This window comes from Saimiri boliviensis, chromosome 11 (genome assembly GCF_048565385.1).
Source record: "Saimiri boliviensis isolate mSaiBol1 chromosome 11, mSaiBol1.pri, whole genome shotgun sequence".
NCBI classification, from domain to species: domain Eukaryota; kingdom Metazoa; phylum Chordata; class Mammalia; order Primates; family Cebidae; genus Saimiri; species Saimiri boliviensis.
In genome coordinates, this window is record NC_133459.1 from 29,455,834 (window position 1) to 29,526,911 (window position 71,078).

The following is a 71,078-nucleotide window of genomic DNA, read 5'->3' on the forward strand; positions in this document are numbered from 1 at the left end:
AGTGACCCAAGGTGGCGCCACTCCCACTCCAGCATGACAGTGAGATGGGATGGGATGGAAAGGGAGGGGAGGGGAGGGGAGGGGAGGGGAGGGGAGGGGAGGGGAGGGGAGGGGAGGGGAGGGGAGAGGAGGGAAGCATTCTCACTGGGGCCCAAGGGCAGCCAACAGGGTTGGACAAAGAAGACCAGACTTGACCTAGGAAAAGGGGGTCAAGACCTACAAACAGCACAGGAAAGGTAAGAGGTGGGAATGAGGACAACCCTACACAGCCCCTCAGACCACGGAGAGCGCAATGCCCAGCATCTCATCTCACAGCAAAAAGGCTACCCCTGGCCGCTCGGTGGGAAAGAAGAGGCTGAGCTGGGGCTGGAGCCCTCGCCCCTGGTCCTCAACCCCATGCTCTTTCCATGACCCAAGGCTGCCCACCGAGAGGCCTGGAGGAGTCCGGAGCAGGCCCAGGGACTCCCGCTGCCCCACTGCGCCCTGCCCTTGGTCGTATCGTGTGGGTGGGGGCCTCAGATGGGAGGGAGCTGCGCCTTGGGAATTTCTTTTCCCCAAACTTCTGAGGGAGGAAAGAGCCTGGGGTCTTTGGAGGAACTTGGGCTTTGGAGTCAGACCCATGGAGTCAGACTCCAGACCACGTGGTGGTTTGCTAAAGGTCGTGACCAACTCTGCTTTTGCCCGCCACATGCCAGCATCTCATTTAATGCTCCAAACATCCCGTGAGGACGTAGTGCATCATTCCCACTTTACTGATGAGGGGACTGACGTGCAGAGGCTAAGATGCTTGTCCAAGGTCACACATGAGCTCTGGTTGGGGGACAAGGCAGTGGGAAAGAGGTGGGGGCAGGACCTCTCTGAAACTATTCCATGGCCGATCCAGGAGCTCAGCCCAGGATGCCCGACCCTACAGTTGTCACCAGATGCTTCCATTTCCACTCTGTCTTGAGCAAGTCACTGACCCACCCCCAGGCCTCTGTTTCCTCACAGCCACGGCGACTCCTACCTTGGGGAGTTGGAGAGGAGTCGATGAATTAATGGCTGAGTGCGTGCTTCGTGGCAGCCACCTCGCCTTTTTTCAGCCAGGCAGCAAAGCCCCCATCCCCTGCATCTTTCTCAGGGGCCCTGGCACCGAGGACAAGGTCTCAGCCCTTCTGGCCCAGCAGAGTGAGGGACCAGGAGAACTGAGGCCACTCTGGGGCCCTGGTAAGGGCAGGGGCAACTACAGGAACACAGGTCCACTTCATCCTCCTGCTTAGCAGCCAGGATCCTTCCTGTCCCCCAGGGGCCCATTGGGGACTTGGGGTTTTCATGCATTTTATTAGCATAAATTAGCAGCTGTCAGCAGGAGGGAGGAACGCAGCATTCCAAGGGCCCAGTCTTGTTTTTGGAAACCTTATCGGGGTCTGCTGAGGGCCTGCCTTGTTCACTGGCCACTGGACGGCCGGCTGGTGTTTGTGTACCCAAGCAGAGGCCCATCCCCATCCCTGGTGAGCCCCCGGTCCCCAGCCTCCGTTCCAAGGATAACACAGAGGGAAAGAGCCCGGTGCGGGTGGCAGCAGGATGACGGGGGATCGGCCAGACTCCCCACCCTCCTCCCACTTCACACCTCTCACTCGAGCTCCCTCCACACTGAGACGGCCGTCTGTGCAAGCTGGTGGGGCTGAAGGGCCCAACAGCCCGCTCCAGTTTTCCCAGCTAGGGAGCAGTGGCCATTGGAGCTTCCTACGCTGGGGCTGTGTCCACAGAGAACTTTCAACCGGACGGGACGATCCCAGTTCCTTGGGGATAAAGCCGGTCTGCCCTGATTTTCCAAGGAAAGCAAAGAACACCTATTCCACAAGCTCTACTGTGTGCCAAGCCCAGGAAGGGGTGATCTCTTTGTCATCCAAGAATCCCACAGGTGCTGGAGGGAACAGGGTTTGTCTGCCAGACAGCCCTTCCCTTCTGCTTCTGATAACACCACAGCCTTCCTCTAGGTGAACTAGAGCCTGTGCTTTGGAACCAGAATGGGTTCAAATCCCACCACTCACCAGCTGTGTGCCTCTCTGCCTCAGTTGCCTCCCTGTAGAACGGGACCCTGGTTGTGAGAATTAAATGAATTTGTGCATTCGACACGCTGAGAACAGCACTGGCACATGGTAGGTGATGCCTTAGCTATGACTGATCGCCCTGACCCCACTCCAAGTGGTTCTGGTGAGGCTGCTTATCAGGACCCTGCTCCCAACCACAGGGCAGACAGGTAACCTAGATCAGCCAGTTAGGATGCCTCATCTCCAATTGGCCACAGTGATTGGTCCAGGAATAGATAAGGCCAGCCAATCAAATGCTTTCCCTGGGATTTTATATTTGGCTGTTAGTGGAGAAGCTCTCTCTTTCTCTAGGGTGAAAAGCTGGAAAGATGTAAGCCCAATGCTCCCTGCAGCCCTGCCCTCCTTTCTTCACTCACCACATCAGGGAAGCATGCCCGCAGGAGGAGAAAGTGCGGCTATGAACCCAGAGACAAGCAGAGCCCAGAGAGGTGGAGAGGCAGACTGAGAAACCAAGAATAAATGACTGATAGAGGATAGCCCCACTGTTTCTGTCCCTGAAGCCAGCTGCACCCGGATCTTCTCTCTGACCCAAGACATTTCCTTTCACTGTTAAAATCCGGAATCATCCAAGGCTTATTATCTCTATTGTACACATGAGAAAACTGAGGCTCAGGGAGGTGGAGCGATCGGCCCTTGGGGGCAGAGCTAGTCGGTGGTGGAGCCAAAGGCAGGCCCCCTAGCCGCAGAGTCCAAGGAGAGAGGGGAGGCAGGCAGCCTGCACCCTCCTCGTCTCCCTGGCTCTGCCCAGATTGCACATTAGCCTTTGTTTGAATGGCCACCTGGAGGAGAAGGAGAAGCTGGGTTTGAACTCCTGCTCTGTTGTTTTCTGGCTATGTGATCTATGAGCAGCTCACTTCCCTTCTCTGAGCCCAGTTTCCTCATCTGTAACATGGGGATACTATTCCTTATTTCGCTATGCTGGCATACCGTAAAATGTGCTGTTGGAAGCACCCAGCACGTAATTAGCACCCAGTAAATGTTCATTTTCCCATTCCCCAAAACAGCAGCAGCATCTCCAGGAAGCCAAAATGCCTGGCTGGCAGGGCTCCCAATGGGGCCTCAAAGCAGCAGCGGGGTGGGAGACAGGCTCAGAGTGGTTCAGCAATATACCCAAGGTCACACGGCTCGTTAATGGGACCTCTCCCACTTCTCTCAAGCCGCCTGAGTCCCTGCCGCGTGGCTGTCTGCAGTCAGGGGCTGGTAAGTGGGTTGGGGGTGAGGAGGGCAAAATGGGGAAAGAGCAAGCGGTTTGGACTGAGGGAGCGGCTCTGTCCTCCCCACCCTTAAGCCCAGGCTCGACTCCGAGTCCTGGGTTAAGGACCCCCCCTGCTGACCACGTAGGGAACTCCATCCCGGGCACCTGATAAATCCCAGGGAAGGCACCATCACAGGGGCAGGGCAGGAGCTTAGAGCTCAGACTCCCTGCTACTTAGGGCAGCGACTGCACGTCTCTGAACCTCGGTCTTCTCGTCTGCCAAATGGGGATAGTAATAATATGATAAATGAAATAATGCTGCAACGTGTCTGGCACAACGCTCGGATACCACTCCACCTCCAACAGAATGGCATTTTTTTGAGGCAGGATCTCACTCTGTTGCTCAGGCTGGAGTGCAGTGACATGATCACAGATCAGCGCAGCCTCCACTTCCTGGGCTCAAGCGTCCTCCCACCTCAGTGTCCCCAGTAGCTGGGACTACAGGCGTCCACCACCACACCCAGTTAACCTTTGTTTGCTTGTTGTTTGTCTGTCTGTTTTTGTAGAGACGGGGTCTCACTATGCTACCCAGGCTGTTCTCAAACCCCTGAGCTTAAGTGATCCTCTTGCCTCGGCCTCTCAGTTGCTGGGATTATGGGCATGAGCCACTGCACCTGGCCATCTGTTGTTTTTTTCTAAGACAGAAAATAGCAAGTGTTAGTGAGAAAGTGGAGAAATTGGAACCCTTGTACATTGCTGGCAGGACTGTAAAATGGTAGCGCCACCGTGGGAGTACAATATGGCAGTCCTTCAAAATTAAACATAGAGTTATCATATGACCCAGGAATTCTACTTCCGTGTATGTACCCAAGAGAACTGAAACGGAACTTGAACAGATATTTGTTCAGCCCAGTGTTCATAGCAGCATTATTCACGATAGTCAAAAGGTGGAAGCAACATCCATGGATGAACAGATACACAAAATGCGATAAAGGCACCTGACGGTATATTATTCAGCCTTACAAATGAAGGAAATTCTGACACATGCCACAACGTGGATGAACCTTGAGGGCAGTATGCTGAGTGAAATAAGCCAGACTCCAAAGGACAGTATTATATAATCCTACCTATATGAGATACCTGCAGTAGTCAATTCATAGGGACAGAAGGTAGAATGTCGGTTGCCAGAGGCAGAGAGGAGGGAAGAAATGAGAGTCCTTGTTTGATGGGTACAGGGTTTGAGTTTGGGAAGATGACAAAGTTCTGGAGATGGACCGGTGATGGTCGCACAACAACGTGAGCGTACCGAATGCCACCGAATTGTACACCCAAAATGGTTACGATAGATTTTTATGTTATGTGTATATGCTGCAGTTTCAACATCTGACCTCTCCAAAACTCATGTTGAAGTTTTAATCTCCAATGCGGCAGTACTGAGAGGTGGTCTTCTTTTTTATTTATTTATTTTTTCTTTTGAGATGGAGTCTTGCTCTGTCACCCAGACTGGAGTGTCATGGAGTGCAGTGGCACAATCTCAGCTCAGTGTAATCTCCACCTCCCGGATCCAAGCTCAGGGAAGTGGAGATTACACTGAGCCTAGATATTCTCCTGCCTCAGCCTCCCAAGTAGCTGGGACTACAGGCCTGTGCCACCTGGCTAATTTTTGTATTTTTAGCAGAGGCAGGGTTTCACCATGTTGGCCAGGCGGCTCTCAAACTCCTGACCTCAGGTGATCCATCCACCTTGGCCTCTCAAAGTGTTGGGATTACGGGCATAAGCCACCGTGCCCGGTCTGAGACGTGTTCCTTTAAGAAGTGATTGGGTTATGAGAGCTTTGCCCTCAAGAATGGTTTAATGGACTCATGGATTAATGGGTTAATAGTTAAAACTGATTATCATGGGAAGGGACTGGCAGCTTTCTAAGAAGAGGAAGAGAGAGCCCAGCCAGCACCTCAGCCCCCTTGCCATGTGATGTCCTATGCGGCCTCCGGACTCTGCAGAGTGTCCCCAACGGCAAGAGGGCCCTCACCAGATGTGGCATCTCAACCTTGGACGTCACAGCCTCCAGAGCTGTATAAAATAAATTCCTTGTCTTTTAAATTACCCAGTTCTAGGTATTGTTACAAGCAACAGAGATGGACAAATACGTTACCACAATTTCTAAAATAAGGACAAATAAAAGAGCATTTGAGCTAAGACCTAAAGGATGGATCTTCCTCCCAAGAAGAAGGTATTCTGGGCAGAGGGAACAGTGTGAGTCTAGCCTGACATGCCGGAGGCCCTGGGGTGTCCCAGGAAGGGGCAGGCGCTGAGGCCAGGGAGGTTGGGAGCGGCCCAGCCACGAGGCTGCCTGAGACTCAGTCTCCCCACCTACAATGTGGGGATGCTGTCGCTCACTTCACAGAGACAAGGTACCACATCAGCTCAGCAGACGGGGTCTGCAAAACAGGAGGAAAAAATCCCAGCCAGGGCCTTAGTTTCTCTGAGGTACAGATGTTGGCTGCAGGTTTACATTTGGGGGCCATAAAGCTTCCCAGAATTTCAGCAACCCCACCTCCACCCATCCCCCCCGAAAGGAAAGAAAATTGCTTTCCCTACAGTCCAGGTGGGCCACCCCCGACCCAGCCCAATAGAGACCTGGCCACCAGAGCCCGGATGGAGCAATGTTCCTGAGTAGCCACCAGAGGACGCACTGTACCCGCCAACCCAGCGTGTCTCCCGCTCTGGACAGAGAGGACAGGCAGGAAGGCTGACTATCCTGGGACACGTTCCTGGGCCGGGGGCTCCAAGATTATGTTGAAAGCTGTCCCTGAGCCATGAAAGACATCCGGAGCCATGGATTCATAGCCACGGAGATGTCCAAGTTGAAAGGGGTTTACGATGGGGACTCTTTTGCAGAGCTGAGGCCCGGAGAGCAGAAGCTAAGCTGTCTATCATTGTACCACGGGGAAGGGCAGAGCAGGGAGTGGAACCCATGAGACCCACATCCCTCTGCACTCCGCATCTGCTCCAGGGGCCAAGGCCAAATGCAACTGTGGGAGGGGGCTCCAGCATCCCTGCCATCCCCTGCTCTCCCAAGATGCTAAGCCACAGAGAAACTGAGGCACGGAGAGACGAAGAGGCAGAGGTTGTCTACATCCCTCCTGAGCAGGTCAGGGCCCCAGGTGGGTCCCAGGGAGCCCCTCTCCTCCCCTCAGAGCCAAGTTAGGGGACAGCCGCTGTGACCAGCCAAGAAGGCCAGGTCACTGTGCCTGAAGGCTCAAAGCCCCGCAGGACTGCAGTTTGAAGGGCATCGGGGTCAGCCCACGATGGGCCCCTGGAAGGTGGACTATGATGGGTCCCCAGGGCCTCCCCTGGAGGAAGTGGACACCTGAGCAGGTGCCCGGGGGCTCCCCAGCTTCCGCAGGGCCTCCCTCCCCTCCACCACCTCCCTCTTCAAATCACAGCCGGAAAAGGCACCTCCCATCTTGGGTACAAGAACCTTCACAGGGGCCTTGACCTTCTATGACTCTACCCCACAGAAATCAGCAGAAGCAGACGGAGACGGCCCCTGAAGCACTTTGGCGCATAATGTCATTTAATCCTCAGACCGACCCCATGGCAGATAATACGATTAGTTCATCCCATTTTGTAGCTGAGAAACCTGAAGCCAGGACGAAGAAGGCAAGTTGCTTGGCAGCTCACTCCAGAAACGCCGCGTGCCAGGCGGCGTCCATGGCTCAGCCGCTGCAGCCCCTGAGCGCTCTGTCTCCCTCAGGCAGGTAGGGTGAGGGCCCCGTCTTAAAGATGAGGAAGACGAGCCACAGAGAACAAACTGTCCTGTTGCTCAACCTCTCCTGGCTTCTTGTCACCTTCCAGGTGGGTGGCAAAGGCACGTTAAGGAAGTCCCTCAACTCCCTGGTGGGGGAGGGGGAGGGGGAGCCTCTGCAGGGGACTGGAACCAGTCGAAGGACCCCAGCAGCCAGGCAGGGACACGGTTCCCCACCCCCGACATCTTACCCAACTGCCCTCCATTGCTTTACCCAGCGCTTGAGGCTGGAAGGCTCATGGCTCATTTTTCTAACTACCTTCCAGCCATGGGTAGCCAGGGCGGTGTTCTGGCCAAGGAGATCTCGGTGGAAGTCTGTGAGGAAGGGCTTCACTTCCCAAATGTTATTTATTTATTTATTTATTTATTTATTTATTTATTTATTTATATGTTTGTTTGTTTTTGAAATAGAGTCTCACTCTGTCACTCAGGCTGGAGAGCAGTGGTGGAATCTCAGCTCACTGCAACCTCTGCCTCCCAGGTTCAAGCGATTTCCTGCCTCAGCCTCCCACATAGCTGGGACTACAGGCATCTGCCACCACGCCTAGCTAATTTTTGTATTTTTAGTACAGACGGAGTTTCACCATGTTGGCCAGGCTGATCTCGAACTCCTGACCTCAAGAGATCTGCCCACCTCAGCCTCACAAATTGCTGGGATTACAGGCGTGAGCCACCATGTCCCGGCCACTTCCCAAACTTTAAAAAAGCCTCCCAAGACCTTTGGCTTTTCCAGTGCCTCTCTGCCTGGAATGAAACATGAGTGCTAGAGGCGCAGTAGGCACTTTGGAACTACGAGGGCAAACACCACGAGTTAGGGGCAGCGGAGTGGGGAGAGCATGCCCTGTGACCGTGCTGCTGACCTGTGCGCCAGCCCCAGAGTTCCCATCATGTGGGAAGGAGAGACCTCTCCTTCTATTAACACAGGGACCATTACCTACTCAAGGTCGAGTTCCATCTGAGCCAGAGCAATCCTGAGTAGAGGTTAGTTTTTTGTTTGTTTGTTTTTTGTTTTTTGGGTTTTTTTGAGACAGAGTCTCGCTCTGTCTCCCAGGCTGAAGTGTAGTGGTGCAATCTCAGCTCACAGCAACCTCTGCCTCCCAGGTTCAAGTGATTCTTCTGCCTCAGCCTCCCAAGTAGCTGAGATTACAGGCACCCCCCCCTCCACCCCACGCCTGGCTAATTTTTGTATTTTTAATAGAGACAAGGTTTTACCATGTTGGCCAGGCTGGTCACTAACTCCTGACCTCAGGTGATCTGCCCACCTCAGCCTCCCAAAATGCTGAGATTACAGGCAGGAGCCACCACGCCAGCCAAGTACTCTTAGCATCTTGGCTGACGAATGAGTAGCTGTATGGCCTCGAGCAAGGGGTTTTGTGGTCAAAGAGCCTCCGTTTTCTCTTCTGGAACAGGCCCGTGTGCTCCCTGCACAGGCTGTCGGAGGGTCAAATAAGACATCGAGTGCCCGAGCCCAGGATGGAGCGCACAGGTGCGAAGGTTGCATGTTAGGAAAGGAGAAAGGGGCTGTAGGGAGGAGAAGGGGAGAGGCCCTGCCCTGGCTCCTCCCGCTCAGGAAAGGCTGTTTGGGAATGAGGTCTTAATGGGGGAAATGGGGCAGCTCCTCCTGGCAGATCAGCAGCTCCCTGAGCCCCTAGACCCTGCGCCCCTGCCCCTTTCATGAAGTGCAAGCTCAGCCAACTCAGTTACCAGCCTGGCCAGCAAGATGGCTGCTGTACACCCTGGGGACGCGGGAAGCGACCCCACACACTCCAGCCTTCCAAGCCTCTCCTCCACCACCTACCCAGGGTTGGGCATTCTCCATCAGGGATTCACTCCTTCTGATCTGAAGGCTTGCAGGAGCACCCTGGGTGATGAGGGCTGGCACCCTGATGAAAGACTGTGGCTCTGGGGGGTGCTCAGAGGCCATTGCTGAGGCGTGAGTGTCTTGGAACATGTCACCCCCCTGAACGGTGGTCAGCGCTGGCCCTGGGAGCAGGGAAAGGGAAGAAAAGGAACTAGCACATCAGGGATGTGCCTGCAGCAGACAGAGGCATGTCCCAGCACATTGGGTCAGCTCAGCAAGCCTGCAGGAGGGGGTGACTGGCCTCAAGACAAGAAAAATCACCCTTAGGAGAAGCCAGGGACCTCCCAGAGTCACACAACAAGTAACCGCACAGAGCTGGGCTTCGAACCCGAGCCTCTTCCACACTGAGGCCCAGCCCTGTGGTGGGGACGACTCCCTCCCCTCCCAAGGCCTTCCGTAAAATGTGGCGTTTAAAAGACATGAGCTTGGCCAGGTGCGGAGGTTCACGCCTGTAATCCCAGCACTTTGGGAGGCCGAGGTAGGTGGACCATTTGAGGTCAGGAGTTTGAGACCAGCCTAGCCAACAGGTGAAACCCTGTCTCTACTAAAATACAAACATTAGCCGGTGCAGTGTTGGCACTGAGGCAGGAGAATCACTTGAGCCTGGGAGACAGAGGTTTCTGGGTGAGAGAGCAAGACCCTGTCACGAAAGAAAAAGAAAGAAAGGAAAGAAAGGAAGGAAGGAAGGAAGGAAGGAAGGAAGGAAGGAAGGAAGGAAGGAAGGAAGGAAAAGAAAGAAAGAAAGAAAGAAAGAAAGAAAGAAAGAAAGAAAGAAAGAAAGAAAGAAAGAAAGAAAGAAAGAAAGAGAGAGAAAGAAAGAGAGAAAGAGAGAAAGAAAGAAAGAGAAAGAAAAGATGTTTGGACCCCGCAGAATGGCTCCTGCAAAGAAGGGTGGCGAGAAGAAAAAGGGCCGTTCTGCCATCAACGAGGTGGTGAGCTGAGAATGTAACCGCGTTCTGGGGTGCCCGGGAGGCACCGCTCCCCCGAGAGAATGTTGTAGGTTCCTGGTCTCTCACCCTGTTAAGAATGAGAGAGGGGACCACCGCAGGTGCGCAGTAAGCTCGTGCAGTAAATACCGGACCCAAGAAGGGTTGCAGAAAAGTTATTTATTTAGGTGAAGAAAGAGGGAAAAAAGGAGGAGAAGGGCGAAAACTTCCACAAAGAGTGTGGACGGGAACTCCAGAGGGGAAATCCAGGAGAGAGAAAGACAGCTTCTACGAGGAGGAAGGGGACCCAAACACGGAGTCCAAAGGGGTGTGGAAGACGCAGACGTTAGCCTGGGAGGAAGCCCTCTTTCTCCTAGTCCCCTGGCCAATGAAAGGAGATCCTTAGGGCTTCCGCCTGAGTGATTGACTTTTTGATTCTTCCCGCGCCTGCGAAATTCAAACATAAATCGTTTAATCTCCCAGATGGGGGAGAGATGGGAGGGGGGCATGGTGCTGGGAAATTCTTCCTCTTAAAACTACACCCGCTTGTGGACCCGGAAACAGAACACATTCCGTCAAGAACACACCATCAACATTCGCATCCATGGAGCGGGCTTCCAGAAGCGTGCCCCTTGGGCACTCAGAGAGAGCTGGAAATGTGCCATGAAGGAGATGGGAACTCCAGATGTGCGCACTGATATCAGGCTCAACAAAGCTGTCCAAGCCAAAGGAATGAGGAATGTCCCATACCCAATCCATGTGCGGTTGTCCAGAAAACGTAATGAGGATGAAGATTCACCAAATAAGCTCTATCCTTAGGTTACCTATGTACCTGTTACCACTTTCAAAAATTTACAGACAGTCAATGTGGATGAGAGCCAATCGCTGACCGTCAAATACATCAAATAAAGTTATAAAATTGCAGGGAGAAAAAAAAGACACAAGCTTCCATGCCCCCCCCCACCCTGCCCCGCCAAGTCAGCTACTATGGGCGCACTGCCGGGAACTTAGGAGAGGGGGCTCTGGAGCGGGTCTGCTAGGGCCCCCAGCTCACGCCTTGCATGAGCATTTGGTGCGCTCATCACCTGTCTCCCTTCTCGGGGCTCCTCGTGAGAGCTGCGCTGTTGTAACAGGCTCCTTGGAGGGCAGGAGCAGAAGGGACAGGGGCGGGGGGCGTCAGGGAGAGCCGAACGAGGAGGCGGAGGAAGGAAGATCGGTGACATCACAGACGCAGGTCTGTGAGCACCAGGGCTCCTGTTCTGTGGCCCTCGGATGGTCCCACAAATCTGTGGGCAGATAAATCCCAGTTCGCCACTTCCTGGCCTCTCAAAGAAGCCCTTTGTCTGGTGAGTATCAGAGGCTACTTCCGGCTCTACAAGGGCCTGATCAAATGGAGACAAAGGACCCACACACCGGCCTGAGAGGCCCCAGGGAGTGCCCGCCAGCCCCCAACTTCCGCAGCCCGGGTGACCAAGGGGGGGGTTCCTGCAGCCCGGCTGAGATCAGAGGCCACGGGGACAGGCAGCCACGGCTACTGGGAAGTCCGTGGAGGACCCGAGATAAGGGAGTGGCAGGAAGGGAGTCAGCAGGGACCGGAATCAAAGACTCCAGAGGGCCCCTTTCTGGAGCCAGAGGGCATTTTTTAAAAATAAATAGAGCGCTGGAAGCCTTCTGTAGCGGCACATCAGCCTCAGGCCGACTCCACTCCAGCCTGCCCCCAGCCCACGAGGCCCCGGGCTGCTCACCTTCAAGCAGCCTTGTGTGGGCTCTCCAAACGCAGGCAGCCCTGCTCCTGGTTGGGAACTTGGCCCCCGCGGTTGGCTCTGCCAGTGGAACTCTCCACCAACTGTCCACGTCCCCTGCTTCCTCCTTACTTTAGGGCTTTGCTCTAGAGACTCTCCCTGACCCCTGACCCCTCTGCCGAATTCTCCCGTCTCCACCCTTCCCTCTCCCTCTGGAGCCTGCTTGCCCTGGGCTTTCGTCCTCACATCTCTTCTCAAGGTTACCCATGGCCTGCCTCTGGCTGGACCCAACTGTCGAGTCCCACGGGTGTAGGCCGCAGCAGCAGCCCCTGACTCTGGACGGCTCGGTCTCCTCTCTGTCCTCAGCAGCTTCTCTCTGGCTTTCCTCCTGGTTCCTGGATCCTCTGCTGGTGCCCCCTGGCTTCCCTGACCTCCTGGGAGGCCCTGGTCCTGCGCTTCACCCTCACTCCCTCCTTAGATGATCCACGAAGTCTCTGGCTCCCACCACCTCTGTCTCCCTGACCCACCCCTCCAGCCCCAGCCTCTCCCCAGAGCATGAACTCCTATGTCCTCGTTCAGTTCCAGGAGTCCACCCAGCTGAGTGACGGCATCTCATAGCCCACGTGCCCAAACCCAGCCCCGGCGGGTGGCCCCTGCCCTACACCTGCTTTCACAGCACCCCCAGCTCTGTGGATGATGAGGCCCCCTCGCTCATCCTCCACCCTGTTCCTCCGACACCCCAAGCCTGCAGGCCCGGGATCCCACCCCTTCCACGGCTCCTGTTGCTACCAGCCTCAACCTCCCAACTTCACCCTTGTCCCCTTCAAAATGCTCCCGTCCTGTCCTCCCCAGCAACCCCCAACTCGGAGTAAACGGCCAGCAAGTGTGCAGCTGGCCCGAGCCCTCTGCTGGGACCTCTGGAATCCCCCACCCCCGCCCCTCGCCCCTCACTCCAGCTGCAGGGCTCTCCTCACAGTTCTCAAACATTCCAAGCTGCTCCCAGCTCAGGGCCTGTGTGTTCGTGTTACCCCTGCAAGGCTCACTCCCTCACGTCAAAATATCACTGGATCAGGGAACCCCAAAACAGCACCCCCAGGACTCCCCACCTCCTCCCCCAGATTACTTTCCTTCATCTCATGCATCCCCAGCTGGTGGCCTCCCACAAGCAGGCAGTTCCCTGTTTTTTTGTTCAATGCCAGCACAGAGGTCATGCCTGGCACACAGGAGGGGCTCCAGAAACATTGGCTGAGTCAGAGGATGAATGAGCCGAGCTGAGTGTTGAAGGCTACATGAGCCTGCCAGGCGGGTGGTGGGAAGGGATGTTCCAGGCAGAGGGAACAGCATGAACAAGGCCGAGGCACAAAAGGACCCAGCGTGTCCGAGGAGGCAGGGAGTGGTGCTGTGCAGACCAGAAGGAGGAGGTCCAGGCCGGGGAGTTCAGGGCTGCGGAGTCAGGCAGGGAGCCTGGTCAGAAGAGGATGTGTTTGCTCTTCCTTTCATTCATTTATTCATCGAATATTTATTTGCTTGTTTGTTTGGTTTGTTTGTTTGAGACAGTCTCACCCTGTCACCCAGGCAGGAGTACAATGGCGCAATCTCAGCTCACTGCAACCTCCACCTGCCAGGTTCAAGCAATTCTCTGCCTCAGCCTCCCCTGTAACTGGGATTACAGGCACCTGCCACCACGTCTGACTAATTTTTTGTGTCTTTAGTATAGACCAGGTTTCACCATACTGGCCAGGTTGGTCTCGAACTCTTGACCTTGTGATCTGCCCATCTCAGCCTCCCAAAGTGCTGGAATTACTGGCATGAGCCACTGTGCCTGGCCTCATTGAATATTCATTAAGCCCTATGAGAAGACTTGCTCTTCCCTAAAGGGATAAGACTTGACCTTGAAGGTACTTGGGAGCCATTGAGAGACACAGCAGGGGCAGCGCACCTCACTGCTGGTCACAGGATGGAATCCCAACATGTCCCCAGATCCTCCCCTACCCCCAGGGGTGCCTGCTAAGCCACAGCTTCCATTCCAAGGCAGCATTGTGGAGTTCTGGGGAGAGCGTGCCCAGCGAGGTTTCTCCTGGCAAGGCCGCAGAGCGACTGAGTCTCCACGGCAGCCAGCCTCTCCACCTGCGACCCCCTCAATGTGTGAGTCACGTGGCCTGGATGGGGTCTGTGAACTTCCCGAGTGGGAAGAACCTCAGAGAATCCAACCCTTCGTTTTCCAGACCGGGCTACTGAGGCCCACGGAAGACAAGGGACTTATTCAAGTTCCCACCATGTCTCGGACAGAACCCTTGTTTGCAAATGACAAGCACCTGATTCAGACTGACTTTTTGGAAAGGAGGAGGGATTCGGCTCATGTGACCAGGATGTCGAAGAGTGAGCCTCAGGTGTGGTTGGATCCAGGCTTTCCTTGGGACACATGCTTCCCCTTTGACAAACACTTGCCATGGATCTGCAGGACTCTCAGTGGCCATGCCTAGGGATAATGTGTCTACTCCTGGAGTAGGGGGTGAGGCGGTGGGGGGAGTGTCAACCCCATGTGGCACCCTGGGGCTGAGAAGAGGGTAGGATCCCAAAGGAAAATTGGAGTGCTGGCCCAAGAACAGGGATAACAAAAGCTGATGTCCCCACACCCAGGAGCTCATGGATAGAACCCAGACCAGATCTTCACCATCCAACTCCAAACCCAGCACCCACCCTTCTTCCCCAGACTCCCTCAGGAAGATGAACAGCGTGGAAGCCGGAGCCGCAGGCAGGGGACCGGGGAAGAGGCTGTCCGGGTGAGAAGGCAGTGAGCCCCTTGGAAGAAACTCATCAATCTCCTAACTCCCAACTCACTTTCCCATGTCAGCATTTTGCTGAGAGAAACATCTGTCACTTCTTCAAGATGAATAACACACCAACACCATTATTAATGTATTCTTAAGTGGTGTTTAGAATCCACTTCATTCTGACTAAAATGACATACATCTTTGCTGACTTGTTCAGACCCCAGAGGCCTGGCACTGCATGGCTGCTGCCCAAACTGGGTGGCCCCTGAGTATCACCCCCCAAAGCAAGTAGCACAGGGCCAGGCTCACAGCAGCCTAACAGCAGGAGAATACAGCTCCCCAGCCCTGAACGAGTGAGAGAAACCTGATACCAGTGAGGGCCAGTGACATGAGTAACACGGGCTACTGCTGGCAGATGTGTTGGAGTCATTATTTTGGAAAAGTCATCTAGCAGAGTACTTTTACTGCCTGAAAAGGTGCACGCTCCTCCCACCTCTGGAAAGACCTCTTAGAGATGTAACTGGAGATGTGAGAAAAGCTTTGAGTGCCAAAGATGTTCATCAGGGCATTGTTTATAACAGAGAGAAGTTGAAACTTACCCAAGTATCCAACCAGGCTATGTCCAACCATAACCTGAAATGGTTAAGCAAACTCAGCAGGCTCATTCTATGGAACCTTCTATGTCTATTCAAAAATGTGGACTTCAAAAATTATTGTCTTAAGATTATTTGATGGGAAAAAGTTAAGCCTTATGAAAGCCCATGTCCGAAGAATGATTTTTAGCATCAGAGGAATGTCCCAGAGTTCCACGGCCAGAAGCACCACGGAGATACACAAAGCCCAGCAGGTTCTCAGCAGCACGTGTCTCTGCAACCCCACAAATCCCCCCTGCTTCTCTCTGGCTGCAGAGTTCTCTCTCTCTGCAACCCAGCCCGGCTGCTCTGTCCCTGGAGCCTACCCACTGCTCCAGCTCAACCTCACAGCTGTTTCATCTTCTCCTCCTGTTGAAAGAAAATGAGACAAGGAGAAAGGAAGAAAACAAAGGAGGGAGAAAGAGAAGGAGGGAAGGAGAAAAAGAGGGAAGGAATGAGGAAGAGAAAGAAGGGAAGAGAAAGAGAGCGGGGGGAGGAAGAGAGGGTGGGCAGGGAGAAAAGACAAAGAAAGAATTTCTAGAAGGGACAGCTGAATTAGCTCAGCTTTGATCGAGTGACCACCCCTCCCCAGTCCTATCAGCTGTGCTGGCCCAGGAGAGCTTCCCATAGCACAGCAGGCTCCCCGTATTTTGGGGTGTGGTAAGGCAGGATGCAATGACTGATGTCCCAAATCCTAGTACATAATTGCTGGGTGTATTAGGTATCCCTTGCCGCATAACAAATTAGTCCCATGCTCAGTGTTTTAAAACAGCACTCATGATGTCACAAGGGAATTGAGAAGTTTTTCTGGGTGGCTGTGACTCAGGATCTCTCAGGAGGCGGCAGTCAACACGTCAGCCAGGGCTTCCGTCTTCCAAAGGCTCACCTGGGCTGGGGACTCTGCCTTCAAGCTCTCCACGGGGCTGTGAGCAGCAGGCTTTGGTTTCTTGTTGGCTGTTGGGGAGAAGCCTAAGCTTCTCACCCCGCAGGCCTGTCGGTAAGGCTGCTCAGGACAGGACAACTGGCCCTGCAGAGCGAATGACCTAAGAGAGAAAACTAACAACACAGAAGCCGCAGCATCTCTCATAGCCCAGCCTCGGAAGTGACACCCCATCCGTGCTTCCATATTTTATCTGTCACACAGATGCACCCTGGAACGGTGCTGGAGGGGATGACACAGGAGCACAAACCCCGGGAGAAGGGACCATTGCGAGCCACGTTAGAGGCTGAGGCTGGCTAACATACATAGAAAATACTTGGTCCACAAAACCGGTTTCAAAAGTGGATATGCTCTACCCGTTTTTTTTGTTTTTGTTTTTGTTTTGTTTTTGTTTTTGTTTTTGTTTTGAGACAGAGTCTTACTCTGTCACCCAGGCTGGAGTGCAGTGGCACTATCTTGGCTCACTGCAACCTCTGCCTTCCGGGTTCAAGTGATTCTCCTGCCTCAGCCTCCCAAGTAGCTGGGATTATAGTTGCATGCCACCACACCCAGCTAATTTTTGTCTTTTTAGTAGAGACCGGATTTCGCCAAGTTGGCCAGGATGATCTTAAACTGCTGACCTCAAGCGATCTGTGCACCTCGGCCTCCCAAAGTGCTGAGATTACAAGTATGAGCCACCGTGCCCAGCCTACCTATTTTTAAATTAAAGAATCAAGTAGGGTAAACATAGTCTCAAAGAAAGCTTTCCTTTTAAAAGAAATTGCCTTTGATTCCTTCTGCTGGGTCATGGAGGACCTACCTGGGCCAGATCTGAGATCTGCGTGCACGCAGTAGGCAGGCTGGGTGACACTCACCATCCAGCCCCCATGCGCAACCATCTTCCTGGTCACAGGATGGCCACGGGGCAAAGGGCAGTTGCACCTCGCCATGGCTGGGGCTCAGACACACGTGTGACGAGTCTGGCTGACTTGGGACAGGCCTAATGGAAACCAGGCAGAACTGCCAGGAGCTGAGGAGGAAAGGCTCTGTAGGAGAAAGCAGAGAGTGGGTAACGGGGAGATTCAGTGGCAGGGGCCCGGGGTGGAGGGGCTCTTGGTTCTGGACACACCTTGACACTTGGTACCAGGACCAGCTCCAGTGGTGACAACCCTGGGTGGGGAGGCTGAGTGTGGGCAGCGAGAGCTCCTTTGAAGATGGTCCATGCTGCCCTGCCAGGGATCCACCCTCGAGGAGCCCATCCCCATTCTCCCCAGCAAGCAGTACGCTCCCAAAGCGGCAGAGGACTGAGAACACAGGGGCCCTGGGAGGCAGGACCGGGCTGGGGCAGGGCCCTGTTGGAGACACTGGAGGCAGCAGCAGCAGTGGGAGCGGGGTTCGGGATTCACCACACACTCAAGAGGGGAGAGGGACACACCAGGAGCTGGAGCTCCCACAGGAGGAGGTGAGGGTGGGGCCAGATTCATACCTGAGCAGCGTCAGACGTGAATGCTGACACTGGTAATGAGACTTTGATCACCTGATGATTCCTAGAACCACAGAAGCCAAAATACGCAGGCCCAGAGGAACCACATGAGAAATCTAATCCAGACCCCACAACTCTCACCAGCTACTCAAAGACTCGACCACTCCCAGCAATGGCGAGCTCACTACTCCGTAAGAAAATTCATCCTATCATGGGGCAGTCCCCCAGATAGAGAGCTCTATCCGACATCTTAGACACAATCTGTCTCCCTGTGGGTGCCACTCAGTGGCCCTAGCTCTGCCTTCTGGTGCCTCATAATTTAAACCAGCACCCACCCCTCCTGCTCTCCCTCCCACTGTTCATCAGCTCCTCCCCACACATCACAGACCATCAGAAACCATGTGTGCTTCCACACTGCGGTGTGAGCTGTTCCGCATAGCACTACGCACACGCTAGAACAGTCGAAATGAAAGACCGACCACGCCAAGTGCGGTGAGGATGGGGAGCAGCGGCAACTTTCACACTCCCCAGTGGGAAGGCACGGCCACCCTGGAAAATGGTCTGCCCCACCCAGCCCTTCCACTGCTGAGGATTTACCCAAGAGAAACAGAAACACATGTCCACAAAGGCAGGCACATGTGAATGTCCCTAGCCACTTGCTTAGAATAGTCAAAACCTGAAGACAACCCAAATGCACATCCACAGGTGAATGGAAAAACAAATTGTGGTATATCCATGCAACAGAATACTACTCAGCAATGAAAAGGAGCAAGGAGCACACAGCAACAGAGACAAATCTCAGGAAAGAGTTCACTGAATGAAGGAAGCTAGACAAAAGTCTCATACTCAGCCAGGCATGGTAGCTCAAGCCAGTAATCCCAGCACTTCGGGAAGCCAAGGCGGATGGATCACTTGAGGTTGGGAGTTCGAGACCAGCCTGACCAACATGGAGAAACCCCATCTCTACTAAAAATACAAAATTGGCCAGGGGCCTATTATCCCAGCTGCTCAGGAGGCTGAGGCAGGAGAGTCGCTTGAACCCAGGAGGCGGAGGTTGCAGTGAGCCGAGATCAACCCATTGCACCCCAGCCTGGGCAACAAGAGTAAAACTCCATCTCAACAACAACAAAAAAAAAAGTCTAATAATCTGTGCTTTCAATTATAGAAACCCCTAGAAAAGGAAGAGAGATCTGAAGGGTGAGAAAACAAATCACTGCTGGGAAAGGGAGTGGAGAACTGGAGGAAAGGATGGGCAGCTAAAGGGAGTGAGAAGTGGAAAGATACGGAGAGGTGAGGTGTACTGAGCGTGGGGCCCCTTCGCAGGCATGTACATCTGTCAAAACTCACCAGGTTGCGCGCTTTAAATATGGCAAGTTGTACACATCAAATGCATACGCTATGTTTTCAGTTGTTTCTTAGAAACTCTAACGTGCCCTCCCTTAATGGAATGCTCTAACACCCTGGCGCAGCTGAAGGCCTGGCTGTGCTTTCATAAGCTGTCTGTAATTAGCACGTGCAGGGGCCTGAACGACGGGAACTAACGGAGCACCCTCTCTTTAGCAGATTTGCCTTATTCATGTTTGACTCTGGAAACTTTCTCCCAATGCTTTCCCGCATGTTCCCGGCAGAGCCAGGACGTAAGCGCAGGTTTCCTGAGGCGCGGGCCAGTTCGCCAGTCCCACAACGTGAGAAGAAATAGAAACCCGTAGAAACCCGTGCTTGCGGGGTGCCTCGTGGTTCTCCAAGCCGCTTGACATCTGTAATCTCATTTCCTGGATTAATCCTATTTAACACAGTCGAGTGTCATGGATGAGATGGGCTGGGCGCGCATACGGCTCGTTTATTTATGGCAGGGGTCTATTCTGATGGCTCCAGGCCCAGCCCAGCGCAATTGTTAAATATCTTGAATAACCGTCCTTGGTTAAGCATTCTGGGTTTGGGAGTCAGATAGATCTGGGCTGGAATCCAGGAACTACTATTTACTAGTAGAAAACCCTGAACAAACCGTTTAAGCCCTTTGAACCTCAGTTTTCTCTTCCATAAAATGGGGAGAGTGACAATTAACTCCTTATATTGCTGCTGGGACGATTCAATGTGGTAACAGCACCCAGCATGTGAGAAACCCTCCAAGTCCAGCAGCTATCATGAGCCCCATCACTACTATTCATCCTCATACTACTCTATGAATTAGTCCTATTACTGTTTCTGTGTCACAGAGAAAGAAACCGAGGCCCAGAGAGGCAAAACCATCTGCCCAAAATTACTCCGAAAATAGGTGGTGGAGCCAGGACTCGACCTTAAGTCCCCTGCGTGGCTGCAAAGCCAGCTCTCTCTTCATGGCCCCACACTGCCTCCTGCTTGGGGCTGACAGTGCCCAGGGGGCCGGGGATGGGAAGGCATGATCAAAGTGCCTTCAAATCCCACCCAGTTGCAGCTAGAACTGAAGGAGGCCAAGGCCTGGGCAGGCCGATGCAGCCGAGACCCGGTCAGTCTCCTTTCTGGATCCTAGGCCCTGCCAAGTTTTAAAAACCAGGACACAGCCAGGCATGGTGGCTCACACCTGTAATCTCAGCACTTTGGGAGGCCTACGCAGGTGAATGACCTGAGATCAGGAGTTCAAGACCAGTCTGACCACCATGGTGAAACTCCGTCTCTACTAAAAATACAAAATTAGCTGGGTGTGGTGCCACACACCTGTAATCCCAGCTACTCGGGAGGCTGAGGCAGGAGAATCACTTGAATCCGGGAGCCGGAGTTTACAGTAAGCTAAATCACACCACTGCATTCCAGCCTGAGACTTCTCAAAAAAAAAAAAAAAAGAAAAAAAATACTCAAGGGGAACTCAGGTCCTAATGCCTGTGATAGAGGCTAGAACAGTGGTCACCTTGCAGGGTATCAACTGGGAGGTGGCGCAAGTGAGTCCCTGGACACAGGTGATAGTCACGCAGTTTTATACACACATAAAAATCCATCAGGATGTACAGCTAAGATTTGCACACCTAGGCTGGGGGCAGTGGCTCACGCCTGTAATCCCAGCATTTTGGGAGGCTGAGGCAGTTGGATCACCTGAGGTCAGGAGTTCAAGACCAGCCTGACCAACATGGTGAAACCCCATCTCTACTAAAAAATACAAAAATTAGTTGGGCATGGTGGTAGGCACCATAATCCCAGCTACTCGGGAAGCTGAGGCAGGAGAATTGCTTGAACCAGGGAGGCGAAGGTTGCAGAGAGCTGAGATGATGCCACTGCACTACAGCCTGGGCGACACAGCGAGACTTAGTCTCAAAAAAAAAAAAAAAAAGAAGAAGATTTGCACACTTTACTGCATGATAATTAGGCTTCAAAACAAACAGAAAACCTAAATCTTTCCCCACAGGTCCAGGCACACATGGGAGCACACAGGTGAACATACATGCATATTCATGCACCCTCCAGCAGTACCTGCTCCGACAACAGCATCCCTAGACAGCTCCCTGCCCCCCGAGAGGACAGCGAAGGCCACCATGCAGACTCAAGCAATGTGTCTTCCTGTACCAAGACACAGCCACCTGGGCACACTCACCCTCACACACAGTGACCTTCGCAGAGCCACGCGCCCACTTGAGCCTAGACGCACGCGGTCTTGGAGACACCTGGGAGATTTTCAGCCCTAGTCTGAAGCAGGGTTTGCTGGAGAAATATGCAATCTGGACAGCAGCATGGCTGACACAGGGACTGGCCTGCTCCCCACCAGGATTCCGGAAGGAGAAGATGTTTCCTCCAGTCTGTAGCCGGGCTGCTGGAGGGAGCCATGGCCTTGGTGCTGCTTCGGCAGGTTTCTCATCAGGCCAGCAGGTCCCCCGCGCATCCTGGGGACCTGGAAAGAGAACCCAGGGTCCTGGCAGAATCAGGTCACCTGCCCTGGTCATCCTTCCTTCTGGACCAACTATGCTAGATCAACCTCGCGGTCAGCCAGTGAGTGCAGGAGTCCCCAGGGGGCCAGGATGGGGGAGCCCTGGAGGGTAGGAGGTCAAGTTCATTGCGGCAGTATGAGAAAATGGTTACACAGCTGAGCTGTGGAGCAGGAGAGCCCTGCTCGGCAAGGCTGCCCCAGCAATGCCGTTTACTAGCTGTGTGATTCTAGACACATTACTTAACCTCTCTGGGCCTCAGTTTGCCCACCTATCAAATGGAGATGACCACATTACCTGGCGGGGAAATATTACATGGTGGGTAAGGCAGTGGGGAAAGAATTGAATGACATCACACCCCACCCCTGTACACAGTCAGTACCTAACAGTGTGAGTCATTTTTATCAAAGGCCCAGGGACAGGAAGGGGCCTCTAGATACTGAGTATCTCGTGGATTGCAAAGTGACAGCCACGAGCTCAAATGCAACCCACAAATGAGCTTTGTTTGGCCTACACAGTGTCTTTCTTTCTTTCTTTCTTTTTAAATTGTTGCCAACATTTAAAAATCAGATTTCACATTTAAAAAGCCAAATTTTCTGCTTCTCTTGAAAAGTTCAAAGATTTGGCAATAGGGTGTGCATTCCCGCCTGGCCATCATCAGCCAGAGCCGAGTGGCCGCTGCCCAGCTCCGTCAAACCCTCCTGGGTCCTACCGCCCTCTCCCATTCCCTGCCTGACCCCAGGCACTGGAGTTTGCAAACCCCCCACCACCCACCACAACCTGGCCCCATGCCTTCATGATGCACGTGCACAAATGCCGCTCTAGAGGGGGCTCTAGGGGTACAACCTCCCCCGGGGTCGCAGCAAGTCAGCACAGAGATGCCCGTGAGACTCAGATCACCTGATTTCCAGTCCTTCCTGAGCACTGGTTAAATGCCAAGGAGGAAACTGGCCGGGACCTTGAAAGCTCCTGCATCTACAGCACTGCTGGGGAGTCAAGGTCATCACCGGGCATGGGACTTCCTTCCCTGGGTCTCAGTGTGTTCATCTGTAATACAGGATAATCATGATCCTCCCTCACAAGGCAGTTGTGAGGATGGAATGAGATAGAGGTCTTAGAGCAGCGCTGGGTCATGGCTCCATGAGGCCAGCATGGTTCTTGTTCGCGGTCACTCCTGGCATACACGATGTGGTTCCTAACAACCCGCTGTGATGTCACTCTCCTTAGCCTCAGCTGACAGATGAGGAATCTAAGGCCCAATAAGACTCATATAGCCATGAGGGATGGAGCCAGGATTGTGGGTTTCAAGCCAGGGTCGCCTGGCTCCAAATTACCACGCACGGGAAGCCTCTCCACAGTCCACACATAAATCACATAAATACTGAGGACCTATGTGCGGGACACTGTTACAGGCACCAGAGACATGGCTGGGAACACAAGAGACAAGGTCCCCAGCCTGAAGAGGCTCACAGCCTGAGGGGGGGGTGGGGTAACGAAGAGGCAGCAAGTCACTCAGGCTCTGGTGGCGGCAGGTGTAGGACTGTATTAGAAAGTGCCTCAATCTTCCCGAAATGTCCAGGCACACCTGTGAGCACACAGGTGAACACACACGCACACTCGTGCACCCTCCAGCAGCACCTGCTCCAACCACAGTGCCGCAGACACAGGGGCCAGGCATGGTGGCTCACGCCTGTCCTCTCAGCACTTTGGTAGACCCAGGTGGGAAGATCCCCTGAACCCAGGAGTTCAAAATCACAGTGAGCTATGATTGCACCACTGTACTCAGCCTGAGCAACAGAGCAAGATCCTGTCTCAAAAAAGAAAGGAAGGAAGGGAGGGATGGAGGGAGGGAGGGGAGAGAAAGAGAGGAAGGAAAGAAAAAGAAAGCAAGAGAGAGAAAGAAAAGAAAAGGAGGGAGGGAAAGAAAGAAAGAAAGAGAGAGAGAAGGGAGGGAGGGAGGGAGGGAAAAAGGAAGGAAGGGAAAGAAAGAGAAAGAAAAGAGAGAGAGAAGGGAGGGAGGGAGGGAGGGAGGGAGGGAGGAAGGAAGGGAAAGAAAGAGAAAGAAAAGAGAAAGAGAGAGGGAGGGAGCAAGGGAGGCACAGTAGGTGCCTCACTATAGTAGTCAGGGAGGCTGCTGCAGGGAGGTGACATTAGGCAGGCACCTGAGGGCTGAGAAGGAACCGGCCATGTAATGACAAACCCAGCAGCAGGAAGAGCCATGAGGAGCTGTGAAGGCTCCGACTGGAAGGAACCCAGCCTTCTCCAGGCATGGAAAGAGGCCAGTGCAGCTGGAGCAGAGTGGGGAGGAGGGCCTGGGAGCAATAAAGTCAGAGAGGGAGATGCGGCCCAACTACCAGGCACAGAGCACCCAGCTAAGAAATGCCAATCCCTCTGCTCTTCACCCCGGCCCACGGTGTGCCTGCCAGGCGCGGCCCTGAGCACTCCTCCTGCAACGCCTCCTTCGCCCTCTCCAGGCGTCTATGCTGCATTGTCCCACTTGTCAGATGAGGGCACTGAGGCTTAGAGAGAGGCAGGCGCTTGCCTAAGGCCCCATGCTGGGGAGGACGGAGGACGGGTGCAGGCCTGGAACTCTCCGCGCTCCAAGCCAGGCTAAGCCAGCCGCCGCCCCCACCATCAACCAGGAACAGACCTGTCTTACAGGCTTTGATGCGATCCGTCCTGGGACAAAGGGTCACTTCCCATCCCAGGCAGGCCTCTTCCCGGTCTTACGGCCCCCGTCCCAAGTAAACCCAGGCTCCCAGCTCGTGGACATAGACATACACAGCACACACACAGTGCCTATGCACACACACACGTGCACACACACACACATGCAGCAGCCCTGCCGGAGGATGAGACAGGAAACCGTGCTCTCACAGGGAATGAGCTTCCAGGCATCAGGTGGCTGTGGTCGCGCCAAGCTCCTCATCCCACTGGGGCATAACCCATCATCTAGGCCGGAAGCTTGAGCACTGTCCTCAGCTTGCCTCTCTCCTGCCCCGGTCCCACTTCTGATGGCCGATGAAGCCTGCCCATTCTCAGCCCATCTTAGCTTTGGCACCCATGGCTATCTTCTGTGGGGGCCCTAAAGGCAAGGGTCTTTCCTGCTTTCATGTCCCCTCACCTGTCACCACCTTTGCTGGCGAAGCAAGAGCCAGGCGACAGTGGCAGCTGCTGGGGACTTAGGAGTGGAGAAAGGAAGGGCTTTAAAGGAAGATCAGGGCAGTAGAGGGGTGATGTCACCAGCCCACGACACTTATGATTGATGCCAACATCACCCTTTAAGACACACACACACACACACACACACACACGCTACACTCGCAACACACAAATACACACACACATTCACACACACACGTTCACACGCACACAGTCTTGCACTCACACAAATACATTCACACACACACATACACACTCACACACACACACACTCTCTCTCTCTCTCTCTCTCACACACACACACACACACACACACACACATCTTAAGCTCCTATTCCATGGCTATCAGGTTGCAATGCCGCTGCTTCAAGACAAAACAGGAAATCCCATGACTGATCCAGCCAGATGGGGCAAGGGGCTGAGAATCTGAAACCCCCTCTGCTCTCTGCAGTCACCCTCCTCCATCCCCCATCCCACCTCCAGCAGGCTGGAGCTCAGCGGCAAGAACCCTCCCAGGGCACCTCCCTACCCCAGGCACTGACAGCCGGGCCTCCATTGGATTCAGGGGCCCGAATTCCTGGCCAGAGCAAGCTCCCTGCTCCACACAGGGCCTCACGTCTCCATCGGGAAGTCGGGGGTGGATGATTTCTGAGGGTCTTTCCAGTTCAGATACTCCACCTTTTTTGGACATTTGCCTCCCACAGACGCGGGGGCTGGGAGTCCCCAAAGTAGAAGGTGCAGTCGGCAGGAAGGCCAGCAGAGGGCACCCGCGCTTCGTCTGCAGGAGGTCCGCGTCCGGAGATGGGCGACAGGGCTGGGAAGAACGCTGGGAACACGGGGCTTTGCTTTACCCCTAACCCATGCGGATTTTCACAGCGCTGCGCGCAGTTCCACGCGCAGGCCTCTGTGCCTTCGCACATGCAGCGCCCCAGCCGGCCTGCGAAACTGAGCGGGCTGTCAGCCCGGGGAGGCCTCTCCTGACCCCTCTCCTCTGCCGCCTCTGGATCCACAGTGCCCGCGGCAGCTCTGACTCCTGCAGGCACCAACCGCGGGTGGATGGAGGGACGGAAGAAAGCCAGCTCCAAGCAGCTACGTGGTCGTTCTCCAGAAACAAATAATTTGACGCGGAAAACTGCTGAGGAGGAAAATCGTTTTTAAAGACTAAAACACTCGCTGAGGTGTAAGGGCTGGCACCATGACGTTACTTAATCCTAACCAAACTCCTTGTTGGGATGGGTGATATTACCCCCATTTTACAGAGAGGGAAAGTGAAGCTTAAAGACAGCAGTGGCCCCACGCTTGGCGGTTCATGCCTGTAATCCCAACACTTTGGGAGGCAGAGCCGAGGAGGATCACTTGAGCTCAGGAGTTCGAGAACAGCCTCGAACTAAAAATACGAAAAATAAAACAGTCGGGCATAGTGGCCTGTGCTTGTAGTCCCAGCTACTTTGTAGCCTGAGGCGGAAGAACACCTGCACCCAGGAGGTGGAGCCTGCAGTGAGCTATGATCAGGCTGCTGCACTCCATCCTGGGTGACAGAGGGAAACCCTGTCTCAAAAAAATAAAAATAAAAAAGAGAGACAGCAAGTACATTGTCCAAGGTCAGCCCAGCAAATATGTGGGAAACCCGGGATTCTAACTCCAGTCTGTTGCACTCTTCATTCTGCTATGACCCAAGCCCCTGTTCTGAGCTCAGTCCTGTCCCGATCCCTAGCAGAGTCTTCTGGGCGATCCTGAGACACAGACAAATGCAGACAGGTCCCAAACAGCCTGGGGTGGAGGTGTTCCCTCAAACTTCTATCAGCTCAGCCTCACTCAAATGCTAGCCCAATGCGGACTCTCCTAATAAACACTAATATCTACAAAGTGCTATGAGCCAAGTATTAACACTTTGGATGCTACATTTTATGATCCTCAATAAAACCTGATATGAGGCATAGTATCCCCCTTTTACAGATAAGGTTAGTAAGATTCTGAGAGGTGAAAGCATTTCCCAAGGCCACACAGCTAACAGATCACAGAGGCAGGACTCAAAGCGAGCACTGTCCATTTCCAAAGCCCAGGTTCTTACCCACAACTTAAACTCACTTTCTCCCTCCTCCAGCAGACACTCCAAATGGCCTCTCCTCACCAGGCCTTCGCTGAATTCTTGTTGAAAACGTGCTGACCGTGCACTTCCCAGGCCCCCTGACATCAGTCAAGGCCATGACCCCAATCTCTGGAGGGGGAGCTTTGGTGAAATAAAAGGAGCCTCTCTCTCCACTCCAGAAGCAGAGGGCCCCCCAGACCTTTGTCCCGACCTGGGCTCTGAATCACGCAGACTCTGCCCCTGGGACCAATTTACTCTGGGCTTGCGATAGTCCTTTAATAGGACTCCAAGACTCTGTTTCCTCATCTGTAAACTGAGATACAGGTTGTGTATCCCTTATCTGAAATGCTTGGGACCAGAAGTGTTTTGGATTTTAAACTTTTTTGGATTTGGGGATATTTGTGTTACACCAATTGAGCACCCCTAATCTGAAAATCAGCAATGCAAAATGTTCCAGTGAGTATTTCCTTTGAATATCATGTCAGTGCTCAAAAAGTTTCCAATTTTGGAGTATCTTAGATTTCAGATACTCCCCTTAGCGACACTCAATCTATAATAGTATGAGGGCCCCAGGGCTGCTGAAGGCACTCCTGTCACACTCACAAGCTCACTCCATGCTAGCTCCCTTCCCTTAAACCTCCCAATCTAGACACCTGGCTCTGGGAGGTCTCCTGCTCATTCATTCACTCAGCAAATCTCTGGGCACCGCTGATCTGTGCTGGGGCCAGAGCATGGAAGAATGAAGCAGCAGAGAGGGCTGGTTAAGAGGCTACCTCTGCAGAGACTGCTTTGCCACTTAAGTGCTGTATGACCTCAGGCAAGTCACTTCACCTGGCTGTGCTTCCATTTATCTTAGTAAAATGGGAATAAGCATGGTGCCTGCCTCTAGGGCTATTGAGAAAAACTGAAAATCAAGCAGGTTAAGTCTTAGCACAGTATCTAGTACATAGTAAGCAGTCAGTGATGGCAGCTATTAGGATATTACTGAGGAGTTTTCAAAGTCTGATGGGGAGAGGGGACAACAAATCAAATAATTGTCATGCAATGGAATCACCGCTGATACCAGCACAAACCAGGCATTGGGCACACACGGGAAGGAGTAACTGGGCCCGACAGGGGAAATCAGGGAAGGCTTTCGGGGTAAGGTAGAATTTCACCGTAACGATGAGAGGAAGAACATTCCTGGCAGGCGGGATGGCAGTTAGTTACAGAAGCTCAGAGACTCTTGGAAGCACAAGGAGATGCTTTCTGACTATGCCTGGGGGAGTTTCAGGACACAGAGCTGGGAAGGTGGGTGGGAGATGATGGCAACCACCTTTCTGGCCTGTCTGGGGGATGGGGCTCCCTCTGGGGCAGCAGAGAACAGGAAAGACACAAGATCCAATTTGCTTTGGGAAAGATGACCCAGACAGAGGGTCCAGGAGAGTGGCACAGGGCCAGGACGGAGAGCAGAGACCAAGGAGGCTGCATCTGATGGGGGACTCAGGGGCAAGGTTGGGGGCAGTCTTCAGACTGCACTCCCAAGACCCCAGCCAGGAAGGAGGGGCTGGGGCAGGCTGGGGCAGGCTGGGGTAGAGGGTGGGGTGGGGGGTGACCATGACCTCAGTCAGCTGGGACCAGAGCTGAGGCAGAGGGTGGGAAGGGGGCTGCCCACACACTGAGTCACTCGACTTATTGGATTTCTGAGAAATTGCTCCCCTCCCCCTCATCTCGGCAGCCAAGGCCACTCCATTAAAGCTGTGCCATCAGTCAGCCCGAGAGCCCAGGTACAACGCAGGAATCGGCTGGACACAGACAGACAGATCCACGACCTTGAGACTTCTTAGAGTCAGCCCTGGAAGGGCTGGTGCTCAGGGCTGGCCACATAGGGAAGCGAGAAGGGAAAGTGATTAGGGGTGTGGACGCTGAAGCTGGCCATCCTGCTTCAAATCCCAACTCCACCCTTAGCAGCTCCACCCCGGACCACTTCCCTAACCTCTCTGTGCCTCAAATGGGGATTATGAAAGCGCCAACTTGAGACAGAGGGTTGTTCTGAGGATGATTAAATGAAACTCGTCAAGTGCTGGGCAAGGCGCAGGCTCTCAGTGGGTGACCGGTGCTCTTGTTGATGTTGAGGGTGGAGTTACCTAATGCCCCAAGCCCTAACTCAACCCTCAGCCTTCAGAGGCTGCCCCAAAATAAAATCCAAGCTCTTCGCTCATCATCAAGGCCATTCACATGGGCCCCTGTTTGCCTCTCCAGCCTCTTCTGCAAGCCCATCCCTGCTCCCTCCATTCTGAGCCTCCAATGCCAATCCTCCATCCAGGTTCATACCTCCACACCTTGACCTGTGCTGGTCTTCTGCCAGCAGGACCCTCACCTGGCTCCTGAGTCTCTCTGATAAACTCCTTGTTTCTAGAGTGGACCTCAGCTAAGATAACCAGGGAAGCAGGAGGTACCCACCTGACAGATGAGGAAGCCGAGGCTCAGTAAGGAGCAGCTGAGATGAGAACTCAGATCGAGGCTGCCATCTGCCAAGCTCACAGCCATGCCTGCCCTGCCTCACTCCCACAGAGGCCCTGGGCTCACCAGCCTCTCCCTGAAGGCTTGCCCGGTTCGATGGCTGACAAAACTGACACACGTTCTTTCCTTTGCTGGGAGAAGCCACACAGCACCAGAGACACTTCCCTTCCCGCCTCAGCTGCCCCACGTTCTGGCTGTGGGACCTCAAGCAGGTTATGAGTAAACCCATAAGCCCCTGTTTGTAAGTGGAAGGAATGTCCGAGGGGTTACCGTGCCCAGGCTTGCGTGAGTTTAGCAGAGCACACAGAGCGGGTGGCATCGCGCTTGGCTCCTCAAACAGGCACCCATGTTTTGTTCCTCATCCGCATAACTGTCAAACATGGACATTCTCCCATCTTACAGATGAGGACACTGAGACTCCAAGAGCAGAAATGACCTGCCCGGAGATCACACACATAGTGACAGAACGGATTCAAACCAGTGCTGTCAGCACCAGGCTCCGCACCTTCCCCAAAGGACTCTCAGATATGTCCTTAAGATGCCAATCAAAGAAACAACCCCCAACATTTATTGAGCACTTACTGTGCGCCTGTTCTAAGCCCTTGAAGTAACTCATTTAATTTCACAACAACCCTAATGCGTGTGCTATGATTATTCTCAGTTTGCAGAGGGGGAAACTGAGGCCCTGCGCACCTAAGGTTCAGTGCCTTCCCTCCCCAAGGTCTCACAGCTGGTGAGAGGCTGGATCCGGACCAGAATGAGGGCTGGCTGACTCCTGACCCAGGGTCGTAGCTGCAGGCTAGGAGTGAAGTCGGGTTGGGGTAAATAATCCGGGCCAGACTGCGAGAGGGGCACGGGGGGACAGGGAACAGAACCTGAGCCTGGGGCCCTCCCGGAGACACCCGCCCCTCCTCAGCCAGCTGATCCGGACTCCGGGACGCCTCCCACCCCGCCCCCGCCCCCACCCCTCGCCGCCCCTCGCCGGGGTTTAGCTGCAGCTTAGCGGGTCCCAAGGGCTCCCCCGGGCGCGCCCCGGAAGCCGCGGCCGCGCATTTCATTAGAGCCTTGGCCGCGGCCTCAGCGCCCTTCCCGGAGCCTCTCCGTCTTCTCCCCACTCAAATATCACCTCCCCGGGGACACGTCTTCATTTCTTCCTCCCCTCGCCTCGCTCTGCGAGCCGGGCTCAGTGCCAGGCCCTGCCCGGGGCCCTGCGCTCGGCCTGGGGAGGCCTCTCTGTAAACAGGCAATTACCCCGCGCAAAGTGCGCCCTTCAGTAATAAGATTAATGAAAATAATAGCTCACATTCGTGCCACGCTTCCAGTAGTCACCGTGAAGAAAGAGCTACATAAATTAACTCCTGGGATCCCCAACAACCCTCCGAGGAAGTACTCAACCGGACAGAAAGGGAAACTGAGGCCCGAGGCCATGCTCTGTTAAATGGCACAGGCTCACGCAAAGGCCATTTCCAGAGTCCTCCGTGCTGAGAAAGACAGCTGTCATTTCGAAGAACCAACTTCATTTTAAACCTCACCACCCTCTCTGAATACCAAAGAAAGTTAAACCCTATTAAATCAGGAGGGAGATATAACCAGAGCAGTTACCCCTCCATCTTCTCAGGAGGTGGGGAGGGGGAAGCTGGGCCTTGAATCTGGAGCTAAACTTTCTGCCAAAGCCCCATGCATGCCTCCAGATCACAAGCCTCCCTGTGCCATGGAGCACAGACAGGGAGGTATCAGGAGAGGCTCCCTAGAAGAGGTGATATTTGAACTGGGCCTTGAAGGATGCCTAGGAGTTGCAGAAGAGATTGCCACAGCACATGCAAAGGTCAGAAGCCCTGGGGACAAGTCCTGAGTATCCCTCTTAACTGTTGGCTGACTTTTACTCTCCACTCACTGACCCTCAGTTTCTTTACCTGCCAAGTGGAAATAATCGTCCTGAGGTTGTCAAGACTGCGTGAGATTGTGGAAGTAAAAGTGCTTGGTGAGCTGTCACTGTGGGGGAGGAGGAGGGTCGCTGGAGCGCTAACCACCTGCTGCCTGGAACGCTTCTTAGCTCTTCATGGAAATGATTTTTCTCTGCTCATGAAAAATAAGATGAATTATATCCCTGTGCTATCAGTGAGGAAACTAAGGCCCAGTGGCCCAGTGAGATTAAAGAACATGACCAAGCTCACACAGCAGAAACTGGAAGAGTCAGGTCAAGCACGGTGGCTCACACCGGTAATCCCAGCACTTTGAGAGCCCAAGGCAGGTGGATCACCTGGGGTCAGGAGTTGGAGACCAGCATGGCCAACATGGCAAAACCCCATCTCTACTAAAAATACAAAAATACACCAGGTGTGGTGGCACAAGCCTGTAATCCCAGCTCCTCAGAAGGCTGAGGCACAAGAATCGCTTGAACCCGGGAGGCGGAGGTTCCAATGAGCCAGGATTGCACCACTGCACTCCAGCCTGGGCAACAGAGTGAGACTGTATCCCCCCTCTCCCTGCCAAAATAAAAGAAAGAAAGAAAAAGAAAAAGAAATAAGAGGGGGGAAAAAGAAACTGGAAGAGTCAGAATTTGAGCCAAGATTCATGTGACTATAAAGACATGGCTTTGCTGTGTCAGCTCTCATGGTGACCCCATATACCATTGGGTTGACCCATCACAACCTTTCTCTTGTGATTGCACAATGAAGCAGCGTTGCTTTGCATTCTTATAAATAACGTTCAACTGGACATCTCTGTGCACAGATTTTTCCATAGTTTATATTATTTCCCTAGGACAGATTCCCAAATAAGATTACCGGTTCCAGAAATAGGAACATGTTTATGGCCTTTGATAAATATTTTCCAGTTGCTTTCAAAGGGGTTCCCAATTCACAGTTCCACCTGCAGCATATAAGAGAGATGTTTCACTAGATCCACACCAGTCACTTTTTTTAGTCCCCTAAATGTACAAGAGGAAAATGGTACAGCATAGGTGTGCTGGTTTTATTATTATTATCAATGAAGCTGAGTGTTTTTAAGGGCTGGAGACAGAGTCTGTATCAGAAGGAGAATCACTTGAACCTGGAAGGTGGGGGTTGCAATGAGCCAAGATCCCACCACTGCACTCCAGCCTGGGCAACAGAGCAACACTCCATCTCAAAAAAAACAAGAAAAGAAAAGGCCCCTGAGAGAGCCTGGAGTTGATGCAAAGGCACTCAGAGTAGAGAGCATTCATTTCTGGTGGAGAAAATGAATGCATGGCCAGGACAGCTGGGGGTTGCTCTTTCTGGAGCACTCTTTCTGGGCTTCTCGTGAGCTGGCCGCTCCTCATCCTTCAGCTCCCAGCTCAAATCAAACGTCAGCTCCCTAGAGAGGCCCCCCTGACCCACACCATCTAAAGGGGCCACCTACCAGGTTCTCTCTGAGTCATGAACTTCACAGCACTCAGCATACCTGAAGTGCTTATTCATTTGTTTCCTGGCCTGTTTTCCTCCTCTGCCTCTAGAACGCGAGCCCTTGAGAGCAGGGATCTTTCTGCTTCAATTTCTAATGAATTTCCAGTGCCTAGGACAATGCTTTTCATTAATTAATTGTTTCCTTTTGTGGGTCATCTTGCCAGCCAGCAACGCTATTGCTGTCTGCATCATGTTCCAATGGTGGAGTAGGCCTCTTTTCCTGCATCCCTAAATCTATCTCCAACACCGCTTACCCAGGGCATGTGTGTACATAGCTGACTCTCATGAAGTTTAGGGCCACAAGAAGTCTTTACACCGCCCTAGTGCTCAGCCCGCCTTCCCCGTGTTCAGGGCTCCACTTCCTTAGAACTCACCCTCCCTCTCCTTTCTTATCAGCCTCTGGAGACCCACAAAATATTCCTGCTCCACCAAAGGCCACCCACTCCAGGTCCCCTGTGAAGCTGCAGCTCCAGAAAACCTGCAGAGCCTCCGGAATACCCATTGTCCCCCTGATCTCCCACTGGGTTCTGTGCAGCAAAGGAAGTTGTGTAGAATTTTATCTCCCCGAGACATGAATTACACCACCACCCCCCATCCCCTGCTTTAGAAGTAGAGTGGGAAGTGGAATAGACTGTTTTGGTTTTTAATAATACATTTTTTTTCTCTCTGTTCTCAAACCACGTCAGTCTACAATTAACCATCACATGGTAGTATTTCTCCCTTGGAGCCTCCAAGGAGTCTCTTGGGTGCATAGAAGCTGTCTCTGTGGTTTCGAATGGCAGGTGCCACCTTCCTCCTCATCAGCTCCATTGTGGGAAAGGCCCCAGTGACTTGCTGGAAGCCACTGGGGAGGTTCCGCTGCCAATGCCACCAAGATCACCAGCTGGTACTTCCTTGGGTGAGCGTGAGTTGGGATGACAGCCTCCTCGGAGGCCCCAGGGAGAGGAGTTCTGTTGGGTTCAAGTGAGTTTCCATATTCCAAAGGAGGGAATGACTGTCACCATTAAAAAACAGATTGACCCGGATGAGTGGTTAAAATTGCAAGGCAAAGCGAAGAAGTGATTCGGCGCTAATGAGTATTGATTACAGAGAGGAAGCTGGTTAATTGAGTGAGTTGGTAAGTTGGTTGCCAAGGTAACATCTCACTTGGAATAACATCATCCTCACAGTGGGCACAGACTGGATCTGGGTAGAGACCAGCGGTACAGCGGAATCTTTTCTGTTTGGAGACCGAGAAGACGAAACTGGAAATGTTGGACAGAGCTGGAGATAGGAAGTTTAAAGCCTTCCCTGACATAACCAGGGCTGTTTTCCTTCTAACAAGAAGATATCGGCACGTGAGCCTATGAACAGAGCCTCCCTCTGCGTTCCGTTCGTGGTGTATAGATGCAGGAGAGAAAGCTGGGGCGTCGCTGTGGTCCGCAAGCAGCCTATCAACTTTCCACTGGCTAGAAATCGCAGGCGCGAGAGGAAGGATCCATTTTCCTGAGGTTTAAAAGAAAAGCCAAGCTTTATTTGCATAGACAATAATAACAGTGGAACTCAGAAGAAAAGGAACAGTGTCTGCCTAAAGTTTATATTTCTTTACATTTTGCTCTATATTTGATCATGTTAAATGCCGAAAATAGGCTGCTAGAAAGATCAAAGCAAAACTGATGTCCCCATCTAGTAAATATTCAGAACTGTAAGGCATGCGGTTTCTTTACTAACTTCACTGATTTTGTGCTTTTTATATAGCCTTGGCTTTCCTTCATCCTGATTTCCTCAATTATCTTTACCCTATTATATTCGTATAATTTGCCAAGCCACCTCAAATTCTTTTTGGAATGAGATGAGACTGTAAGTAAATCTGAAATGTCTGAAAGGTGTTGTAATAACAGGTAAATTTTTAGTATTTTTAATTTTTTTGTATTTTGATTAGAGACAGAGTTTCACCATGTCAGCCAGGCTGGTCTTGAACTTCTGACCCTCAAGTGATCTACCCAGTTCAGCCTCCCAAAGTGCTAGGATTACAGGTATGAGCCACTGCGCCCAGCCCTGAGTCTTGAGGTTTATATCTCACCTTTTAGTTATTCCCTACCTGGAGTAGGCATTCCTGATACACCTGTGAATGGTGTTTGCCTGATTGCAGTAAATAAACCCCAGAGTCAACATCTAAAAAGATATTAAACCTCCATCTGCAACTACCAAGGGACTGAAACTGTCAGAAAGCCTGTAAAAAGTTGAGAGGTGGTTTTTCTGAATGGGTGGCATCTGCTTATAGCCTCTGTGGGATGGTTAACAAAAAATAGCTGGGCTCTGTCTGCATGAATTGACATGGATGAGGTGTGATTTAATTATGACCATCAAAATCATGCTGGATTATCACACATTGGGCCATGAGCAGCTGTCCTCCATTTCCTCTGAGGACAGCAAAAGACAGGAAAGCAACCACCAGCAGCTATGTGTCAGAATTCTTAATGCACAGACCACAGTGGAAATAACTTCAGTTGTTTTTATGGTTGCACAACAAACTTAGCACCTTGGAGACCAAAATTGCAGGTATTTCTCTATGCACACATACAGACAGATTTTCTTCTAACAAAATTGAGTTATACTGTGCCTTTTTGAAATTTGCTTTTTTATTTACTTAATACGTCATAAACATCCACACCAGTAAGTTACCTTCTTCATCCTTTTAAAGGCTGTCTAGAAATCCATTCTGTGAATGGACCATCTTTTATTTATTCAAGTATTTTGCACATCTAGGTAGGGGGGTTTGTTTATTGGCATTTTTAAAGGTTTTTTGGGGGGTGCTATTAGAAACTCCCAGACATCCTTGCAATCATATCCTTGGCACATCCATGATTATTTGGTTTGAATAAATTCTAAGAAGAGAAATTTCTGGGTCAATTTGTATGCAAATTGTAAAGCTTTTCATAGATACTTCCAAATTGCAGAAAGTTTCTAAAACCCAATTTACATCTAGGAACCATTTTTTAAAGATAATTATTTTAAGTAGACATAGAGAAAAATCAGAAAATAATATGAGCAAATGTATGAAAGTCAAAATCACTCGCAGTCTCATTGCCCAGAGATGACGTCTGCTGCACCCTCCTCTCCCTGCGTCCGTGTCTCTGTCTCTCCCTCTCCTTCTCATGCTCTCAAACTTTTTCTCTCTCTTACTCTGCCTGTGTCTCCTGTTTCTCTAGCTCTGTGTCTCTGTCTCTCTTTCTCTCCCGTATCTTTTTTTTTTTTTTTTTTTTTTTTTTTTTTTGAGACCGTGTCTTGCTCTGTTGCCCAGCCTGGCATGGTGTCAGCTCACTGCAACCTCTGCCTCCCAGGTTCACGTAATTCTCCTGCCTCAGCCTCCAGTGTAGCTGGGATTATAGGCCACTGCCACCACGCCAGGCTAATTGTTGTATTTTTAGTAGAGAAGGGGTTCCCTTGTGGCCAAGCTGGTCTTGAACTCCTGACCTCAAGTGATCCACCCCCCTCGGCCTCTCAAAGTGCTGGGATTCCAGGTGTGAGCCACCGTACCCGGCCTCCATAGCTATCTTTCTTGTTCCTGTTCTCTGTCTCACTCTGTCTCTGCCTCTACCTACCCATCCCCACCTTGTTTTCCTCTTTCTCTGTCTCACTCTTTCTGTCTCTGCCTCTTTCTCTCTTTTTCAATAAAACTAGGGTCACCCCTGACACAGTGTTTCAAAGCCTGGACAGCACTAATAATCTCTCACACTTGGGCAGAGCTTGGGGACTGGCAGGGTATATTTCACATGTTATTATCACCCTTGCTCAGGTGAGACCCCGAGGTGCCATGCAGCCAGTTGTTCTTGCCCAAGGCCCACAGCTCCTAAGTGTCTCCAAGTCCAGAACGTTCAAGGCTCCAAGCTGTCCCAGGCACCTGCAGAGTCGTACCCCAGCCCCTGATGCACCTGCATGGACCCACATGTGCTGTCGCCCTTGGGGGCCATATGGCTACCAGGTCAGGCAGCTCAGCTAAGACAAGGGCATGGTGTAAGCCCCCAGACTGTCTCCAGGAAGCCCAGGCTCCTACCAGGGTGAGGATGGGGACAGGGAAGGAAGCTGCCTCTTGCCTCCCGCTCTGGGCCACAGCTTGTATCCGCATCCACCTGGCCCTGAACGTCTGCTTCTTTCATGTCTCGACTCCCCCCGCCACCCGCTTCCTGCACATTGCTTACCATCCAAACCCCACACCCCATCACCTCCACACCTCCTCCTCTCTCCTCCCTCATTATGAGGAACTCATCTGTTAGGCCTTGGCCTCCACCCTCAGTCCAGCAGGGCTGCCCCTCCTTGGACCCCTCGAAACATCCTCTTCTGACCCCGGCCTAACGTCCCCACACAGGTTCTAATGGCCAAACTGGCAAAGTCCCTGCTGTTGCCTGTGCTTCCAAGGCTAGTGCTCCTGGATTCAGCGTGTGCTCCGCATGCTGGAAGCACGGCCCACACCAGTGAAGGGTAAGCAGAGGTGTGTTCCTGGCTCCAACAGCCCTCCTCCCCGCCTCTCTTCTCCTTTCTTCTCTTCCTTTTCCCCTTTTCTCCTCCCAGCTCCTCTCCCTGCCTCTCCTGTCCCTTCCTCTTATCCTCCCATCTGCATTGACACTTCCTCCTTTGATCTCACCAAGCTCCATGGCTTTAGTCCTCAAGTCTACACTGTCAATAGCCAAATTTGTATCTGCAGCCCGGACCTCTTCCTTGAACCCCAGACCTGAGTATCTCCGCTCAGCTGTCTCTCAGGCCTCTCGGACACAGCACATCCCACAACAAGCTCTGGATCTTCTCCCCACAAAAACCCAGGTGTCCCGCATCCCACCGCCGGCACCACCTGAGTCTCCCCAGGCCAGGAAGCAACATCATCACCACCTGGTCGCTCAAGGCAGAAACGAGGAGCTCTGCTTTCTGCCTTCATCTTCCCCACCTGCTACTTACAAGTCCCGCAGCAAGGTCTGTCTACTCTACGTCCAAGCCAGTCAAGCTCAGCAGCTTCCCTCCGCGGCCGTGGCCAGCACCATCTCCAACCAGGAGACTCCATGTATTCCTGGCCCCATCATGCCCATCTGCTACCCACTCCCCCCAGAGGCAGCTGCTTCTCACGTGCCAGGTCAACTTACTCTCCTGCCTAGCACCCTCTGATGGTTTCTGCCGCCCTTATAACAAACCATGCTCCCTATCCCGGCCCACGAGGCTCTGTGTGATGGAGCCTCTGCCTGCCTCCCTGGCTCATCCCGGGCCTCTCCCCTTCGCTCACCACCTCCAAGCTCCTCTGAGGACACAGCAAACCCATTCCCACCGCAAGACCTTTGTCCCTGCCTGGGTCTCTCTTCCCTCTCGTGTCTGGCTCTTCCCAGCATGCGGATCTCTCATCCTTGTGTGTCATCTGCTCAGAGGGATCGTCCCTGAGCATCGTCCCCACCCATCATGCTCTATCTATCTCAACGCTCTATTCATAACACGTTGTATTATTTTTTGCTCTTTTTTCCCATCTCTCCCAGGAGGTGCTCCATCAGGACAGAAACCAGGTCATCTCATCGTCAGTGCACGATAAAAATTAACTGACCAAATAATGAAGTGGTGAAGAGGGCAACTTCGGTGTCAGACACACCTGTGTTCTCCTTCCTGCTCTGTCACGTGTGTGACCCTGGACGGGGTCTTCCATCCTCTTCCCCTTCGTGGCTTTGACAAACAAATTGGGAATAAGAATCCTGTGTCATGGAGTTGTCATAAAGATAAAATGAGATAATGTAAGTGTCGTTCTTATAACAAATGCATTCAATGCAAATAAAAAGCGCTCAATAAATGCAGACATTATTAAGCACATTTGTTGGATGAACAAGCAATCCCATAAAGCACGTATTTAGAGACGTGGAACCCAAGACTGGGAAAGAGGGAGCAGCTTGTTCCAGGTTGCGTGGCTACCAAGTGTCAAGTCAGGGTCCCCCCCCAGGACAGTCCGAAAGCAAGCCTCATGGCCATAGCCTGGCAATCCTCTGAAACCGGGCATTCCTGGGGCATGGTGTGCATGTGGTGGAGTGAACAGATCAGAACTCAGAGAACAGCTGGGCCAGGGAGAAACTGAGTGAAGAGAATGCAGCACCAGGGCCGAAACGGACCAGGACACAGAAACAGAACGGGCAGAACATCGAGCAGCAGCCACGTAAAGACTTGCTCCCATTTGTCTAAATATGAGAGGATGTGGGTCTCCACGTCCTGGATTGATGCAGGATCCTGAAGCCACCCAAAGGCCTCTGCATGCCAGAATCCCATTCTGCTGCCCTTCAGGACTCTCTCTCCCTGCCCCTGACACGGTGGCAGAGTGGGTGCTCAGGCAGCCGAATGACCACCCCCGGGCACCTCCTCGGGATGCTGTGGCCAGGGGATGCAATGCATCAGCAGGTGGGCTGGGGTCCAGGCCCATCCTGGAAAAGGCCGGCTGCAAGTTTCCATGGAGCCCGTCGCCATGGTAACCAAACCTCCGCGGCAGGACTCCAGCAGAGCCAGGAAAGACAAGCTCCTTTCTTGTCCATATCCCAGGAGCCTGCAGGAAGGGGGTGGAGGGAAGTGGGGACAATCAGGCTTTCTGAACCAGGATGGGGGTGGGGGCAGAGAGAAACGGAGGTTGTCTTCCTGCTCAATGGGTCAGCCATAAACTGCCAGAACGCGGCACCCTATTTCACGCCTCTGTGCTTTACTCCCGCTCTTCTCTCCCCTGGAATGCCCTCCCCCATCCTCGTCTCCCTGGAGCGTTCCCAGCTGTCATCCGTGCCTCCCTGACCCTTCTGGGCGGAGTCAGTCCTTCCCTCCTCTGGCCACCTTTCACACATCCCCAAGGTGTCTGGCTCACCCACGAGCTTGAGGGGTGTGGTGGTAGTAAGGGCAGAGGCTCTGGAATCGGGGAGACCTGAGTCACATCCCAGCTCTGCCATGAACATGCCAGTGACTTGAAATAAACCACTTATCCTCTCTAAGCTTCTACTTCCTGCTCCATGGGTCAGTCCTCATCTGCCATCTTCCAGCTGTGTGATCTTCAGTAAGTTTCCAAACCTCTCTGAGGCTCAGATTCTTCATCTGAAAAGTAAGGTGATGTCCGTGGGGTGCCTGATGCACACCTTGCATGTAATAAATGTCACAGATCGTTCTCATGTGTAGTGAGCGCTGCCTCTCTGCCCCCTGGGGAGTGGACTTTCTGTCCCTGCCAGACCTGGTTTATCCCTGAGCTTACACTCAGGCCCCCAACCCCTGTACTAAACCCTCCCCTCTGCTAGGAGTCCTGGCCTGGCTTTGTCCATGCCTTTCAGAGTAGGGTCTTTGAGAGGCATGAAGCTTTCCCTACTCAGAGCAGGGACTGGCACGCAGCACAGAGCTGACATTTCCAGCCTGACATCTGAGAGCAAGCATTGTGAAGGAGAATAGATTCCCCGAGAGCTTCCTGACAGCAGGGCCAGCCTTTGCGCTGTGTGTGTGTGTGTGTGTGTGTGTGTGTGTGTGTGTGTGTGTGCGTGTGTGTGTGTATGGCTGTGAGCAAATGCTCTAACATGCACACACAAACATATATGTATGCCCATGTCCTCACAAATTCACACACACACACACCACACACAAAACTGACCTAGGAAAGTGCAAAGATGTTCCTGGTCACCGTGGTCCATGTCCCGGGGACCAGCCCATGATCCCACTGCTTCCCAAACTACTCCCTCTGGAGCCCACCCCTGAGGCTCTGTGCTGTTTACGGAGCAGGTGAGGGGTGAAGAAATGGCCCTTCACGGCCTCATCATCCTGGGACCCAACAGGGGAAATGAAAGGCCAGGTCACCATCCAGACAACTGGTCTACCTGTCCACAGGTCTCCAAGGGCACATGTGGCATTTGGATACCTGAGATCATGCAGACAGCATCCCTGCCCCCACTGCTGCTGAGCAGGCCCAGCTACAGGCTGTCACACCCACAGCCTGCTGCCACCTCCCTTCGAGTTCCCTGGCCCAGGCTTGAGTCTCAGATACTGCCCCCCAGCCCCTTTGTTTCATCCTGGGCATCAGAGTCCACAAGACCAGGCCGTATGCCCTGTCTCCCTGGTCTCCAACCCATCCTGAAATGCAGGCAGGGGAAGTGGTCACCTCCTCCAAACCATGAAGCCAGTCAATGCCAGCTGACATTTATTGAGCATTTGCCCCATGCCAGCCAATGTTCTAAGTACCATATCTGTATTTCTTCCTCAACTCTCACAATAACTCTATAAGGGAGGTGATCTCATCATACCCACTTTACAGATGGGGCCACGAGGCACAGAGCAGTTCAGAAGCACAGCTAAGAGGGTGTTCCAATGGGAATTTAAACTCAGGCATTCTGGACGCACTGCCCAAACTACACCGTGTCTACTCAGCCACACTGACTTGGGCACAGCCAGAATGTGACGGGACTCAAAAAGTGGCATCCCAGTTCCCCTCCTGACTTTGGAACATACAAGTGACAGTCAGATGGTGGGGCAGAATAATACCAGCTCCGTTCATTCATTTCACAACTGTTTACTGAGCACCTACTGTGTGCCTGCACTAAGCACTGAGGATATCACAATGAAAAAAGAAAACAACAAAAAAATAACCCTTAGTCCCATGGGGTGGTTATTTTGGTGGGAGAGACACAATAAACAAAGTAAATAAATGAAATAAACTATATTAGTGATAAGTGCTAACGAGAAAGAAAAGCAGAGAAAGGGAATGAAATGTCAAGGGGTTGGTGTGGGGGAGGGGGTGTTGCAATCAAGAAGCCAAGAGTGTGATACTTAAGACCTAAGTAGCAGCCGGGCAGTGGCTCACACCTTTAATCCCAGCACTTTGGGAGGCCGAGGCGGGTGGATCACAAGGTCAAGAGATCGAGACCATCCTGGCCAACATGGTGAAACACTGTCTCTACTAAAAATACAAAAATTAGCTGGGCATGGTGGCTGGTGCCTGTAGTCCCAGCTACTTGGGAGACTGAGGCAGGAGAATTGCTTGAACCCGGGAGGCAGAGGTTGCAGTGAGCCAAGTTTGCACCATTGCACTCCAGCCTGGTGACAGAGCGAGATTCCATCTAAAATAAAAATAAAAATAAAAAAAACTAAGTGGCTAAGTATGGTCATGCATTCATATTCATCTGCTGGAAGAACATTCCAGGCAAGTGCTGTGAGGTAGGAGCCGGCCTGGGGAACCCAGAATCAGCATGGCCAGTGTAACTGGGATGAAGTGAGAGGGAGAGGCACAGGTGAAGTAAGGTTAGATGAGGCCAGAGGGGACCGGGGTTGAGATGGTGAGCGCTCTGGGGGTTGCCACGAGGAATCTGGCTTATGCTCAGGTGAGCTGGAAAGCCAGTGACGTGAAGTGATGTCACAAAGCTTCCTGGAGGAGGCAGCTTTAGCCAAATGGGCTTGTGAATACCACCACCCCTGAATTAGACTTATTCTCTCTGTCCCTGGCAGTGCTGAGCAAGCACAGACCTCCCCAGAGGGGCAAAGCTAGCCTGCTGAGCTCAGCTGCTACCGAAGAACCACCCAGAACATAAGCCCCTCTGCAGGCAGGCTGCGCTGGGGACACAGGCTACGCCCAGCGGGAGGTAAGCTAAGTAGGTCCCTCACCCCACTCCCCCATCAGCTCCCTGGGCGGGAGTCAGGGAGGGACAGAGAGAGACCAGGCATGTTCCTGGTGGATGCCTTTCCACATTTGGTTATTAAAAGGCAAGAAATGAGTCTGGTCCAGGCATCTGAAGGCGGGGAGTCTGTCTCAGGCTGAGAATGCACAGGCTTTGAGTCTTCATTCATATCAGATGGCCACCAACTCCCTCACCAAGAATAAACCCTCATGTCTACAGAGAAGTATACATTCTGTCATGCTTCCCAGTTAAAGGAGGAGAAGCCAAAGGCTCGCAGCCCCAGAGATCAGCGATGAAGCTGAGGTTTAAGCCCAGGTCGGGCCCATTCCATGGCCAGTGGGCCTTCCATAGGCCCCACCCGATAACTAGGGTAGCATTAGCATTTCAGCTACACCAGCAGCACTATCTATATTTGGAAGTTGTATAGAAAAACTTACAAGATGAAAGATCTTTTAAGTTATGTGTATTTTTACCACAATAAAAGTATAAGTAAAGCAATAATAAAGAATAGTAAATATAAAATAATACCATGTTATCTACATTTATCAGTAATCTTGTGTGGTTCACAATGACGGTGGCTAACGTTTGGGAGTGCTGACTCCGTGCTAGGTGCTGCACCAAGCACTGTGTAACTTCTTACCGACTTGTGGGGCAGAAGACCCCTGGGAGGCATCTCCCCCCATATTCTAACCTTTGAGTCTGCACCTCTCAGATGTTTCTTGGGATGCCTTAGAGGACTAATGATCTCAAAGGGTGTTTCCTTCCCCACGCCTCTCTTCTTCCTCACAACATCTGGACAGAGGAGTAGCTGGATCTCCCAGAGGAAGGGCAAGACCTGCAGCCCCTCCACTGACAAGGGCCTCAAACAGAATCCAAGACTCTTTCTCTGCTTGGCCAAAGGTCAGAGGAACTTAGCCTTGGAGTAACTAGTTATGAGGCCTTGGACGGGTCACAGAAGTTCCTCATGCTAGCAAATGGAGGGGAAGTGATTGGTATTAGGTTGCTTTTTGGTCTAAATATGAGAATACATATAAAGCAACCGAGGATAACAAAAGGTATGGTTATTAGGGGGCAGGAATTGGTCCCTATTCATGTCAGACAGGGAATAACAGAATGCAGTTTACAGCAGTGGCTTTCTAAAAAGCATGCATTGTCCTTTCAGCTGCTAGATGGCTGGTTCTCAAGCTTTAGCCCCCAGGGGAGGGGGAGCCGTTGAAACAGACTGCTGGCCCCCACTCCCCTGGAGTTTCTGATTCTGCAGCTGCTCTGGCGTGGGGCCTGAGAATTTGCATTCTAAGACATTCCCAGGTGATGCTGATGCGGCTGGTCTGGAGTGCAGGCTTTGAGGAGCGCTGCCCTTGATCACTGGTTCTCAGCTGTGGCTGCACCTTGGCATTGATCTGGAGGGGGACTCTGAGACCTGGATCACACTCTCAGAGATTCTGAGGCTACAGCTCCAACACTGGGAGTTTTCAAAGCTCGCAGCTGATTCTAATGTGCAGCCCAAATTGAGCACCACTACCCCAAGCAGAGGAAGGGAGAGCTATGTGGATGTAGAATAGGCCGGTCTGTAGCATCCGCCACACCCACCAGCCGCTAAGAGCAGGCAGCTGTGGGGAGGGGTTCATGAAAGCTCTATCATTGCTAACAATCATAAAAGCTAACATTTCTGAAATGTTCACACAGGCCAGGCACTTTCTTAAATCCTTTACATCTAATACTTCATGAAATCCTCATAACAACCCCATGAGATATGTAATGGTGTTATTTGCAGTTTACATTTCAGCCTGATACATAAAGAAAGTTGGGTCACTTGTCAAAGGTCAAACAGCCAGAAAGTGATGGAGCCAGGATTTGAAAACAGCACGCCCACCTCAGTTCTTTTTTTGAGACAGAGTCTCACTCTGTTGCCCAGGCTGGAGTGCAGTAGTGCAATCTTGGCTCACTGCAACCTCCACTTCCGGGTTCAACTGATTCTCCTGCCTCAGCCTCCTGAGTAGCTAGGACTACAGGCACACACCACCATGCCTCACTAATTTTTGCATTTTTAGTAGAGACAAGGTTTCACCATATTGACCAGGCTGGTATCAAACTCCTGGCCTCAAGTGATCCGCCACTCCACACCTGGCTAGGTCCTAGTTCTTGACCACTGGGCTAAGCAGGATGTATTTATGATTAGTTCTTGGGAAATTTTTAAATATGTTTGATGGAAGAAAAACTCATTTTGTGTCTACTCTTTGCTCTGGAAGTCTTTCAGGGGCATTGGGCCAAATATGATACAATGCTGACGAAAATATTTGATTCCCCTATTCCAAATCATATTTGCAGGCATGATCTGATTTCGACACCCCCAACAGCATGATCTCTCTCTACCACTGTTCCCTCAACCCATGCTCCAGTGAAACAAACCACGTCACCATTCATTTCAACTCAACCAACATTTACTAAGGACGTACTTGGTGCCAGCCAACAGGCTGCAGCTTGAGGACACAGAGATGTCGAGACCCTGAGACTCAGCGAGGCAGTGACCTGCCCAGGAGTGAGTTAAAGGCAGAGCCTGGGGCCAGCTCATCTAATGCTCTCATCTTGGAGGAACTGAGGGATGAACAGGAGAGGAAGCTGGTGCGGCAGGCGCTGCCACAGAGCTCTTGCCTGCTTCGGGACTGGCATGGCCTCTGATGGCTCCTGGAGAAAAGACTCCAAGTTGGGGGCTGGTAGAAATTGGTAGAGGGGCATGTATGCCCAGGCTTAGAGCAAGAACTTACGAGCTCCTGCTCGTAAGTCAAGACATAAGTCTTGACCCAGCTCCTTCCAGCCTCCACATACCCTTGCCTCTTCTCTACCCTCAGCCAGGCAGCTTCCCTATCCAAAGGGGCAATTACTCCAAGCAACCAGCAAGGCCAGAACCGGGGACTAATTTCTCAACGTGACTCTCGTCTGGACTTTAACCACCAAGTGACTTATCCTTACAATCCTTGTGTCTGTTCATAATGTTAATGTGTAAATGTGAACATAGTAAATAACCACGATTTTTGTTATCCTGTTAGCGGCACATCTCTTTTTTTTTTTTTTTTTTTTTAACATATCCAGAGGCCTTCAAATATAAGGCTGGGCACAGTGGCTCACGCCTGTAATCCCAGCATTTAAGGAGGCCAAGGTGGGCAGATCACGAGGTCAGGAGTTCAAGACCAGCCATGACCAACATGGTGAAACCCTGTCACTACTAAAGATAAAAAATTAGCCGGGTGTGGTGGCACACCCCTGTAATCCCAGCTACTTGGGAGGTTGAGGCAGGAGAATCATTTGAACCCAGGAGGCAGAGATTGCAGTGAGCTGATATCGCACCACTGCACTCCAGCCTGGGTGACACAACCAGACTCTGTCTCAAAAAAAAAAAAAAAAAAAAAAAAAAAAATATATATATATATATATATATATATATATATATATACATATATATATATACATAGAAGTGGTCCAGGCCCCTCTCCACCTCTGAGAGGCTCTGCTGAGAGATCAGGGGACAGTGGCCCAGAGCAGAAAGATTTGCCCAAGGTCACACAGCAAGCCAGTGTCAGAATCCACCAAAACCAGGACTTCTGACTCCTACCCAGGTCTCCTTGGGGTTCTGAAGGACCCCCTCACCAAAGAAACCTGCTTGTAAATGTCCCAGTTCTGAAGCAACTCATGGCTACCTACGGCTTCAGCCACTACCTTTAAGCAGGCCTCCCCAGCCTAGACCTCTCCCACGACTGGCCCCACCCAGAGGTCTCATAACCATCTCAGAAGCCGAGGCTCCAACTCTGAACTAACCACGTTTCCCTTCAAATCTGCCCCACCCATATTCCCTCTCCCCCAACCCTCAGCTGCTCAAGCCAGAAACACAGGTGTTACCCCAGGCAGCTTCATCTTCAACACCCCCACAACCTCCAGTAAACCAGGAGGGCCCTTGGTTCTTCCTGTCTTTTACCTTTCTTGAGCCCATCCCTTTCCCCTGCCCTCTACCACCACATGAAGGCAATCTCATCATTCCAGACTTCATCCATCAGAACCACCTCTCCCTTCAGTTCACGCTTTCCTTCGACAAATGCCTGAACACTCACTGTGGGCCTGGCACTCTACCCTGAGCTAGGGTGCAGCATCGAGCAAGACAGCCAAGAATCTGTCACCGGCATGACTGCAAAAAAATCGACCCTGACCATATCTCTCCCCTGCTCTGATCCCTGTCTGGCTACAAACCGCCCCTGGATTCAAGTGCAAACTCCCCCATGCAGGTATTCACATTTCTGAGCCCTCCAACCGCCCCTGATCTTTCCAGACTGGTCTGTCATTGTGCCCCGACCAGAATGATCCAAACAAGCTCTTGGCCATACTCCCCACCAGCAGCCCAAAGACCACCTCCTCCACAAAGCGTCCCTGCCTGAGTCACCCACCTGACAGGGTGAGTTTTGCCTTCTTCTGGAATCCCATTGAAACCCAGGATTTGTGTGTCTGCCTCCCAGACTGGGCTGTGATTCCAGGCGCTCAGGGGACCCAGCCGTCACCAAGCACAGAACCTGGCACTGATGGGCATCAATGTGTTGCGTTGATGGATGGACAGACAGAGGGGGGGTGGAGCAAAGTCCAACTGCCCTTTTCATTCATTCGGTCCAGTGCCTATGCCTTTGTCGTTTTCTGCAAGTCCCTCCAGCTGTCTAACCTCCCCTGCTGGCATTATGGAAGCTCATGCCCATTTCTTCTCTCAATCTGTCCCCTTCCCTTCCCCAAAGCCCAGACTGTCCTGCCTTTCCCTCACTGGGCAACAAGTCAACAACAACAAAGGTCTGGGGAGCCGACCAGGGAAAGGCCAGCCCGGGCCTCTCGGGGTCTCAATCCCTCGGCCTGTGTGTGTGCCAGAGCTTCCCACAGATTCGGGAAGAAGGTGCCGGAGGCTGGCCGGGCGGCCTTGCGGTTTGAAGCAGTGAGTCACCGTCTGGCTGCAAGTCAAGGAACTCTCACTGCGCCCTTGTTTGGACAAGACGGGGAGGCGCACTCAGGAGTCAGGGACTCCGGGAGCAGAGACAGGAGCAGGAAGAAGGGGTCACCGAGACCTCAAGAAAGTCAGGGAGACAGACGCCCAAACGACCGAGACAACCAGGGACAGGTAAGGCACGCAGAGAGAGAAGGACAGAGGCAGCCGGCCCAGAACCGAGGGGCAGCGCAGGAAGAGGAATCGCGCCACCGGTGTAGACGGCTCGGCTCCCTGCGCACGCTCCGTCCTCCCGCTCGCGGCTCCCACCTCGGGCCGGGACCCGGACGTAGGCAACAGCGGAGCCAATGGGCTTCCAGAACGGGACATTACCTCACTAGAGCTGGCTACCATTGGCCGGCGTCCCCGCCGGGGCGGGCTGTTGCTATGACAGCCCAGGCCGGCCTTGCAGAGGAACGCTCGGAAGAAGGTCCGGGAGTAGAGCCGCGTCCACACCTCTTTCCAGGCCCTGGTGGGGCCCAGGGACCTCTCCCCTTCCACTGAGCCCCAGAGACCCCCTACTCAGGCTGGAAGGGGAAGGCCCAGCTCCTGCTGGCCCAGGCGTCCGAATTTCTGTAAAAACGCCCATTCGGCCCCCTCCCTCAACCTGACCCACAGTCCCTTGCCAAGACCACCCCTCCCCCCGACACACCCTGGAACCACACACTCATCCATAGATCCTGCAAACAGCAATGAGCACCCTCCAGCATCCAGGTGCAACGCTGGCCTCTACAGAGGCAAAGATGAGTCCACATCCCCCGCTGCCCTCACAGAGCCCACACCCAGTCTGATCAAGCAAGCAGTCCAGGAGAAAATGACCAGGCAGTGCGTAAGGACTAAAAGAGAGCGAGCACGGGGGCTGTGGGAACACAGAGGAGGGGTCCCTACTCAACCTACCAGATCAGGGGGACTGCTGGGAGAAAGGCATGCAGAGCCAGGACCTGAAAGAGCCAGATGAGGAAGGATGGGGAAGGGATTCGAGGCAGAAGGGACAGCCTGTGCAAGGACTGGAGGCAGTAAAAAGCAAGGAACACTCGAGGTAGGAAATTAGATGGTGGGGTTGGGGCGCTGGAGAAGAGGAGGAGTTTAAAGCTGAAAGGGGAAGCAGGAATGAGATCCCAAAGGACTAGAATGCGGTGCTAAGGCATCTTGGACCACATTCTCAGGCAGTTGGTTGATGGAAGGGGAGAGGGCTATGATTAGGTTTGCATTTTAGGAAGATCTCCACTCTTGCAGCTGTGTGGAGGATGTGGGGGAGGGGACTAGGAGACCAGTCATTGCAGGGACTGGGGAGAGGCAGTGCAGGGGGGACTGAGGCCTCTCGCTGGAGTAAAGATGGAGAGATCTAAGCTCAGGAGGTGTAAAGGACGTGGAGCCACAGTTCAGGTGACTGTGGAGATGGCACCAGCTCACCTGGGAGGCGAGGAGGGCTTTCCTGGCAACCAGATAGGATCATGACTCTCCTTCCATATGATATTGGTGTCAGATTGTGTATTCAACTTTTGTTTCAAGAGTCATGCTGCATTGAAAAGATGTCTGTCTCTTTTCACATCTCCCCACCCCGTACACACACACACACACACACACACACACACACACACCCACACAGGCTGTGATCCATCTCCTTTCCCAGCACTCAGCACAGAGCTTCATCCCATTCATCCCAAGTACACTTCCATAAATCCGAACCCTCATCACCCCCCTCCCCATGACCCTTGCCCCAGCCTCCACCCATCCCGCCCAGCCTCTACCGTTCCTTCCCAACCTCCATGCACCTGATTCCCATCTCTTTAGTCATGTTGTAGCCACCACCTAGAAACTGGGGCTGCCCCCCCCAACTATGTCTGCCCCTCCTATTATCCCTCAGCAGGGAGCAAAAGTTGCCTATCTGTTGGGTCAGATTTCTGAAGACTGATGAGGCCCATTTTCTGGTAAGTGGGGTCATTATAGTGCAATCATTGGGTTGTTATGAGAATTAAATAAGGTTTTGTTGCCTGGCACGTGTAACTGTGCAATCAATCAGCTATAGTAATGACATTATCATGAGTGTTAGAGGAGGACAGAGAGGGCTGGCTAGGACTCCAGTATGGCACAGCCCTGCTTTGGGTCACCTGGTGTTTGCTTCACTCATCACAGAGTGGTGTCTTGACTTGTCATTTGTCACACATACTTGTTATATACTCTCTCGAGGAAAAACACAAAACAAGAGTGTGGGACAAGAGTCCTGGATTTTTGTCATGACACCACCCGAATACCATCAAACTCACGGAAATCCATGATGCAGTGGTTACAGGTGTCCTCTCCCAAGGAGCCAAGACAGGACAATTGAGTGGCTTCTTAAATGTCAAAAGACTCCATTCGCGTCTTCCAATCAAGGAACCTTCAGCTGTCAGAGCTGGCGGTGCCCTTAGGACCCTCTTATTCAACCTTTAGTTTGACATATGAGAAAACTGAGGGTCAGAGAAAGCAAGTGAGTGCCCAGAGTCACACAACTGGGTCGACCAGCAGAACCAGAGTCATTTTAGGCACCCAGTTTCCCCCTCACTGCACTTTTCCAAATCTGGTCTGCCTTGCAATTGAACAGTGACTAGAATCTTCTCTAGCCAGGGCACACTTAGGGCCTTCACATGCTGGTTTGTTTGTTTGTATTTTGCTTTGTGGGGGGGGGGGTTGTTTTTGTTTGTTTGTTTGTTTTTGTTTTTTGAGATGGAGTTTCGCTCTTGTTACCCAGGCTGGAGTGCAATGGTGCGATCTCGGCTCACCGCAACCTCCGCCTCCGGGGTTCAGGCAATTCTCCTGCCTCAGCCTCCTCTGGGATTAGCTGGGATTACAGGCACGCGCCACCATGCCCAGCTAATTTTTTGTATTTTTAGTAGAGACGGGGTTTCACCATGTTGACCAGGATGGTCTCGATCTCTTGACCTTGTGATCCACCCGCCTCGGCCTCCCAAAGTGCTGGGATTACAGGCGTGAGCCACAGCGCCCGGCCTGTTTTGTTTTTTGAGACAGAGTCTTGCTCTGTCGCCCAAGCAAGAGTGCGATAGCAGTCTTGGCTCACTGCAACCTCTGCCTCCTGGGTTCAAGACATTCTCTGGCCTCAGCCTCCTGAGTAGCAGGGATTAAAGGTGCGCACCACCACATCCAACTAATTTTTCTATTTTTAGTAGAGATGGAGTTTCACCATGTTGGCCAGGCTGGTCTCAAACTCCTGACCTCATGATCCGTCCACCTTGGCCTCCCGAAGTGTTGGAATTACAGGCGTGAGCCACCACTCCCAGCCCCACATATTGCTACATTCAACATTCATGACAACCCTGCAGGGTGGGTATTGTTATTCCAATCTGAAAGGTCCAGAGAGAAAGTAGTTCCTCCAAGATCACACGGTGTTACCCAAGCCTGTCAGGTTCCAAGGCCCGTGTTCTTGGCATAGCAGTATGTTGACTCTAAGACTGCTCAGTGTGGTGTATTTGGAGCTTGTGGGCATCAGAGTGATTTGCCAATATAATCAGTAAAACAAGAAGTGAATCTGCTACTTGGTGAAAACTCTTCTGCACATCAGTGCTTTGCGTACCTGCTCTGTTGTGTGGAAGTGCTCCTCTAAAAGCAGTGGCAAAACCAAGATGAAGAGACGAGCTGTGGGCATCTGGCACTGTGGTTCCTGCATGAAGACAGTGGCTGGCGGTGCCTGGACGTACAATACCACTTCCGCTGTCACGGTAAAGTCCGCCATCAGAAGACTGAAGGAATTGAAAGACCAGTAGATGCTCCTCTACTCTTTGAGACATCACTGGCCTATAATAAATGGGTTAATTTATGTAATTAAAAAAAAAAGCAGTAGGAGTCAAAGGGCTATGTCCCATCTGAGGGTCTAGAAGAGAAACAGCTAGGAGACTGGTTTCCCAGCTAGGCTTCGGCACATTTTCTGAGTAAGGTGCCGCCACCCGTGTTCTCTGAGTAGAGGGTCCTCAGAAGGAAACACAGGGAAATATGTTTTACTTTTATTTTTATTTTGAGATGGATTCTCATTCTGTTGCCCTGGCTGGCGTTCAATGGCATGATCTTGCCTCATTGCGACCTCTACCTCCCAGGTTCAAGCGATTCTCCTGCCTCTGCCTCCTGAGTAGCTGGGATTACAGGCACCTGCCACCACGCCTGGCTAACTTTTGTATTTTCAGTAGAGACGGGGTTTCACTATGTTGGCCAGGCTGATCTCAAACTGCTGACCTCAAGTGATCCACCCACCTCAGCCTCCTAAAGTGCTGGGGTTACAGGTAAAAGTATGTTTTAATAAAGTCTCTGCATGAGTTTGTGGATCTTGAAGTGGTCATAGGTTCAAGATGTCATGTGGAAAGGGCCAAGTGGGTGACATCTATAAGGACAAATCAACTACATTCACTTCATTGTCACTGGAGGCTCCCACAGCACAGAGCTCTACAGCCTTTTCCAGCCTTTGATGGAGGAAGGGCAGTGTCCCTCGGCACTGGAAGAGATGCCATCCTTTTTGGGGAAAAAAAAAAAAAAGTGGATTATCCTACATCTTCAAGAGGTTCTATTTCTAGCTCTAGAAAACACTATGACCGTTGATCAGCCAAAAATTGTGCTGTATCTGGCTCTGGAATTCTCTCTGTCCTTGGCTCTGGAAAATATTCCAGAGACATTTATAGTCCCACAACATTGCTAACTCTAGGGGAAACTCCATGGCTCCAGAGGACCTTCTGCTCCTAGTCGTGAAATTCTGCAGCCTGTTTTTGGAGGACACTTTCTCACTGATATTGCTCTGTTCTGCCCTCCTGGCTCCAGATTATCCAATCCCATTTCTGGAAGACACTCTGACTGTGAAGCAAAAGAACTCTACACCTGGCTCTGGAGGGCTGATTCTCTGTGAAGGTGGAGGACCACCTGACTGGCCTGGAAGACTGACTGTCCATACTCTTCTTCCACGATCTGGACTTGACATCCCTGGCTCAAAAAGATTGGCTGTCTAGGGATCCGAAGGACCTCTCTAGCTGACATGCTGTAATACCATATTTCACAAGTGCTCGCTTGACCCAGTTTTGAGATCCTGGCTAAAAACCTCTCAACTCCTCTTTGCCACTTTGCTCAGATTATACCTTAACTCTTCCAAACTCTAGGCGTGGAGGCGTCTGTGCCCCTGTATCTAGATGACTCTTTGGAATAATCTTCATTCCTGGCTTCCGGAGTGGGAGGGGGAAATGTGGATGGGTTGGAGGGATAGGAAGATAAGAGAAAGCATGGAACGGTTGCTGTGACATCAGTTCTGGTCAGCAACCTGAGCTGGATTTGAGTTCCATGGTCACGAGTTGGAGGCCAGAATTGCTCAAATTTCATTTACATGAGCAGCTTGGTGAGGTTCTGGGTTCAACAGGCAGAACCAATTTTGGTTCTGCAGTGCATGAGGCCCAGAGTTGGGGAAATGGAGACTGTTCTCCCCATAGCTGTTGACCCCAGCAAGGTTCATGGAGCCTGAAGGTGAGGCATCCTGGCCAAGATGCACAGAATGATGGACCCTGGCCAAGCCACTTTATGGACAGAAACATGGACAAGTGGAGTCAGGGCAGAAAAGAGGGCACATGACAAAATTCCCATGAGGAAGTTTAAAAATTACATTTCCCGGACATCCTTCGAGTTGGATTTCCACTGGGTTCTGCCAATGGAATGTATCCATGCGAGATTCTGGAACTCGTATCGGACAGAGTCCAAGCGCCTAATTTTTATCAATGGCAATGGCAATAGTCGAGCAGCACTGACGGTGAGTACAGACTTGTGAGCCCAAAAGGACACCACATTCCTTTTTCACTGATACTTCCAACATTTTTATGACCAATTCTCTAAATTAAATCACTTTGTCTGAAGTACCTAGAGTGGTTTCTGTTTACCTGACACTTATCAAAGACTTGAGAGTACCTACTATGTGCCAGATGTTCTAAGAACGAGGAGTATGAGACCGAACAAGAGCGGAATAGTGGATGGGGTCAGAGAGGTTGGGCAGGAGCAAAGCCATACAGGGCCTTTTAAGCCATAGGAAGAAGTTTGAGTTTCAGTCTGATTTCAATGATAAAAGCATCTTATTCAGGGAAGGGAAGGTATGTGATTTATGACTTGAACTCTATGACAGATGAAGTCTAGCAGGCTGTAATAGAAAGGAGGGATAGAGGCGGCTATTTGAAGACTTCAAGCTGGAGATGACGGACTGAAGCTGGCGGGGAGGGGCTTACTGTTATAACATTAGGCACTGACGATGGTAGGATGAACTCACTGACCTCTGATGAGATGAAAAGCAGAACTCTATTACTTACAGCATCAAGTCGGAGAAAGTTGCCATGCAGGGCCACGTAGGGTGTTGCACCCAGGGACGGGGGAACAGAAAGCTAGAGTGTAGGAGGCGGTTTCTGTCTGGCAAGCGGAGTAGGGTTAGCAGGTCTAGGGGCTTCCTGTGGTTTGGGAATTTTGAGTGATTTCACAAACCCAAGGAAGAAGGGTTCATCCCTTGATGTATAGCAAAGAATCCCTGGGAGTTGGGTGTATTGTTGTGACCCAGGAGTGTCAGAGCCCAGGAAGGAAAGGGGTTGGGGTGCAGACTCAGCAAAGGGCCCACTAAGAGGAATTGTGAGTTTTCAGCCAAGATCTCAAAACTGGGTCAAGAGAGCACTTGTGAAATACGGCATAACAGCATGCCAGCCAGAGAGCAGTGAGCGTGATCAGGATCTGCTTTAGAGGTAGAGCTGATGGGGCTTCCAATAGATTGGACGTGAGAGAAAGAGGGATCTTGACCATGGACTTCCAGGATCAGAGGGCTCTGATTTTGAGGCTGTACCTCTCATCAGATACAAATAAAGATGTTTGATAACATTTTAAAAACTTATTCAAATAAACAAAGGGCTAACAAGATAGTGAGAAAAAACCAGGGCTAATTAGAAGGAAATAGATAAGAACCCAGAGAGGAAAGCATCACCGAAGCCACTGTTGCCCTGAGAACACTGACCGAGAACAATAAACCACAGGTGCAAACAAACAATATCAAAACTAAAGGGCAGGTGCGTCATCACCGACACTTCAGACATCAAAAAGAAGAGACCGTGATGACAACCTGCATGCCAATACATTCGAAATTTTAAATGAAATAGGTAAATCCTGAGAAAAAGATAGGTTACTAATACTGACTCAAGTTAAAAAAAAAAAAAAATGCTCCAACTACTTTGGAAATGAGCTTGGCTATTTCTAGGAAAACTGAAAACTTTCTGTGACCAACCATTATAGTCCTAAGTATATACCTGAAACAAATTCAGGCATATGTGTTGTCATTAAAATGTGTAAATAAGAATATTTTTAGAAGTACGGAAGCACTGTTAATACTAGCTGGGGCTGGGCGCGGTGGCTCACGCCTCTCCCAGCACTTTGGGAGGCCAAGGCAGGCGGATCGTTTGAGGTCAGGAGGTCATGACCAGCCTGGCCAACATGGTGAAACCGTCTCTACTAAAAATACGAAATGTAGTCAGGCGTGGTGGAGCCCACCTGCAATCCCAGCTACCTAGGAAGCTGAGTCAGTAGCATCACCTGATGAACCCAGGAGGCGAAGGTCGCAGTGAGCCGAGATCACCACTGCACTCCAGCCTAGGCAACAGATCAAGACTCCATCTCAAAATAGTAATAATGATAATAGCTGGAAATTGGAACAACAAAAATATCCATTAAGAGTAGAATGTGGTATACTATATAGTATAGTGAAGTAATATGCAACAATGAAAATGTATGAAGTACAGTTACATGTAACAGGATGAGAATTACAAGTATAATATTGAAAGATGTAAAAAATAAGTATTCTGTGATTCCATAAATACAAAGTTCAAATGTAGGCAAACATATATGTATATATATAGGCAAAACATATATATGTATGTATATATACATACATACATATATACATATATATATATGATTTATGAGAAGTTTTTGAGTGCTGGCAATGTTATTTCTCGACCTGAATGGTAGTTATACATGAGTGTTTATCTTTACTTGTTAAATTATGCATTTATTTTCATAACTTTCTGTATATAATTTCTGTTTTGTGATATAAAAAGTGTTCCAAAGAATGATTAAAAGAATGGAGCTAGGCAACTCAATGAATAATGGTGCCAATTTCTGATTTGGAGAGAGTTTCAAAAAAGGAGTGGGAAGTGGAAAGATGGAGAATCCATAAATGAGAGATTCATTCTTGCCATATAAATTCTGGCATGCCTGTTGGACATTCAAGAAAAGATCTCAAGCCTGTAATCGAGGATTGAGTCTCAGAGGAGAGGCCCCAAATCTCCATCTCAACTGAGTGGAAGGAGACATTTACAACAGACATAGCTGGCAAACAGCTTACATCCAGAACATATAAAGAACTCCTGCAAATGAGTAAGAAAAAGACAGACAACTTTGTGGAAAATTGGGCCAGAGACTTGAGCACAGTAGGTTTTAATGTAAGAAATTACACAGCTGGGTCATTGTATAGGAATGAGGTGAAACCCAGTAGCTTGGAATCCCTCTCATTGAGTCAAGAGACTGGTCGTTTCAAGGGAAGGATCTAGGATGCAAAAAAACAAAACATGTATTTTTGGTTAAATCTCGGGCAAACAGCGAGAGTTTAGAAAGAACCAGTGACGTGACTGATAGAATCTCACCACATGATGGAAGCCAGCCCGTCAGAAGCCTGGAAAGCACCCCCAGCCTGGGGCCTCTGTTGGTCCAGGATCTTGGACTGGTGTCCCATGGCTTAATCTTCAGGATTCAACCAAATAAAGTTACCCCATTCATGTTGTGGACCCAAGCATCCTACCAAGTATCCTTAGCTTAAATGCAAGATAATACTATGTTGTTCATCTTGACTGGAGTGAGAAATGAATACCTCCATGCACATATATTTCTTTTACCACAACAAGACGGTGAAGAAATAAATTCATAATATTTATACTTTTGTATAAGTCGTGTTTACAGTTGCAGTAAGAAGTTTTATAATTGTTGATCTGCTTCATACAGTTTCTGCTTACTTTTTATAATATTTAAAACAAAATCTGAGCAACAAATTATATGTGTGATTAGATTTACAGAAGTTGCTTAAGTGCTTAGGAATAATTTGTTCATCATATTTGTAAGTCTCCCTTGTTAGGTGTTTGAAGTGTTTGAATCGGCTAAATTAAATTTGTAATTGTAGTTTGAAATATCTAAAGGAATTTGCTTAATTAAATGTTTAAATGATATTAAAAGTTTATGAGAATTTAATCTATCAAATTTAACAGTTAATTGAATATGAATCAATGAACAAGTAAATGTGATCTTGCTTTTATAAAAAAAACTACTAAGTTCATAAATAAAATATAAAGATCCATAAGTTGAGAGGAAAAGGAAAAGCAAGAGCTAGATTCTAAGATCTATAACTTTAAGAAATTAAATACTGATTGAAATGTAAGTCATTGTAATTATCCCCACTAGCTGAATTCTCACATCTGAATGCTTGCACACAAAGCAAAATGTTGCCCCGAACATACTAAACAAATAAAAAACTGTGTGGTGATTACTATACACATGGTGGCTGCGGGAAGCATTCACATTGCACTCAAATCCAGGTGGGAGGTTGCAGCATGTGCTACAGGTGAATCTCGGCTGTTCTCCTGTGGGGATCAGGTCTTTTTCTTAATCATTTTCCATACGTTTTTCTTGCTTTAGCCGGAGACCTGGAAGCCCTCCCAGCCCAGGCCCAATTCAGATGGATTCATAATGAACGTCATTAACCTATTGATCTACTTGTTTATTTACACTGCAGCATGTTTTCATAGTGTTACAGACAGAAAACCCCTTTGTGTCTTATGCTGAATAATATCAAGGCACACAAACCTAGCCACTGATTGTTTAGGGTGAAGTTACTGAGTGATTTTAAAGGGGTAACAATTTTTTTTTAATTTACTTCCATGTAAAATGCTTTGTTTTAGGCAGAAATCCTTGAAAGATTGCTAGATAGGTGTTTAACAATGCTTTTGAGATATTTGAGTTCATTGGTTGGGAGTTTGGGTGGGCCTGGAACGCCATAGACTCAAAACTTTTTCCTTCCAATGCATCTTCAGGAACAGATTCGGTTCACGTGGTGGAATGCTTGTACTTCCCTTCTGGGCACAGAGTGCTTCTCAGAGAGAGAAGGAAAGTTTCGCTTCTTTCTTGTCACTGGAACATTTAATTTCTCATTTGTTTTTCATCTCTGTCTGGAAAGTCTCCAGGGAGGATGATTGATTTGCCAAGAGGTGTCTTCCATTCCAGGGCCTTGGGCAAGTCACTATATTTACCCCATTAGAAGCTCACCTAGCCCCTTCAACAAAGGATGTCATTGTAGATATTGAGGAATGATTGCACTCTCCCTGCTCAAAGGACTGGCTTTGGGGCAGCTTTCTGAAGGTCAAGGTTCAGTTCATAGACTGTTAATACATGTCTGAGCAGATGTGGATATCAGTTGTGTCATCCATGTTTTAACCCTTGATTTTACGATGTGGAAACTTGACAGTCATTATGAATCCGATTAGGTACTGCCAGTCCCAATGGGCCAGGCCTTGCTCCTCTTCACTGCCTCTATTGTATCTTACATTTATCATCATTATTATTTTGAGATGGAGTCTCGCTCTGTTGCCCAGGCTGGAGTGCAGTGGCACAATCTTGGCTCATTGCAACCTCCACCTCCCAGGTTCAAGCGATTCTCTTGCCTCAGCCTCCCAAGCAGCTGGGACTACAGGCATATGCCACCACACCTGGATAATTTTTGTTTTTTTTTTTTCTTTTTTTGAGACAGAGTTTCGCTCTTGTTGCCCAGGCTGGAGTGCAATGGCACAATCTCGGCTCACCGCAACCTCCGCCTCCCAGGTTGAAGGGATTCTCCTGCCTCAGCCTCCTGAGTAGCTGGGATTACAGGCACCTGCCACCATGCCCAGCTAATTTTTTGTATTTTTAATAAAGACGGGGTTTCATCATGTTGGCCTGGCTGGTCACGAACTCCTGACCTTGTGATCCACCCTGCCTCAGCCTCCCAAAGTGCTGGGATTACAGGCGTGAGCCACTGCACCTGGCCTGTATCTTACATTTATTAGAAGGTTTCTGGCCAGGCACAATGGCTCACCTCTGCAATCCCAGCACTTTGGGAGGCCCAGGCGGGCAGATCACTTGAGCTCAGGAGTTCAAGACCAGCCTGGGCAACATGATGAAACCCTGTCTCTACCAAAAAATACAAAAATTGGCTAGGTATGGTGGCATGCACCTGTGGTCCTAGCTACTCAGGAGACTGAGGTAGGAGGATTGCCCGAATCCAGGAGGCAGAGGTTGCAGAAAACCAAGATCATGCCACTGTACTCCAGCCTGGGTGACACAGTGAGACCCCGTCTCACACCAAAAAAAAAAAAAAAAAAAAGGCAGAAAACTTCTACCTTTTAGTTTCCATGCTGGGGAACTTTGCACATGTGTCAAACGAGGACACTAAAGCCCAGATCAAGTAACTTGTCCAAGGATCCCAGTGTAATTCTGATGATGCCAAAGTCCTTATTTGTGATGCAGGTTTATTGATTCCTACTTATTTAGAGCACATAACAAGTTATCAAGAAATTACCAACACAAAGATGAAAAGAGGAGAGGTTAACACTGGTTCACCACAGAGGCCCTGAAGTCCTTTACATGCAGAGGATTCATGCAGACAACTTGATTGCAGACTTTTTTTTTTTTTGTCTACAGTAGTAAAATCAGTCAGTGAGTTTTCACTCTGACCTTGGGGGCCTAGAACTTGATCATCTTTGGGGGTTGATTTATTGGCTGAGACCCTGTGACATTTCTCACACTCTGTCTGGAAGGAGAGAGAGGTCTCATGGGGTCTCAGTGTGAGTGGAGGTCCTGAAGTGTGACACAGCCCAAACACCAGCATCCTTTGCCTCTGAAGGAGACACCATTCTTGACTCTGGAAAAAGAGATGATTCCTCATCTTGAAAGTTTTCTTTGCCTACCTCTGGAAAAGTCTATGACTATGAATTGGGGTTGTGAAACCCGAAAATCTGAGACAGGTCCCAGTTAATTTAGAAAGTTCATTTTGCCAAGGTTGAGGACACACGCCTGTGACACAGCCTCAGGAGGTCCTGGTGACAAGTGCTCAAGGTGGTCAGAGCACAGTTAGCTTTTATACATTCTAGGGAGACATGAGACATCAATCAATATATGCAAGATGAACGTAGGTTTGGTCTGGGAAGGCAGGACAACTCGAAGCAAAGGCGGGAAGTGGGGAGGGGGTGTCCACGTCATAGAGAGATCAGAGATAAATGGTTGGATTCTTTTTCATTTCTGATTAGCCTGTCCAAAGGAGGCAATCAGATATGCATTTATCTCAGTGAGCAGATGGGTGACTTTGAATAGAATGGGGGACAGGTTTGCCCTAAGCAGTTCCCAGCTTGACTCTTCCCTTTAGCTTAGTGAGTTGTGGACCCCAGGATTTATTTTCTGTTTCTGGCTTCAGAAAACTCTCAATCCCAGCTCTGGAAATTTTTATTCTTAAATCTGGGGAAAATTCTGTTCAGGGCTCTGGAAAACCCTCCATTCCAAGGTGTAGGGAACATTCTCTTGTGATTATAAAAAATACTCTGCCCAGGATTCTAGAAAACACAATGCCCCAAAATCTAGGAAATATTTCGTCATGAAATCAGGAAAACCCATTGCACTTTGGCTGTGGCAAATTTTCTCCCCCTAGATCTGTGGATGTCTGAGCCTGTGGCGTGCTGGCAAATGTTTAACGACAAGCCCTTGGCAAGAGTGGAGGAGCTGCTTATTGGTGATGTTTGCCAATTTCCACTCCCACCATGGCTGACTTCGAGTTACCAAAGTGACATCACTGTAAGCAGATTTGGAAAAGGATGCCTGCAATTAACTTCTACAATTGCCAGAACGAGCCAGCTCCATCATGCTACTATTTTAGCCTCCTGAGAATGGAGGGCTCTGATCCATGACTGTGGCAGATTCTGAAACCCTGGGTATGGAAGACTCTGAGGTCCTGAGTCTGGAGAAATCACAGCTCAGGGGTCTGAAGGACTCCCAGAGCCCTGGGCATGGAGGACTTCAAGCCATGCACATGGCTAACCGCTTGTCACTTGATTTATGGCATTCTTCTCTAAACCAACAAGGTCAACTCAAAGATTTAAGAGGACATGAAAGGTAAGAATGTTCTGAAAGACTGACACTCCTAATGGCCTAATAGGTCCAGACAATATCTTGATAGATCTAATAACATGTACATATTTAAAGCATTTCCTCCCATCTGGGAGGCCTAGAATTTGATCACCTAGGAGGTAAGGCCCATTTTCTAGCTGACACATGAATGGAAATGGTGTTTACAGGCATTACACAAGACGGAACATGAGCTGATGAGTAGTTTTGATGGGGTATCATGGTGACTTTAGAGATCCTAAGATGTTGCGCAGACTAGTAACAGGCCAGAGGGTCTAACTCAGATGGAGGCATCCGTATCAGGGACAAGCTTACATTTATAACTTCATAGTCCCTGGAGGGATGGCCACGACACTTCCTGGTTTGGCACGGAAAAACACCTGCACCCTTGGAACTGGTGGAGATGCCCCCCATGTGCTAAGCAAAGCGACAATTCCATCATGCCAAGCTTAGAAGACGCCCTGTGGTGGACTGTGAAACCCCCACACCAGCTCTGAACAATGCCCAGTCACAAGCTCTGGAAAACACAGTCTACTGTTTTAGAAAGTCTAGAGTTCTATCCCTGTCTTTGGAAAATAATTCTGCCTCACCCAAGGAGAAGCCTCTCACGAATCCTGGTCCCAGAGGATTCTTGGTTTTGAGGAAGACCCAAGCAATGCTTCATTCCTGCCTCTGGAAAACATTTGGTCTCTGACTTTGGAGGGATCCTTCTGACAAATGTAGGAAAAAGCACTTTGTAAAACTAAAAAGCTCTGCCTGGAATGCTGCAGATGCTCAATAAACGTGTGTGGAATGAAGGAGTGGTCCTGGGAGATCTTTGCAAACTGCAATGCACAGCACGATCCTCAGATATTATTCTTACTGTGACTAAATAAAGCCGTTATCAGGGTATTATGGGAAACTCCATATTTCTCCCTAACGAGATCTTTTTCTTGTGAGCTCTCACCAGCCTGAGAGCATAGGGCCTGGCTCACAGTGGGCATCAATAAACGTTTGATAGATGAATGGATGCATGGATGGATAAATGAGGGCTGCATGGATGGATGAATGGCTGTGTGGATGATGAGTGAATGGAAGGTGGAAGGAGTGGCTGCCACATTTGCCTACTCAACAGCCACCCCCCGCTTCTCCTGCCTTCTTCCTTGCTAAATGAATCCCAATTTTATTCAAGTCTCTGGCAGCTTAGGAGAAGCCTGTGCCCCCTCCACAAGCAATACATCTTGTTTAGTTTAAGGCCATCATGACCATCTCTTTTTCCTTGCTAGAGAGTTGTTTAGGAATAGCCATGGGATGCAATTCTGGCTCAGGAGACATGAGGGAAAGTTCGCCGGGGACCCTCCAGGAAGATTTTCCTCATTAAAGGGACACAAACAGGAGACATTCCCTCTTCTGCCTTTGAACACTAATGTGTGAGGATGACATGCATACAGACGGTGCAGCCATCTTGCAACCATGAGGAGATGAGAGAGAGGGCAAAAAGCTGACAATCTCAGGACCACACAGCAAACATGTAGAAAGAGCCTGGGTCCTTGAAGCTTGTCACTGAACCACTGAATTAACTGTGTGTGGGTGGGCATCTGGATGAACGGATGGATGGATGGGCAGATGGTTGGGTGGATGGATGAATGGATGGATAGGTGGGTAGATGGGTGGACGGGTAGATGAATGGGTGGGTGGATAGGTGGATGGGTGAGTGGATGGATGGGTGGGTGTTTGGATGGATGGGTGGGTGGATGGGTGGATGGGTGGATGGGTGGGTGGATGGATGAATGGATGGGTAGGTGGGTAGATGGGTGGATGGATAGATGAATGGGTGGCTGGATGGATGGCTGGGTGGGTGGGTGGATGGGTGGATGGATGGATGGATGGATGGATATCTGTGAGACATGTGAGGGTAGATGGTTAGGAGTAAATGCATGGAGGTATACATATCCAAATATATGAAATATAAAGGACTAACAGTAATATTTTTGTTTTCCTCTGAAGAGCACTCACTCCAAGTCATTCAAGGTGGGAACTGGCTGAGGACAACTGAGCTTTTCCAGTACTTTCCTCCAAGCTTCATGCTCCCTCCCTACTTCATGCCCTGGGCCCACTTGTCAAGGCTGATGCCTGCCTTCAGTGCCTGTCACCTGTAAAGTCTTGTGCCCCCCTGACTCTTGTGCAGGGCCTTGCCCTGCCAGAGAAATGTTTGGTTTGTAAAGATGCTCAGGTAAGACAGCCTGGCACAGTGGACTCAGATGGTCTTGAGTCCAAATCCTGGCCCTGCCTCTCATGAGCTCCCTGTCCGTGGGCAGCCCCCTAACCCACCTGAGCAGCCTTCTCATCTACAAAAGAAGAACAGAGTGCCGTTAGTGGGTCTGCTATGAAGAACCAAGGGGATAATGTGTGAAAGCACCCAGCACTATGTGAAGCTTCCAGTATGTCCTCAACAAATGCTGAGTCCTCCTGAGTTCCTTTAGCCAGCTCAGCCACAGCTGGGCATGCGTGGGCTGTGGCCAGGCAGCAGCCCACATACAAATACAAAGGAGACCTGACCTCTGTCCCATCCAGCCATCCTGCTGCAAAATGCTGTCTCGAGGCATTGTTCTTTGGAGCCAGCCAAGGGCTCGCGGAAGGACTAGAGGAAACTGAGCAAACCTCAATTGCTTCCTCCTTTCTTGTGCCACTGGATCTGGCAGGGCGGGTCAGCAACTGGGAACCTCAGGAGCTTGCGGGTTGAGGTCGGACAGAGTGGACAGCTGGCTCAGCAGACTGGGCCCAGGTCAGCCCAGGGTTGCAACCTCACATCCTGCAGCTTCCGGTGCCCTCTTGGACAGAGACAAATGATCTCAGCTCTCCAAGTCCAATTCTGCTGCTCCTTGGGATATTCCTTAAAGCCTGAGATCACCACCATGCCCCATTACCTCCTCCGCTCTTTACCCTCAATACCTCTCATGATCTATCCTCTTGTCCGTCTCCTTTCTTCTCGCTCACTTGTGGCTCCGACTGCTGTACTACCCCCGGCACTGCTGCTCCAAGCCTTCCCTCCCCTCGGACCTCTGCGCAGGCTGTTCTCCCTGGCTTATTTATTCCTCCCTGCCTTGTCCCTCATCTGTTAAGACCCACACTATGTGTCAAGTATGCCAGGAAAACCTTCTGGGTTCCCACCTGGGTCAGGACCACACACAGGACTCTGAAGCCCGGCATTCACTGCACATGTCACACTGTCCTTCTAGATCCGTCTCCCCAGCTAAACTGAGCACCCCTCGACATAGAGATCATATCTCTTGGATCTCTGCAGCACCAGTGTATAAAATGGTGCCCATTCATTCTTTCATTCACTGAATGTGTATTCTGATGCATCCAAGTGGTCCTCTCTTTACTGCGGACGTGTAACTGTGTGATGATGGTGACAGTGCCTTTGCCTTATCCTTGGTCCTGTATGCTTTTCAAAGCCCTGGAACTTTCTCCTCTTATTAGTACAAAGCTCTTAAACAGATTGATTCTTGGCTCTGAGAATGATTAACTGTCTGTTCTTGGGCAAGTTACTGAACCCCTCATGAGCCTTAGTTTCCTTATCTGTCGCTCATTGATTCCACAAACATTTAGAAAGACTGCCAGAGGTTCTGTCCCAGGGGACACCAACTACTGGGGATACCAACATGAGTCAAAAACTGTCTTGGCCTTTGCAGAAATCTCAGTTCAGACAAAGACAGCTTTTGACAGTTCAACCCTTAGGACAGTAAAGACCCCACCAAGGCCTGGGGACGGGGGGCACACAGAGTCATTTGATCCACCCGGAGGACCCCAGGAAGACCTCCAGTGACACCTGGGTCAACCCTGTTGGGAGGATTAAATGGTATGTCATTTGTGATGTAGAAGGAACACCCCACAGCACGTGTGAAAAAGTCCCAGCACGGCGTGAAGCACAGGGGGTTGCACACCCAGGACGGGGGTGTGACAGACTCGAAGCCCCCTGCAAGCCAGCCCAAGGCCTGCCCACACCCCTCAGATGCCCCCACAGGCTGGCCTCTCCTCCCACAGGGGCTGGGATACCTGTCAGAGCACAGACCACCTCCAACCCCAGACAGCTCTCCTTAGGCACTTCATTACCACACTTCACTCGGAGTTTGATAAATAAAGGTAATTGTAGAACAATTAGACTCTTCTCTCTTCCAACATCGTAATTGGCATGAGATGCATATCCTTTCTCGCACATCATTTTGCCAGGCGTATTTGAAGCTTTCCGTCTTGGCCCCCTCACACAGTGCAGGAAGAGTAATGGCTCAGAAGCCACTGCTGTGACACGCCGGAAGCCAGCAGACAGCCCCATGAGGCCCCGACTAATCACTGTAGATGCCTCCTGTCACATGCCGGGGGGGGGTCCCCAAGTAGATCATGCCCTCGTGACCACCATCATCAATCACATGGTCATCGTGCTCCCCAGAGTGCCTGAGTGAGGGAGAAGCACATGACATTTGGAAGCTGAGGATCCAATTTCAAATCCCAGCTCTGTCACCAACTTGCTGTGTGACCTTGGACAAAGTGCTCACCCTCTCTGAGCCTCAGTTACCCCCAGGTAGGAGTGATTATCCTTAATGCAATCAAATAAGACAACACATATGACAACGCTTCCTAACGGACCAGGCAGACCACACCTGAGTGCTGCTTACCCTTACTGCCAGCCTCTCCACCCACATAACTGGCAAAGCAAAACCTGACCAAAGAGGAGGGAAGGACAACGGTGAAGATACACACACCCTTCTCCTGGTACACAGGGAGCTCAGGATTACACGCTAGGATCCAGATGCACAAGAGCAAATGGAGCTCCCTTATACTTCTTACACACGATCTCATCTGCCGCTCCAGCCTCCATCCCACTGCTGGGGCGCCGGGGTAGAAGAGGGGACTCCTGCGTGGCAAGTTCATCACCAGTTACATAGGGCTCTGTCCCTCCCGCTTAATATGGTCTCTCTGGTGTTTACACCATGGCCTGGGGTGATGCTCAGCGTTTCAAGAATTCTCCTTCTTGTCCTTCCGAATATGGCAGCCTAAATGTGTGGGTGATCTGGCTGTGACATCTGTCACCCCACTGATCGCCAGGGTTACTCGGCTGATCTGGCTGACTAGGCGGGTGTCTCCTTCCTCCCTCACCACCACCCTTGCTGAGAAAACAACCATTCCCCGATACAGGAGGACCGTTCTTCAGTCAAGGGGACATGAGTAGCTGCACTCTTCTGGAACCTTCCAACAAGCTCTCAAGGTCCAAATACAGCAGCCAGGGAAGAGGTAGGTGGAGAAAGCTGGACGTCTCCTGGGAGCAGTGGGTGGGGTCTCCTGTGGCTGTGTTACACACCTGGCCCCCCACAGCACCCATTCAGGGCCCCTCTTCCTGCTCCTCTCAACACCGGCCACAGTCCCCACTGGCTCCATCAGCCATGGAATGGGTCTCACCAACCTGGTCCTGAGCCGGCCTCTCCTACTGTGGCCCCAGGAGCCTCCCTTTTCCCCTGGCCACGAAGTGTCCCGCTCTGCTGGCCTCTTGATCCCAGGCGCAGGCTGCAGTTCTGGGTCACCTGGCACAGTGCCCAGTCGGCCTCACCTAACCAGCTCGCTCTTTCTGCTCACGTTGTTTCCACCCCCACAATCCCAACTCCTTCCCCACCTTGGTTAAGTGGCAAAGTGGGTGTTCTGGGACCCCGCCCCGGGTTTCTAGTATCTGTGGTCTCATCCCCACCAGGGGCTGCTGCCCAGGAGGGTGGGCCCTCGGGGCTCTCCTTGGGTCCCTCAGGTGTCCTCACCCTGGCCCCTCTTCACCAGAAGCCTTGTCCCCCCCGCTGTGTCGGCAGACCCTCCGCTTGCTCATCTCCTCCGGTGGGAACTTCCTTTCCATCTCCTTCATCCTCTCCACACTCCTCCTGTGATCTCAGAGTCTGCCAGGCTGGGCTCTTGATATGCAAAGAGGGCTTTGCGGACTTAGAAAGCCTTTCCCCTCTCTCAACAAAGCCTGGCTTTCAAGACCATTATCTGGCTAAAGACTGCAGGATCCTATTCCGTCAAAAGCTGAACATCAATTCTTTCCTTTTGTACTCCTGATCCCCAATCCTATTGCTGTATAAGACCCTGGATGCCTGTGGCTGAAAAGGAAGAGTAGCATAAAAGCAGTTCAGAAACACACAGGTACATTAAAAATATCTATCATTCCTGTTACACCAGACTCTCTGGATGTCAGCGCACAGAGAGGCCTTGGAGAGAAGCTCACCCATCTTCTTCCCCCAGCCACGTTAGAGGCCCAGAGATGGCAGAGATGGGGCGCAACCCACACAGCAAGGCAGTGGCTGAGCAGGAATGAGAAGACATGGTCCCTGATGCCTGGTCAAAGGCTTTTCCCATGATGGCTCCACCAGGGAAGGAGGTGCAGGCCATTCCTTTATGGAGCACCCTGCATCTGAGCACTTTCCAGAACTCTGTGAAGCAGGGGTCAAGTCCGTCTTGCTCACCAATGCACCCCCATCACTGAGCCCGGGGTCTAGAATGCAGTGACAGGGACCTCTCAGCCCATGTTCCCACTTCACTGCTCCGCGTTCCATGCCAGTCATGTCAAAGACGTTCGAACCAGAGCAACTCCATCTTGAATAGGGACCAGGTAAAACGAGGTTGAGACCCACTGAACTGCATTCCCAGACAGTTAAGTTATTCTAAGTCACAGGATGAGATAGGAGGTTGGCACAAGACACAAGTCATAAAGCCCTTACTGATAAAACAGGTTGCCATAAAGAAGCCATTCAAAACCCACCAAGACCAAGATGGCATTGAAAGTGACCTCGGGTCGTTCTCACTGCTACACTTCCAGCAGTGCCATGACAGTTTACAAATGCCATGGCAATGTCAGGAAGTGATCCTATATGGTCTAAAACGGGGAGGCATGAATAATCCACCTCTTGTTTAGTATATAAGCACGAAATAACCATCCAATGGGCAACCAGCAGCTCTCGGGGCTGCTCTCCGAATGGAGTAGCCATTCTTTATTCCTTTACTTTCCTAATAAATTTGATTTCACTTTACTGTAGGGACTTGTCCTGAATTCTTTCTTGCATGAGATCTAAGAACCCCGTCTTGGGGTCTGGACTGGACCCCTTTCCTATAACAGTCACAGTGAATTCTTCTATCCAGGCACCCTGGGGGCACTCCCTGTCTGCACCTGTGTTCAGGGGGCCGGCTGCCACCTGAGATGGAATCCTCCTGCCTGCCAGCCCCTTGCTCCACAAGGGCACTGCTCTCCTCAGCTTCAATCCACCATGGTCTCTCTGAGCCTCACTTTCCTCGCCTTCTCCATAATGGTTTGACTGGATGTGGCTTTTAGACATTTTTTAGCACAGCAGAAAAACAGAGCTTCTCTTTGGTAAGCAAGGAGATGGGGTCCTCCTGTAACGCCTGGAAAACTGAGAGGTAGGCATACATGTCTGTTTAGTCTGAATCACTGGTTTTGGCTTTACGGCTCCCCTAAAGCACAGATGCGCAGAATTTGAAAATCAACTAGATATTTCCTCAGGGTTCTTGCAACACCAACTTGATTAAAATTTAAGACTCAGACAGTCTAGACACAAACAAGTAAGAATTACATCAGCTACAAGCAACAAAATTAAAAACAAACAAGAAAAACCCTGAACTTTAAATCAAAGAAGGATGTTCTCTCCTAACACGACGTCCAGCAGAAGGCAGACCCTGGCTGGGAGAAGCACACCCCAAAGACATCTGGGGCTTCCTCCTCAGATTCATAGCCTCAGGACCACAAAGAGGCTGCTCTGGCGCCAACATCTTGCCTGTGTTCTGGGCAGGAAGAAGGGGACTGGCAAGGAGCCAAAAGCCTATACCAGCTGGGTGGCCTCCCTTTAAAGACTCTCCTGAAGACACCCAGTGAATCTGCTCAGATCTCATGGGCTAGAACGTGTCACATGGCATCCCAATATACCAGTGAGAAGGGGAAAAACACAGTTTTGGTTTTTTAATCCGGGCGCCTTGCCACCTTGAAGAAAGTCTAGGCTCCCCAAGTAAAAATGAAGATGGTGGCGAGCAACTAGGATCACTCCAGGGAGCCCGAGGCCAGCCCCAGCCTGCCATTAAGCTGTTGTGTGGTTTGGGGCATGTCCCTTCCCCTCTCTGGCCTCGATTTCCCCATTTAAAAATGGGAGAATTGGGCCAGATGCTATGGGACTTTATCCAGCTCTGCCTGCCTGGTGCAAATCTTGATGCTGCTACCTACCAGATGTGTGACCTGGAGTGGCTTCTGGCTCAGTTTCTTCATCTATAAAATGGGAGTAATCATAGGGTTTGGAGGATTGGACAGGCTGATACTTGTAGGGTGCTGAGCAGAGTCTGACAGGAAGGCACAGACAAAAGCCGTCAGCGCTGCTGCCATGCTAAGCTCTGAGAGTCCGCGAGTCCTGAGTCCTGCTTCTGCGCGCCTCTGAGTCCTGGGTGACTGGAGGCAGATGCCTTCCCTTCTTGGGGCCCAGCAGGTCTGAGAGTTGCCTTCAGAAGCTGGGCCTGGCTTGACAGGACAGTGAGTCCCTTGCTGGGCTGGGAGCAGGGACAGGAGAGGACAGAGTCAGCTGGTTTCCTGCAGCCGGGGCAGTGACCTGGGCAGCAGGGACTTCCTGTTTCCCGGACGGAATCCAGGCCACTGCGTTTAGCCCATCCCTCCCCTCCCCACAGCTCCCCTCTGTAATGGAAGAAACTGTCGCTGGGGCAGCCTTCCCTGCGTCATCTTCCCTGGGCGGGCAGGCGGGTGGCCCAGTGTGGGTGAGAAAAGCACCGGCAACAATCACCCTTTGTCTCCAGCTCAGCTGCTCCCGAAGTGCTTTCTGACCTTGCCCTCGTCTCAGCCCTGAGAGCCTCCTGCCCATTTTCCAGATGAGGAAACTGTGGCCCAAGGAGATGAGGTGACTTGCCCCAGGTCATAGGTTACAAGGCTGGTGAGAAGTAAGGCTGGGATTAGAACCTGAGTCTTCTGAAAACATTGGCATCCAGTGGACTCTCAGTCAGGGCCCCCTGAGACACTGTCAGAGCCTGGAGCTTGACCCTCTGGTGCCCTGATGACCTAGATGTGATCCTCGGCCACTGTCACCTCCCTGGCTGGTTCCCTAAGGAAGGAGGCTTGGGGTCTCCTGCAAGACCCCTTTGTCTTTAACATGTTCCTACTGTCCAGCCTCATGACACTTGTCCCTGGGGGCACAGAGACCAGACAGAACCACTCCACAAAACCTAGGCACAAACAGCTGTAACTCAATGTGGCCAGTCTGACATGCCCGGGCTAGGAGCAGAGGCCTTGCATCCCCGGGGCAAATCCTGACCTTGGTACTTGCTGGCTGTGTGCCTTAGGCTGGTGACTTAACCTCTCTGAGCTTCTGTTTCCTCTCCCATGAAATGGAGGTCATGTCAGTTCCCTAGTGCTGCCATAAGCAAACTGCCACAGCTCGTTGACTTCAGATGACAGATCTGAACCTCTCAGTCCTGGGGCCTGAAGTCTGAAGACGAGATTTTTGGCAGAGGTGGCTCCTTCTCGGGGCTCTTGGGGAAAATGAGGTCCACGCTTCTCTCTAGCGTCTGGTGATCTTGACGTTCCTTGGTCTGTGGCTGCATAACTCCCATCTCTGCCTCCATCTTTATCTTCCCTCTGTCTAGACACCATCCCAACGTCCCTCTTCTTAGAAGAACATCAGTCAGTGGGTGAGGGCCCACTCTAATCCACTGTGACTTCGTTGTGACTTGATGACATCTGCAAAGACCCTATTTCCAAATAAGGTCACATTCACAGGCAACAGTGGTTAGAGTGTGAGCTTGTTTTTCTGGGGAACAGAGTCACAACACTGCTGTGAACTGTGGTGCAGATCATACAGGTAATCCTTACCTAAACTGTCCAGCCCAAGTCAAACTCACAGAAAGTCGTCTGATAGCAGAGGCTGTTATGCTCGCTTTGATTCTCCCACCCCAGAGACCAGCCCCAGCTTTGACTGTCCACCTGGCGCCTAGCTCCTCCGGGTCTGAAATCCCAACTCATGCCCCCAAAGCTCCCAAAGGCTGCACTAATATTACACCTCAATATTACCAAGTCCCAGAGGGGAGGAGTACCCCAGACCTTCCTATGTGCCAGGCCATTTGTAACCTCAGCTCACTGCAGCCTCCGCCTCCCAGGTTCAAGCGATTCTCCCATCTAAGCCTCCCAAGTAGCTTGGACTACAGGTGCACACCACCACGCCCAGCTAATTTTTGCATTTTTTGTAGAGACAGGGTTTCAGCATGTTGCCCAGGCTGGTATCTGTTGCCCAGTTCATGTCTATTGAGCACTTGCTATATGCCAGGCACTGTGTAGGCACCAAACAAACATCATCTCATTCTGTCCTGATAATCTTGTGAGGTCACAACTGTTCTTATCTTTTACAAAGAAGAAAACAGATTCAGAGAGGTTTAGCGACTTACCTGGGGTCACCAGCTAGAAAGCCGCAGCACTACTCAAACCTACTGCGTCTGGCTTGGAGCTCTTAACTCTATAGCCTTCCTGCCTCTGGAACAGCAGCCCCCAAGCGCAGACCACCAACCCACCTCCGTGTCTGCTTATCCTCCTTCCTGCCTGTTGCTGCAGCTGTCCCCAAGCCTCTTTCTCAGGAGGTCCCGCCCGATCCTTGTCTCTGTTCCTCCCACTGCTGAGCCTGCCTGCTCGTGGCTGCA

At 51.1% G+C, this 71,078-nt stretch overlaps 2 long non-coding RNA genes across 2 annotated transcripts; both read right to left on the reverse strand.

Annotated features, from left to right (window-relative positions):
- Positions 1–20,948: 20,948 nt before the first annotated feature.
- On the reverse strand, positions 20,949–25,164 carry LOC104652842 (uncharacterized). Its single transcript, XR_746128.3, has 3 exons — positions 25,015–25,164; positions 22,224–22,370; positions 20,949–21,289 (listed from the first exon to the last, which is right to left on the reverse strand). It is a non-coding gene; the product is annotated as an uncharacterized LOC104652842 (long non-coding RNA).
- An 8,097-nt stretch (positions 25,165–33,261) lies between these two features.
- LOC141580388 (uncharacterized) lies at positions 33,262–47,352 on the reverse strand. Its single transcript, XR_012512600.1, has 3 exons — positions 46,558–47,352; positions 38,107–38,206; positions 33,262–33,986 (listed from the first exon to the last, which is right to left on the reverse strand). It is a non-coding gene; the product is annotated as an uncharacterized LOC141580388 (long non-coding RNA).
- Positions 47,353–71,078: the final 23,726 nt, after the last annotated feature.